The 72,089-nt window shown below is 43.1% G+C and overlaps 3 protein-coding genes across 5 annotated transcripts; 1 reads left to right on the plus strand and 2 right to left on the minus strand.

The window, feature by feature from the left end:
• Nucleotides 1-4,343: 4,343 nt before the first annotated feature.
• Nucleotides 4,344-20,853, plus strand: mafk (v-maf avian musculoaponeurotic fibrosarcoma oncogene homolog K). The gene is made up of 3 exons (XM_056287326.1): nucleotides 4,344-4,483; nucleotides 13,811-13,889; nucleotides 13,992-20,853. Exons 2-3 carry the CDS (start codon nucleotides 13,845-13,847, stop codon nucleotides 14,424-14,426), a joined length of 480 nt encoding a protein of 159 aa, XP_056143301.1. The 5' UTR covers nucleotides 4,344-4,483; nucleotides 13,811-13,844; the 3' UTR covers nucleotides 14,427-20,853.
• Nucleotides 20,854-20,962: 109 nt separating this feature from the next.
• On the minus strand, nucleotides 20,963-51,986 carry tmem184a (transmembrane protein 184a). 3 transcript variants are annotated; one of them, XM_056287834.1, is made up of 10 exons: nucleotides 51,723-51,986; nucleotides 50,871-51,092; nucleotides 37,326-37,491; nucleotides 36,264-36,354; nucleotides 34,252-34,327; nucleotides 29,434-29,525; nucleotides 26,135-26,304; nucleotides 25,802-25,999; nucleotides 22,299-22,553; nucleotides 20,963-21,977 (listed from the first exon to the last, which is right to left on the minus strand). In XM_056287834.1, the coding sequence occupies exons 2-9, from the start codon at nucleotides 51,069-51,071 to the stop codon at nucleotides 22,321-22,323; spliced, it is 1,227 nt and encodes a 408-aa protein (XP_056143809.1). In that variant the 5' UTR covers nucleotides 51,072-51,092; nucleotides 51,723-51,986; the 3' UTR covers nucleotides 20,963-21,977; nucleotides 22,299-22,320. The 3 variants fall into 3 exon arrangements, with proteins under 3 accessions (XP_056143809.1, XP_056143807.1, XP_056143806.1); XM_056287832.1 differs by adding an exon at nucleotides 51,563-51,644 and having other exon boundaries at nucleotides 20,963-22,553; nucleotides 51,723-51,753; XM_056287831.1 differs by having other exon boundaries at nucleotides 20,963-22,553.
• A 620-nt stretch (nucleotides 51,987-52,606) lies between these two features.
• On the minus strand, nucleotides 52,607-57,163 carry psmg3 (proteasome (prosome, macropain) assembly chaperone 3). The gene is made up of 3 exons (XM_056288273.1): nucleotides 57,016-57,163; nucleotides 55,912-56,141; nucleotides 52,607-54,087 (listed from the first exon to the last, which is right to left on the minus strand). Exons 2-3 carry the CDS (start codon nucleotides 56,128-56,130, stop codon nucleotides 53,935-53,937), a joined length of 372 nt encoding a protein of 123 aa, XP_056144248.1. The 5' UTR covers nucleotides 56,131-56,141; nucleotides 57,016-57,163; the 3' UTR covers nucleotides 52,607-53,934.
• Nucleotides 57,164-72,089: the final 14,926 nt, after the last annotated feature.

The raw sequence follows: 72,089 nt of genomic DNA on the forward strand, positions 1-72,089 counted from the left end.
GACGCCTCACAGGTCCCCAACTGGCATCTTCATTAAATAGTACCTGTTAGAGCCTGTTTGTGCTGTCCTCTGAAGGGAGTAGTACACACCGGTGTAGGAAATCTTCAATTTCTTAGCAATTTCTCGCATGGAATAGCCTTAATTTCTAAGAACAAGAATAGACTGTCGAGTTTCAGATGAAAGTTCTCTTTTTCTGGCCATTTTGAGCGTTTAATTGACCCCACAAATGTGATGCTCCAGAAACTCAATCTGCTCAAAGAAGTGCCCATCCAACCAATCCAACTTGTGGGAGCTGCTTCTGGAAGCGTGGGGTGCAATTTCTCCAGATTACCTCAACAAATTAACAGCTAGAATGCCAAAGGTCTGCAATGCTGTAATTGCTGCAAATGGAGGATTCTTTGACGAAAGCAAAGTTTGATGTAAAAAAAATCTTATTTCAAATACAAATCATTATTTCTAACCTTGTCAATGTCTTGACTCTATTTTCTATTCATTTCACAACATATGGTGGTGAATAAGTGTGACTTTTCATGGAAAACACGAAATTGTTTGGGTGATCCCAAACTTTTGAACGGTAGTGTAAGTAAACGAGTTGGAGTTCAAAACAGGTGGCCGTGATTTGATTCCGAAAAGCCTAATTTAAAGAATTAAGGTAAAGGAAGAAGTTACAAAAATGTAACAGTCAGGACGGTAGGTAGGCCAGTCCAGCACTTGCACCCTATTCATGCCATAATGCCTTTAGCCATGCCTTTGTAATGTGTGCAGAATGCGGTTTTGCATTGTTTTGTTGAAGTATGCATGGGCGTCCCTGGAAAAGATGCTGTCTTGAAGACAGCATATGTTGCTCCAAAACCTCAGTGTACTTTTCGGCATTAATGGTGCCATCACATTTACGTTTGCCAAGGACACTTACAGAACCCCATCTACCAGGATGGACCCTGGTTTTTGGAGTTGTTGCTGGTAACAGCCTGGATGGTCCTTTTCTTCTTTGGTCCAGAGCACACAGCATCCATTTCTTTCAAAAAAAGACCTGAAACATTGGCGTCCAGGTAACGTAGCGGTCTATTCTGAGTGCCTGTTCAAATCCCCGTGTTACCTCCGGCTTGGTCGGGCATCCCTACAGACACATGGGTCGTGTCTGCGGGTGGGAAGCCGGATGTGGGTATGTGTCCTCGCTGCACTAGCGCCTCCTCTGGTTGGTTGGGGTACCTGTTCAGGGGGGAGGGGGGACTGGGATAGCATGATCCTCCCATGCGCTACGTCCCCTTGGTGAAACCTCTCACTATCAAGTGAAAAGAAGTGGCTGGCGACTCCACATGTATTGGAGGAGGCATGTGGTAGTCTGCAGCCCTCCCTGGATTGGAGGGGGGGTGGAGCAGCGACCAGGAGAGTTGCTCGGAAGAATGGGGTTATTGGCCGGATACAATTGGGGAGAAAAAAAAGGGGGAGTAAGACCTGAAACACTGATTTTTCTGACCACAAGACACGTTTCCACTGTGTGATGGTCCATCCCGGATGCCTCTGAGCCTAGAGAAGTCGACAGCACTTCTGGAGAAGGATAACATAAGGTTTCCTTTCAGCACAGTAAAGTTTTAACTGGCATTTGTGGATGTAACTGCGTATTGTAGTACTTGACAAAGGTGAAAATGTCACTTAGTTGAGTGACGAATCGTATCTGTAAATAAATGTATCCAGATGAACTAATTCAACCTTCTTTGGTTTTCTTACCTGGATTATTGAACATGCATCAAGACACAACGGAAAAACCTTTAACATTATCTATTTATATTCGTCTAAGGTTTATATACTTGAGGTCAACTGTCCAAAGTAACGGGAAGTGCAGAAGAGAGGTAAAGAAGAGAGTGCAGGCAGGGTGGAGTGGGTGGAGAAGAGTGTCAGGAGTGATTTGCGACAGAAGGATACCAGCAAGAGTACCCTTCTAAAGCGTACTCTTGCTGGTACCTCCTCTTTAGAAGGCCAAAGAGGAGGTTTATAGATGTGGTAAGGGAGGACATGCAGGTGGCTGGTATGACGGAGGAAGATGCAGAGAACAAGAAGAAATGGAAATGGATGATCCGCTGTGGCGACCCCTAACAGGAGTAGCTGAAAGTTGTAGTAGTAGTACTAGTAGTAGTAGTCGATTCATCTAAGATTATGTAAATGTCTAGATATTTAATTTGCAGCTATTAATGGATTTACAGGGTGCCAGGTATCTTTCTGTACTCCATGAAGAAAGTAAGCCGTGACAGTCCCAAACCGATAATATTTGCAAGGCAGTACTAACCTGTAGGACGCAAAACTGCACTGATCTACATATGTGTTGACTTTTGACTATTTTGTATTAGAAAAATGAGTGTTTTACAGTAGGAGGCTTAAGCTATCGCCATCTAACTGAGGTTAGTGCATAACATTACAGTATTAGGCTGTTTCATTCACAAATGATCAATCTATCCGTCCATTATCCAAACTGCTTATCCTGCTTTCAGGGTCGCGGGGACGCTGGAGCCTATACCAGCAGTCACTGGGCAGCAGGCGGGGAGACACCCTAGACAGGCTGCCAGGCCATCACACAGGACTGACATACACACACACACACGCACGCACGCACGCACGCACGCACATGCTCACGCATTCATACATAAGGACAATTTAGTATGGCCGATTCACCTGACCTACATGTGTTTGGACTGTGGGAGGAAACCGGAGCACCCGGAGGAAACCCACGCAGACATGGGTGAGGAGAACATGCAAACTCCACACAGAGGACCACCTGGGACGACTCCTAAGGTTGGACTACCCCGGGGCTCAAACCCAAGACCTTGTTGCTGTGTGGCGATCACATTAACCAGCCACCGTGCCGCCCCGAATGATCAATGGACTAACCTAATTGCTTTACCATTAAAGTTTCCATGGATCTGAGAATGGCCTTTGGCCATACAAAATTAGCTATGATCTCATAATGGTTGGTCAAGAGTCTATCAGGAAACCTCAAATCTAAATGTAAAAATAGTCATCTCCATCTGTGTGAACAATATTGTGCAATTTTGGTTCACAGATGCTGGGATCAAGTATTACTCATCATCTCAACTTTAACATAGTAGCTGCTTGGTTTGACTTGTATACGTCAGTATGCAGACCAGGACCTCTACCTTTCAAACATGCATGAATGAAAAGGGCGTCAGTTGTTTTTTGCTTGTTTGTTTGTTTGTTTTACACCTTTTGTTTCTATTTTATGGTTATCTTATATGTTTTAGACAAAACGTATAAAGTTCTTGTTATTCTGCCTTTGTAAACACTTTGTAGAATAAATGGGCCACGTACAGATGACCATAATTTCCATTTATTTAGACATACATAAAAGACATATAAATAAAGAAAACCTTGTCTGTCTCATCACAACATATTCAATTAGAAATGGTTGCTGATTCATTTTTTTTTCAATGTTTCCAAAACACACTTTGCCTTTAACAACCTCCTGCTTAGCTGGAAGAAAATTATGGAGGGAAATGTTTGAAGAGAACTTCAGTTGTTTATCTTTTTTCTTTTCTTTTCTTTTTTTAAACTGTTGTGTGATTTGTGTAGACAACAGTGAATTATTGTAATATGCAGCCTATCTCTGAGAGGAAGGACACAGAAAAGTGAGGGGACTTCATAACTACAGTTTATCCGCGTCTTGTAAACCTACAGGCGACTCCTGAGTGGGTTGCTGTACTTATAGGATACTTCTCTACATTTTTTCTTTCCTGTGCTCAATTACCTAGAATAGCCTGTGATGTTACTTGCAATACAGCGCCCTCAAATAACTGAAATCCTGTGACTCCTGGGCTACTACAGCAAGCCACATACTTTCCTTTGGAATGGAATGTTTCTGCTATTCTGTCCTCAAGTCAAATGATGGGAGGAGGTCGCTGTTTTCTCTGAACAAACGCAGCACATTTCTGAACAGCTTAGCCTGTAATATGGACCCAGTCGTACAACTGGCTAGTCATTGGAGGGGGAATATCTATCTTATGTTTGTTCGTTTGTTTGTTTCGTAAACTTACAAACCTCCGCCATACTTTTTTCCCCCACAGCTTGATTGTCCACTTTACAGGGCTTCCCTGAGGTGGACCTCTCAGTGACACAGGGTAATGTTTGAATTTTGCCCACAAGATGAGTTTCGTAAACTCCCGCAAAAGTATTGGGCCAGCTGTGTCCATCTTCTATTTCTGGCCTCCCCCTCCCCAGCTGACGTCAGCACAAAGTTATTTTCATGAATGGAGGGGGCGGTCACGAGGAGGCGGTGACGTCAGCGCTTGCGGAAGCGCAGCGTGGAATGTTGATACATTGTTGTTGTTGTGTGGTTCTAGAACGGCGATACGTCGCAGTCCGCACGCCGGACGTTTTTTGGCCGAGTGTGTCACGAAAAACCTCCGTTCACACCGGTATACGGACTTCGCAAGTTTCTTACGAGCTCCCGTCACAGATTATCTGCGTTTAAGAGGTGAGGCTGGTTTGTTTTTTTGTTTTGTTTTTTTTTTTATTATTATGGGGGGGTTGGGGGGTGTTTTGACATTCCTTTCTAAAATCCCGAAGTTCTCACGGTGACATTCGTGCATCCAAATTGTCTCATAGTTGACACGTCCTGTGTTTACACGTCCTGTGTGTCGGCGAAGTTGTTGTTGACCTAGTTTTGGAAACATACGTGAATGTTGCTTTAGTTTAACTCGTGCGGACACGTGTTAGATGTATTCAGACTTGCCAAAAATACTATGCCATAACAAGTCGTCTAAGAGATGTCTTGGACGTGAACCACTCACAGAGACTGGGAAACAATTAAAGGAAAGTCGCGTAATAATATGTAACTATCCCAATGCGCTCAGTGAAAGTCGCGTCTTATAATTGGGCCAATTAATCTGTTTGGGTTAAATTGAGTGAGTCACCATTTCTTGACATGGTTAGTTTACAAACACTCGACCTCTAAAATCAAGTTTGGATGTAAAAAAGAAAAAGAAGTGAAAATGTTGACACCGAAAATCTTCCACAGGGAGCACAGAACGTCTTGACTGAATTCGCGCGCAGTGTAATTTGGGTAAACGTGTAATATTAACGCGAGTCTAGTTTTGACATCGGAAAGAACACGTGGTCCGCATTTCAGCATTCTAGGACAAAGGGCACGACGTGTATGTAGTGAGACCACCGGGAAGAACAGGGCAGACCTACGAGGAAGAAACAAACCCAGTTACGAAATGTCAGCCGCGCCTCCTCAAAACGCGCTACATGTCCAGTGTTCTAGCGAAATCTGTGACCCCTCAGAATGTGGCACCCTGCGTTTAAAACACGCCGTTTCAGACAGGATACGGCAGGTAGACACAGTTAAGCTTAGACATTAAATTGCAGATGGCAAAAATTAGGCACCTGGTTAGAGACGGATAATTTTAGACATGTGTTTGGTGTGGTTAAGATTATGATTTATGTGTGTGTGTGTGTGTGTGTTGGGGCGGGGGGTCATAATCTGTCACAGAATTTGGTAACACCTGAATGAAAACTGATACCTACCTGGGTTTTGTGTTGTGTTGGACAGTAGAGAAGCTGATTGAAGGCAAGTCAATTTACTATTCGACAATCAATTATCTTGGGAGCTGAATTAGCACAAAAAAATTTGCAAATCCACAAAATGCAACTCATAGATGACATGCGACTTTTCCTTTCGTTATTTATTTATTTGCGTTTTACAGAAAAAACCCTAAGACTTTTTAAGTAACTCAAAAACTGTTTCAAATGTACATACACCCTTCTTGCAAATGAATATGTATGCCTATGTCCTTTCCATGACTGGCTTTCAGCTTTACTCATGGTTTGTTCTGGTTTGAATATGTTATGGAAAATATGTGATTTTTTTTTTTTGGACAACTGTTCCCAAAAAGGCCACCTTTTGCCCTGGATATGGTTTGAAAGTTGCTCACTGTTTCTACAGTGTGTGTGTGTGTATGTGTGTGTGTGTGTGTGTGTGGTGGGGGGGTTAGGTGTGTCTTGTGCTTTCAGACAGGTGGGGGGGGGTGCAAGGGCTCTGTCATAAGGCTGACATGTGGCCCGGTCGCCCATGTGCTGATGTCTTCCATGGACGAAGGCGTGACGGAGGTTGACTCATTTTACCAAGTCAGTGGTTTGACGGTGACGTTGAGCATTAGGAGGTCTTCTGCTGAGTGTGATGACCGAGGTCTGGTTCTCCTGTCACTAGCTGTACAAGGGGAGGGCTGTGGGGGGGGGGGGAATCGTGTAGTTGAGGTCAATATTTTTTTTTTATTGTGGGGGAGTATTGTGAAAGTGAAATAGTTGTTAGTGATGTTATGACTCAGAGTGGACACGTGTCCGTATTAATGTTTTCCCCTTTCACTGGAAAAAAGGACGCTGGCCCTTGATTGCTGACCATTGCGTAGGGTCTGGGCGATTATTCAATATGACTGTTTATCATCTTGTTATGCTATTGCATCAGGGTAAAATTTTGATATTGTGATATCATTGGTTCAACTTGGTTGAGTTTTTCTGTCTTGGTTTGTTGAATTTGGTCTTCTTTTCTTTTCTTTTTTTTTGTATAGCCACCTAAATATCGGCACAAAGGATTTAACATTGGATTATCTGTGTTACTGAATTATACACTTTTTTTTGGTCTATATTAATGATAACGAGAATCTAACCTAACATGTTTCACTAAATGAGGTCTGAAATATATGAAGGAGTTTGTCTGAAAACTGGTTGTGGTATGACATTGTACTTTACCAAACTCTTAGTGTGACGGACCTCAGTTAGATTCCTGTGCATGGTATTTTTGCACATGTAAGCAGATGTTGTGATGGATATCGGCATGGTGTGGAATTCCCTGTGATTATCCTGATAGTCATGTTTTTCATGCCGGGAAGCACTACACTTGAGTGGTGCTGATGATCTTCACAGGCAGGTTATAAGAGATAGGTGTGTGTGTGTGTGTGTGTGTGTGTGTGTGTGTGTGTGTGTGTGTGTGTGTGTGTGTGTGTGTGTGTGTGTGTGTGTGTGTGTGTGTGTGTGTGTGTGTGTGTGTGGCGCTTGAGATAGACCTATGCACTGTCATCAACACATAGTTTGCTGTATTGCCCACTCTGCTGCCCACTATCATCTCTGCACTTTCCTCATTCCTGCTTTTGGTCATAATTCCTGGATGTCAGATCAGCACTTTGACCACATTGTTGTCAGTGGTGAAGAGGGGCAGTCTGGGAAGGTCAATGTTTCTGTTTTCTTTTTAACAAGGGGGGGGGGGTGTTGGTGGTGTCTGATTCTGTGATGTCCAGATTGTTGGACCTTAAGAGAGTTTTCTCACGTGTACAAGTGAAAACGGTGACAGTGTTTTCCCTTTTCCTGGGCGGCGTACACACAGGTTCCTGCTGCATCCATAGACAATAATATTCTCGGTGACTTTTGGATTCCGCTGAAACTCTCTTGCATATTCCTTTTGCTCCAATGTTTGGGCAATAAACACAAATATTGGAAATTTGTGGCAACGAAACATTGTCGAATGTGTGTTTTACGATCACGTCCCGTCTCTCTCTTCCTTGTGCCACTACCTCAGCCCTGACTCAGTCTGGGAACATCTCCAGCTCAGTCCAACATACATAAACAAATGGTCTGGTATGGCAATTGTGGTTCCACAGGTATTAAAATGCTGTGAATCTGGATGACATCTACAATGGTGAGGCAGAGCTGGATGAACTACGCTATTTTTGTTGATTCAGACCTGAGTCCTGCACAAATAAACCTTGTTCTTGTTTTGGTATTTCTTCATGGAAAATTTGAGAAGTTAAGTGTTGTCCATGGTGGACTATTCATGTGTTTCTTTTCATCCCACACAAGTGGCACCCAGGTAGTGAAAAAAAAAGGGATGGGTATGTCCTTGTTTTTTTACATACTTGACATTCCTTTGAATCCCTGTCTCCCCGGTCGGAGAATAGCTTTTGCTCAGATACTAAGTCCGTTCTCCTCCCTTTCCTTATTGAAGTTCCGGTGGTCATGCCAGCCATGTCCAAGCTTCTCTGTACTTTTCCTTCCTCCTGGTGAAACAACGGGATTTTCCAGGAAACGTCAGTTGGAGAGGGTGTGATTCCCTGACGCTGGTTGTCGTTTTTGCCAGTAAACAGCGTGACTCACCGCTCAGCTATGTTCTCCGTTTCCCTCACAACATCCCACCGAAATGTGCTGCGCTGCAGAGAAAGGGCTGAACGTCTCCAGAAACCTCTCTCCACCTCCCTGAGAGGAACACGAGACACGTTCTCAGACAAAACCAGCGGCTGGTGGTGAGTCTGCTCTCAGGATCATTTGTTCCTCAAGTTGAAATGAAAACAAGGAAAACGGCCATGCACACAAGCCAAACACTTTTAATCCCGGCGGGGGGGGGGGGGATGACTTTTAAGTCTTTCACATGCTGTTTGTTTTTAGGAGCAACGTGAAACCCTGAAACCATTAACTGACATACTGCCTTGAACTAGAGCACCTACCCAACTGACAGCAAAACAAGACACATGTTGGTGTATGGAATCAGGAATCGGAAACACTTTATTTGTCATTTAATTTCATGTGCTTGTGCACATGAAAACTAACACATATCCAAACTAACACATATCCAACTAAGAAAAAAAAATCACTGTCCAAGGGAACGAACACCAGCCAGGATGACTGTCAGAACTGCTGGTCTGCATGGGCTAGCAGTTAGGTTTGCCTGCCTTGCTTCTGCGTCCTATCAGACCGCCCTCGGTGCATCCTCTTCGGGCACAGCTCCGTGCAGGACCATGGTCTTTGGGTCCACCAGATGCAGCAGACCAGGTTCCCTCAGCAGATCCAACACTAGCTCTCCAAGCCAGACACCCTTGACACACCTCCTCACACTCCACACGACACCAAAAACACCACAGTCAGTAACAGGCGAGGCTGCTGCCAGACCGCCCTCGGTGTTTCCTCCTTGGGTGCAGCGCCGGGTAGGGCTGTGGTCCCTGGTCCCACAGGATGCAGCAGACCACGCTCTCCCTCCTGATCCAGCACCAGCTCTCCCAGCCATCAAACGAAGACAAAACTTCGACGTAGACATGGACAAAGACATTGCATGGACGGTACTGGGTGAGGCCACGGCAAATGTGAATTTGCACCACCATCTTCCCACATAGGAAGCGGAAGGAATTGGAATTGATTGATTGGTGTGGTAAATACCCACACTCTGGGTTACTGAACTTTGCAGCACGGTGGCACAGTGGTTAGTGTAGTCGCCTCACAGCAAGAAGGTCCTGGATTCAAACCCCGGGGTTTACCAACCTTGGGGGTCATCCCAGGTTGTCCTCTGTGTGGAGTTTGCATGTTCTCTCTGGGTCTGCGTGGGTTTTCTCTGGGTGCTCCGGTTTCCTCCCACAGTCCAAAGACATGCAGGTCAGGTGAATCGGCTGTACTAAATTATCCCTAGGTGTGAATGTGTCGACCCTGTGATGGCTTAGCGGCCTTTCCAGGAAGTCTCCCCACCTGCTGCCCAAGGACTGCTGGGATAGGCTCCAGCATCCCACAACCCTGATTGGGATAAGCGGCTTAGATAATGAATGGATGGAGGGGTTACAGAACTGCTATTGACTCAACGCATGGTCTCGTTGACCTGGTGAAGTTTTGCTGATTTTGCACATTGTGATTCCAGCCATTGCTTTGGTCTAGATGTTTTCAGGCCTGTTCCAGCCTTCTCATGGCCTTGATCCTTCTTGTAGCTTTGCAAGTACCAATTAGTCTTCAAATTAAAAGTGTATGCACATACTTGTGATGGAGATTAGTCTGACAGTCAAACTGTTGTGCTTACATTTAATTGCTTGTCTGCTAACTGCTTCATCCTGATAATACTTCATTCACATCTTGAATTGATTACATGGCTCTTAGTAAAACAGTACCGCATTTGTTATTTGATTATTGATCGTGCTTGTAAGTGTTGGTATTACTTTGAGATTTGATTCCATTAAAGTGCATCATATAAAAAATCATGATATAATTATTGGTCAAGGTGGCAAAAATCAGATGAACTCTGACTCTGATTTTTGCCACCTTGAAGAATAATCTGCAGAAAACCTTGTAGTATTAAATGTATGACAGAATCAGAACAAACTTAATGACATGCTTTCTTCTGTTCTCCAAGCAAAAAAAGATGAAAAACTCCAGCATAACACACAGGCTACATTTGGTTTGTATGGGATAGTGGGAGATATGGTGCAACTATGGATTCCAGACATTTTTAGGAGTTTTGCAGCAGCGTTGGTACAAGTGGGATTGTTGGAGTTTGGGTGCATGGCAGGACACCTTCAGACGGCATTCAGCCTCTCAAAGGAAAACGTGTGTGTGTGTGTGTGTGTGTGGCGCGCGCGCGTGCGCGTGCGAGTGTGCGCTTTTGCACGTGTTCACTCAGGAATGTGCTTCAGTTAACCGTTCCTTACCCACCATCTGTGGCTTTTCTCTTGTTGTTATCCCAGACGTCCTATCCGCCATTGTGAAAAGTTCTGAAAAAGCAAACACAAAACCCGGGGGGCCGGTTTCGTGTGCACAGCTTAAGTCTAGCCCTGGATTTAAACTGAATTTTGAATGGAGATTCTCAAAGTTCAGTTCAGTCCGGTAAATTCAGTCCAGGACTAAACTTGGACTGAGCCTCTTGTATTTAGAGAGAGAGAGAGAGGCTCTCCACCACTTTTCCATGATCCTTGCTTAGAGTACACCCCCCCCCCCCCTTCTCTGATGCAACACTTGTTAATGTAGCCTGTTTGGGCCAACTTGCTGTCGAGGAATCCTCGCGTGTATTTGTATTTTTTTTTTATATTTCATCATCATTATCTGATGCCTATGCCACCTCGATTACGTAATTCTTTAGCCTGCAGAACATTTTGCAAAACGAGTGACGAAGAATCAGTTTAAGAACCAGATTTTTTTTTAAATTTTGTTGGTCCCCATTTTATTCACTGGTTCAGTAAATCAATGAGACCAAAGTTTTGCTTTTCCCTTCGTTTATCCACACATGACAACCATGCACACACAGATGGCTGCATCAAATTTAGCAGGAGAGCTACATTTTTCTACATGTAAGCCAGAGCTCTGCAGCTTAAAGTCATCAGAACGGTTTCTCTTCATGTTGCCTGTCTGGCGTCCAAATCCAAAGAGGGGAGGGTTTCTTCACACGTGATTCAATTTGACTGATTGATTGCAACCAGGAACTGCATATCACTAAAGCTCTGAAATGGTTGGATTTATCAATGGGCAGATTTAAGATTAACCAACCCAAAAAAGCATAGCTGCACCCCAGCAGGCCTTTCCTGCTAAGAAAGCTGCAGGCAGAGAAGGGGCTGCAGAAAATATTAGCCCTCTCGCTGAGTTGATCACTTATCGCATTGCTCACTTAACTTGTTTAGTTGGCAGAAATTTGTGTCAGCACAGCAGGCTAAATATATCCGCCAGAGTTATATAAGGGCATGGAACAGCTCAGGAAAGCCCACTGTAAGGGGATCCAAGCGACGAGACACACAAGCCCTAAATCGTTAGAGTGCATTGTCTCAAAGCAAAAAATACATCCGTGACTGTAAAGGAAACTATTCCTCTCTGACACCCTATCTTCAGGAATTTTCCACATGTGCGTCTACCGCCGTGTACCTAAAGTTCAGCCGCTTGAATGTTAGGCATTTTGTGTGATGACCGGTGAGGCCTCGTTCCCATGGCTACTTGGTAGATAGCGCACAGCAAGCCTTTTGGGCTTTATGTTAGCACAAGTCGGCGTAGTGTGCCTCTCAGTGACTTCTGTCATGTGGAGGTTATGAATGAGACTTGTTTACCCCTTTGGTGAGCATGTGATTCACACTCCCATTTGCAGGGTGCAGGGTTTCCATGGCAGTAGTCTGCATGGAACAGTGCACTTGCAGTCAGCCTTAAGTGCAGGTCCTGAAATGGAGCCTGGGGGGATGTTAGGGGGGGCGATGGGGTGGTGGGGGGTGGCTCTCACAAGATCACAGCGGCAGAGATCTCTCTTTATTTGGCCATGGCCGAAGTCCTTACCTCATGCGTCTGGTTGGGATGAGAAGTGGGGTAAAAAAAAAAAAACAAAACAAAAAAAAATGCTCAAATGCATTAGCTGAGGTATATTAACATGGATTAGTTGAACGCAAAAAAAGTTGTAGAAATAAGACGGCCTGTTTCTAATCTGGTTTGGTCCAGTGAACTACATTGTCAAGGCCCTGCTCTTCCTCCTCCTGCTCTTCCTCCTCCAGTAGATAAGGGCGCTCAGTAGGGCAAGCGTATGGTGGTGTGGTGCTGCCCTCTGCTGGACATAGCTATCTCAAGCGCCTTTTCTTTAGCGTGTGTGTGTGTGTGTGTGTGTGTATGGGGGGGGGGGGGTTCTATACGCTCACCCAGTTATTGATTATGAATCAACTCTGAAATAGTGTGGTGTTTTCAGGGTGTCCTGGAAAACTTGGACATTTATGGACTACTTTATTTTCCAGTCTTGAAAAAAACTGGGGAAATTGTCAAATTGACCAAACGTTCTGGAAATATAGGTGAGATCATGGAAATGTATAACAGTTATATAATCGTATTTTACACGGTGAGATTGCATATCTACAGCCAGTTTATTTGCCGCTGTGATTGCACATCATTGCTTGAAGTTTGGGGGTGAATTCAGTGACAAGCTAAAAGTTAGAAGGATGCACTAATATCACTGTTTCACTGCTGATTTCAGGTATGAATCTGTTAGTGTGGGCCAATAACAACAAATCTGATCCATTACTTATGCTGAACTGGGTAGATTTAGACCATTGGTCTAGGATCAATGGGCAAGGTAATTGAGGGGGAGTCAGTTTTTCTCCATCATTTAAGGAATACAGCTTCCATGTGCAAAAAACAAAAACATTTAAATCAAACCATTTTGCCTTTATTTGTGGCATGCTACTCATGGGGTAGCACAGTGGTGCAGTGGTTAGCGCGGTCGCCTCACAGTAAGAAGGTCCTGGGTTTGAGCCCCGGGGTAGTCCAACCTTGGGGGTCGTCCCAGGTCGTCCTCTTTGTGGCGTTTGCATGTTCTCCCCGTGTCTGTGTGGGTCTCCTCTGGGGGCTTCGGTTTCCTCCCACAGTCCAAAGACATGTAGGTCAGGTGAATCGGCCATACTAAATTGCCCCTATAGGTATGAATGTGTGTGTGTGTGTGTGTGTGTGTGTGTGTGTGTGTGTGTGTGTGTGTGTGTGTGTGTGTGTGTGGGCCCTGTGATGGTCTGGCGGCCTGTCCAGGGTGTCCCTGCCTGCTGCCCAATAATTGCTGGGATAGGTTCCAGCATCCCCACAACTCTGAGAGCAGGACAAGCGGTTTGGATAACGGATGAATGGATGTTACTCATGGCCTTTGATATTGGATTTTAGTCTTAGGTAAAATCTTTAGTATTGATACATCATTTTAGCCAGGTATCGGCCCAATATCCGATTCCAGTACCTAAATCTGTGCATCCCTTAAAAGTAACACAGTCCCTTTAGAGATTGTTGAGGCTGCCATTGATGGTTAAAACTGAATACTATGACCCTCTGTGAACAATGGCTGTCATGTGTCCAAAAGTCCCAAAAATCATCCTGGAAAATATCTTAAAAAGAGTGGGAACCCTATAGTTTTCAGCATATTTACAGGGAAGGGGGGGCTGTTTTCATTTTTATTCCTCTTTATAAATTAGTAGCTACATTCTTAATATGCCACTGTACATGTAAAATTACCACACAAACAAATTACTGCAAGCTATTCATCTTCTGTTTTGTGTTTTGACAGTGGGACCTCGGTGTGATTCAGGCCCGCTGTTTGGATGCAGGGTATGACGACTCATTTCAAATCGAACAAAGCTTTAAAGGTGAGTGTGGAAAACAACATTTTCTTTGACTTGTACTGAGGGTTTGGGGCTGGGTAGCCGCTCCTTCGCGCACCTTTTTAAATGTTTTTGATCCTCCTCCAGGTGAAGAGGGAGGCGGGCGAGAATGCCCCGGTGCTCAGCGACGATGAGCTGGTGGCCATGTCGGTGCGGGAGCTCAACCAACACCTGCGCGGGCTGACCAAGGAGGACGTGGTCAGGCTGAAGCAGCGGCGACGGACCCTGAAGAACCGAGGCTACGCCGCCAGCTGCCGCATCAAGCGAGTCACCCAGAAGGAGGAGCTGGAGAGGCAAAAGACGGAGCTGCAGCAGGAGGTGGACAAGCTGGCCCGCGAGAATGCCAGCATGAGGCTGGAGCTGGATGCCCTGAGAGCCAAGTACGAGGCTCTGCAGTGCTTTGCCCGGACTGTGACCCGCGGGCCCCTCTCCCCTGGCAAGGTCGCCACCACCAGCGTCATCACTATCGTCAAGTCCGCCAACCACGGCTCCAACCCAGCCCCCTTCTCGGCCCACTCCTAGTGATGACAGGACTGGGCTCTCCTTGTTCACCGCCTGGTCCTTACCGGTTCTGACCCAGCCTTAATGTATAGGAGAGGTTCACTTTTTTTCCGTCAAACCAAGACCTCATGAAAAACACCGTCGGGTATTGTTTAGAACCATGCAAACAAAAAGGAAAATTCATTGATCGCTTCAGCGCTGAAAATTTTACTGCTCCGCTGATTCCTCTTTGCTGGGCTTCCACGAAGTCCAGTGGGGCGATTGCTTGAGCCTGTCAAAACCATGCTATATCTCCTTTTTGAAACTGGAAGCTCACGTAACAGTAAGATATGCCTTTATGCTCCCTTGAGAAAAAGAAACATGGTCCCAAAGCGTGTTTCTGTCGAGCGAAAATTACTTCATCTTGTACTTCCACCAATACTGCAGCCTTGTTGCATCTGCTGCGGTTTACTCTGGAAATACATGGCTGTAGATAATGCTGTGAGGCTGCCACATCTGCAAAAGGTATTTCCAAATTTGATATTACATGGGGGCGGCACGGTGGCGCAGTGGTTAGCGCGGTCGCCTCACAGCAAAAAGGTCCTGGGTTCGAGCCCTGGGGTAGTCCATCCTTGGGGCTCATCCCGAGTCGTCCTCTGTGTGGAGTTTGCATGTTCTCCCCGTGTCTGCGTGGGTTTCCTCCGGGTGCTCCGGTTTCCTCCCACAGTCCAAAGACATGTAGGTCAGGTGAATCGGCCATACTAAATTGTCCCTAGGCGTGAACGTGCCAGCCCTGTGATGATGGACTGGTGGCCTGTCCAGGGTGTCTCCCAGCCTGCCGCCCAATGACTGCTGGGATAGACTCCAGCATCCTGCGACCCCAATTGGGATAAATGGCTTGGATAATGGATGGATGGAGATATGGTTTTTGATTGCTCCATCGGACTGTGTTGAAAGCCCAGTGAGAAGACTCAGCAAAAAAGGCAAATTTCTCAATACTGAAGGGATCAGTGAAGTTTGTACTTTTGTTTTAAGTTTAGTTTTATACTATGCCCGGCAACATTTTTCCTGATGTTCTGGTTCGAAATAAAGTGAACTCTTCCTTTAACCCACCCGTCCTGCGCTGAGGAGATGCTCCGTGATTTGTAGACTGAAGGATGGAGCAAGGTGGGCAAGCTCCTATGGGACATTATGCTGCATTCACTTCTATCTCTCTCTTCCTTCTCTCTTACAAAGTGGACGTTGTCTGTGCACTGTGCAACCCCCAACCCCCCCCCCCCCACACACACACACACACACACATCCACACACTCCCACCCCCGCCCCTGCACCCAGGCACTGGCAGGGCATTGGACCTCTCTGACCCCATACCTCCATGACTGAAAGCAAAGATTCGCTCTTCCTGCGATGTGGGCGAGGGTTTGACGTGTCGGCCCCTCCAGCCCTTCAGACAGCTCTGGTTCTCTGCTATGCTGTGTTGTACGGAAATAGCATCAGAGATCTCAAGTCACATGTACGTGACAGTTGAAAGCTGTCGAGTCTAAAGCCAAATATTTTACTAATTCCGTCTAGGAAAGCACATATTTACCAGGGTCTCAATGTAAATTGAGCCATTGAACCTTTTTTTTTTCCCATGAAGAGGATCAACGAGCGATGGCTGTAAAACGAAAAGCGAATTGTGCGTTAATGAGAAAGTCATACTAGAAAACATGACGTCTGTATTTACTCCAGGGAAGGCTTGATGCATCAAGCTGATGTATGGCCTAGTTGTGGAGTTTAGCTGTTTTAAAAAAAAAAAAAAAACTCCTCTGCCATTTAAGCATGTGAAAAACCCCACATCACACTAGATAATAGTCGTGAACAGGGAACTGGGCACCCGCCAGCAGTAAGTGAGTATTAAAAAGGTCGTTCAGATTTTAAAAGGGGCTCATCTGTGTTATTGATCAAAAAAACATTTCAGTTGTTTTAGCTTGTCAGTGGGCGGCACGTGACACAGTGGTTAGTGCGGTTGCCTCACAGCAAGAAGGTCCTGGGTTCGAGCCCTGGGGTAGTCCAATGTTGGGGGTCATCCCGGGTCGTCCTCTGTATGGAGTTTTCATGTTCTCCACGTGTCTGCGTGGGTTTCCTCCGGGTGCTCCGGTTTCTTCCCACAGTCCAAAGACATGTAAGTCAGGTGAATTGGCCATACTAAATTGTCCTTAGGTGTGAATGTGCCGGCCCTGTGATAGACTGGTGGCCTGTCCAGGGTGTCTCCCAGCCTGCCACCCAATGACTTCTGGGATAGGCTCCAGCATCCCCGTGACGAGAATTCGGATAAGCGGCTTGGCTTGGATAATGGATGGATGGATAGCTTGTCAGTGAAGCAGGTTGCATCAGTATTTTGGGCCAGTTATCGTCATATGTTCATCTGCAGAAGGTTTGCAGCTTTAAAGTCAGTTGGACTGATCTGTCTTTTTTAAGACTGAATAAGAAACGTGGCCACTTCAGAGTACTGTCCAAACAGTGATCTTTTGAGCCGACAGACACCATAAAATTCTGCTTTTGACATTACTAGGAACCCACAATGCTGAAGCAACCATCTCTTTTTATTTTCATTGCCCACTCGCTGGGATGCCACGATAAATCAGATGTACCGCTTGAAACAGCTGAACAATCCTATTTAATCCCTACTGTTTTCCACCGGTGGCCAGCAGCTAGTGAGCCCGTGAGGTTTTTTCTGCATGGCAGTAACATCTAACATGCCCCCGGTCCACGTCACTACACAACACTTACTACCCAGTTGTAAAGACTCGGTATGAAAGTGAAAGAGCCCAGACGGCCTGTGCTTACAGGGTGCCGTGGCCTCGGGGTCACCCTGTCTTTCTGTCTAACGGGGACCGATGCACGATGGTCATCATCCCACATGGTCCGACCTCACACATTACACATAGGGTCAAACCAAGTTGCAACTAAGGACGATTATATTTATGATGTGATACAAAGAAGCACTTACTTGTGATCTTTCCGCCCCCCCCTTATTTTTTTTTATTTTTATTTTTTTAAATATATATATACAATGCCATTGCTATGGTGGGTAATCCATATTGGATATAGAGATAACAGGAGCAGTCCTCACTTACTGACATGCAACTCAACTTAACTTCCTGTATATTACAGACTTGGACCCGACGCTCTTTTTTTTCAGTTTCAACGTTAGAGAAGTAAAAAAAGAAAAAAGAAAAGAAAAAACAATCTAGAATGCCTCTCGTCACTTTACATTAAGAACTCCGTCAAAAAAAAAGAAAAGGAAAAAAAGAATAGATAAAATAAATAAATAAATAAAATAAACAAATGCATAAATAGAAAAAAAAACCATTCCTTCTGCTGGGTCATGAGAAAGTGCTGCTGCCGGTGTTGGGGACTCTGAAACAGTGGTTAATATACCTTGCTTTTGACACAGACTCTTGTGAGATGAGAAATCCTGACAACACATCTCTAGAGACGGAGGTCTCACGGTGGCTTCATGCAGCGACGCCATGCACTTCCAGGCTCCTCTGGAAGGCCATATAAAATATAAACCATAAAATATGAAATGTGAACATCACTCGTCGTCAAGACGTAGACTTCCCCTCGGATCCATTCCTACTTTGGAGTGAGGTGAATAGAGATGGTTCAGTGTCAGGCTTTTTTTCTAGCTAAGAGGACATGACTGTTTTGTTATTTTATTTTGTTATTTTGTTTTTTTCTCCCCTTTTCCATTGCTGCAAAGAACAGTATAGGGGGACTTTGCTGCTGTTTGACCTGCTGGGATTTGAAAAGCAGGGACATTGCTGTGCTCTTATTCTAATTTTGTATTTTCACCTGGTTTATATAATGATACATCCCATGTGTTCCTACCGATATTTAGTTTATATCTAAATATATAAACACCTATTTTTCTATATTTATGTCTTTTATTATCCTGGGAGTGGTGTGATCATGTAATGTAATCAGTCTTCGAAGTCGAAATTATTATTTTAATCTTGACTTTGGTCCGCAAAGATAGCTATTCTGTTCACTTGTACAATGAAAACTATTTTGTAACTTAATCTTTTTTTCTTTTTTGTTTTGTTTTTGTATTTATACCCTACGAATATGTTTTCCCAGCACTTGTCTAATCTACAATCTATACCATAAAATGACTAGGTATATGTATAGTCTGAAACTGGAGCATCTCCACCCAGCTCGAACTTCATAGTCCACGAATTGTGATGAGAACCTATTTCTATGTGGGCCTACAAGAAAAGCCAATATTGACAGTCAATCTTATTACGGTTGTATCTGTGCATGACTTCTATGTTTGTCACCTTCCTTTACTATCAATTAATCTGAATGGATCAATATGGTAGTATCAACAAACAAGACGCAATACCAATAAAATGTTGTGATGAGGGTTGCAAGATGATTATCTATGCAAAGGAGCTCAAAGATATGTTCAAATTAGGATTTATCTGAAACCTATGACCAACGTTTTCTGCGTATCATGGACTGTTATGGCGCAAAATGTAGAATACTGAAGTCAAACCTGCAGCGGACTTTGCAATACGCATTAGACTGATTGGGTTAAAGATGCTTATTATCTTCACATTAACGGGGGTCCAGTTTATTCGACCAGGTTGAAATTCAACTCTGTATGTGTCTTATGAGGATTACGTTACCTGGGCTGCTCACAATGACCTTTTCTTTTCAAATCAGAGAATTTATGATCTTATGTAGAAGTACTTGGCTGCATGTCCATCCAGTCAGTTATGATCTCATATTGGGTATTGCACTTAATATGCAATAATATGCCCATTTTGCTGTTCTACAGTAGACGGGCTCAGTTCAGCTCTGTCTGAAATGACGGCAGTGCTGATGTAATGCTCAAACTAACCTGACCTGAAAGTAATTTACAAAGCTGCTAAAGGGTGTCAAGCCAGAACCTTTTTATGTTTTCTGTTCAAGCGGTGCACCGAGCCCGGATGTAGACTTGAGACAGAGGAACATACAAATCTATTTTACATGTCGTTTACATAATTCATCTTTCAGCGCATTAAATTATATAGTGTTTCTCCATTAAGCTGGTGACAAGCTTATGAAAACAGTGACCCCCTGTGAAGTTTCCAGACTATACGCGTCAAACCCGAGGCCTTGCTTCCTCCAAGCACTTACTGACTGAGGCAGATGGATGCCTTTTTTTTTATTAAGAAAATCATCTTTACAAACAAAACAAAAACAAGTTGAAGACTTGGCATCACACGCTAATGCTTAATATTCATATTCAGTAAACGTAATAAAAGACATGCCTTACTCCGGGTGAACTAAGGTTCATCTTCCGGCCCAGAGGTAAAGCCTGACCATGTAGACATCCATCCGCTGTGTCTTCGTCTTTATTTGCAGATGTATTGAGGGGTTCTTCGGGGCCAGGTTGCTAGCCGGCGTTTTATCCAGGCCCAGTTTGGCTGTGTGCATGTTGTTAGTGAGGTAGACATGAGCACAACTAAAGATTTTCATGTCAAAGAAAGTTTTACTGATTTTTTTTTTACCGATTGTGTAAACGTGGCTCACAGTCTCGGGCTTGGTTGGATGATGAAACGCAGTGGAAATTACCTGTACCTGGTATGAATGTTTGATGAATCTGACCCCAGAAGCCCTCCTCTAACCTCAGCCCAACTTCTGGGTTCTTGAAGTTTGCTTGCCACCACTTCCGCTGTCCCATGTGTGCAGTACAGAGCCTGATGACTCTTTCATGTTCTTCAGTTGTGAAGAACCTGGTCTGGATTGACTGGACACTCTTTTTCATTGACGTATCCACCATTAGGCCTCCAATATTAATAATCTACCTAAAGATGTGTATTTGTGCAAGTTTTCACACATAAGCTTTGACGGTCCATAAAGCTAGATATTCACTTTAGGCAAATTCAAAAAAGAAAAGAAAAAAGCTGTCTTAGCCAAGGATTGTACATGTGGCACATTTTGTGTATGAATTAATTTTGTTATCCAGCGTATGCAGTTATCACCTGTCTGACATGCCGGTGAGGGAAAAGAGGTTAAAATCCATTGAATGACTGCAGTTTGGATCCGTTAGTGCTGTATAGTGGACTTTAAAGAGAAGTGAGGTCTCCTTGTTTTAGTCTAGTGCCAACATATAGAGGTATAGCTAACAGCTAGCGGCTAACGGTAACTGTAACTGAGGACAAGGCAGCACAAACCGAATACACACCCCGCTAAACCTGGCATTACTCTTCTTGTACATGTTATATATTTATTTCACTGATTTAGTGTAATTTTATTTTCAGCATCTAAATTATTTTATTTACATGTTTTCTCAATGAACTACCCTCATGTACAAAGAAAAAGTCTATCTGTTTCTGTTTGGATTGAAAATAAGGAGGTAAATTATTCCTACACATGGGTCTGCTGTGTCTTGTTTTTGTACTTTTAAATAAAGCTTTTTCTCATTAAAAAAGCACTACTGTGTTGTATGTGTCCAGAATGCTACATGACACAAAAATAGAAGTCTTATTTTACATATGCGCAAAATAGGACAATGTGATACACATGACAACTCAACATTATATTGTAAGACGTCTTTAATTATGAATTTGTAACCAACTCGAAATTTCTCTCCGCTTACCCAGAATGGCAGCTGTCATTGGCACGAGAGAGGATCCAGAAAAATAATTCAAGAAACTATCTGCCATGTCTTAAGTTATAATTTTACTGCCATATAAGCCAAAATCAGGTAGCTGTATCAAGTGTCGCCCGTGTGAAAAATGTAGAATTAAACTACAAGTGAAAACAAAGGTTAAAATAAGCATAGCAAAGTGTCCTCTATACAAAAAAAAAATCCCTTTCTTTTCACACATTTTCACACGTTATCTGATATGTGCTTGGTTCAGCTACTTGAAAACATGACAAATTACTTATATTAAACCCCCTCCATGAACTGAGCATGTGCAATAATAAAATTAACATTTAACAATAAGAACAACAGAACGCATTTTGCATCGAAATTATCATTAAACCAGTTGAAGAAATTCCATTCATATTTAAAAAAAAATAGTAAAACTTAAAAGTTGGAATATGAACAATAATGCAAACTTCACAAGCAAACAAGGCTCCAAAACGCTTAAGTATTGATTTCTAAAGTTTGTTGAACCAACCCATCTTTATCACACAGAATTACATTCTCTTGTACATACTGGGAAAATTAATGAGTACAACCACCCTACACGGTGGTGGGAGAAGGGCTTATCTTACAATTTGTGCATGCTATGCGAGATACACACATGCATAAAATTTTTTTTTTAAAAAAAAGGATTTCAAAGCGCCATAAGACTGCAGTTTGAATTGCCTGCTTCTATTCTATCAAAGGGACCCCTTTTCCATTTTCGAGGAAAGAGACCGCTTGCCAGAGACCGCTTGACAAACGAGTCAGATACAAGAGATGCTCTGTGAAGTGTGGGTCCCTGCCATCATCTCTCACTTCCCCGGCTTCCCCTTCTGGAGTCATCCCCATTAAAAATCAGCTCCTCTTTGAAAGCAGCGTGACTCAGAGATGGTCAGAGAGCATGTTGACATGATACGAGATGACTGAAAAAGAGACTCCAGATCAGACATGACTTAACAGACCCTGATAACATATACAGGTAAATTCTATATATTTGTTTGCGTGGGGGGCATATTTATAGACTTGTCTGATAAAGTAATAGCATGTCATCGCTCTGATTATTATTTATGTGGTGGATATAGACAACCCTCTGTTTATACTGAGCTAATAAACATGTTTGGGGGAAAAATTCAATCCACCTTGCTTCAATTTTTCATTAAAAAAAAAAACAAAAGCGAGCAGTTCATCTGAAATACTGAAATAATGCAGCTGAAGCCGCAGCGGGGGAAAAAAAAAACAAACACCTGGAAGTTGTCGGACCACCGCCTAGAGCTCATCATCCGAGGTAATGAGCATGATTTTGTCAGACTTCTGGGAGCCCTTGCCGCTGAGCGGACCTCCTTTGCTGTTCTGGCTGGGCTGGACCACCTCCTGCGTGGACTGCTGGGTGTACTGCTGATACGCTGGGGAGAAGTTGTGAATGGCATCCTGCACCATATCTCCTGGGTTTATCGTCTCCTTCAGACCGCTGGAGATGCTCTGCATTGGGGGGATTTTGTCTGCAGAGAGGGATGACAGGGGAGACAGTGGTGTGTGTGTGTGTGTGTGGTGGTTAGACAACCCAGGACGTGTGAACAGACAAACCACAGATCCAAATCCTCGGGACGAGTACGTATGGTTTGAGGGGAGGTGAAGTGAAAAAGAGGGAAGCAGATGGAGGGGGAATGAGAGGCGTCTCCCCTCTCTGAGGAAGGTCCTACAAAACACAGGCTATATACGAGGCACCAAACCCTCAAACCAACCCCAGCAGAGCTGCTTAGGAACCGGCAGAATAGCAGAACTCTGATGGATGCGCACATGTTTCAACTAGGGTCAACAATAGCAACAACTACACTACATAACAGATCATTGTGTTTTAGTGAAGTGTTTTTAAAAAGAGGATCACACATTACTGACACAATATTCTCATCTATAGGCAAGGAGCTTTTATGTATTCAAAACAGAACAAACAAAATGTGTGTTTTGTTATTTGTGTTCCACTATAGTGGTGTCTGGTGTGTGTGTGTGTGTGTGTGTGTGTGTGTGTGTGTGTGTGTGTGGGTGTATTATGACTGCATGACAGACATGAAGCAGGCAGGAAGGAATCGCTTTATGATAACTGCTGTCGTTACAGCTGTGAAGTTATCCCACACCATTCATACTCTACATTGTACTGCATTTTAAATTACTCTTACTTTAATGCACCCACTTAAGTTGAATTTCCCTCTGGTTTTGGTCATGTTAACCCGTTTTCTTATCTGTGCATTATGTCTTCTAATTTCTTTAATCACACAATCTCTCAATCACTCTATTGCATTCACATTGCTTTATATTACATAAAGCAATGTGAACGCTGTAGAGTGGCTCTACTGAAAAATCTGCATAAATTACCTTTGTGGCTGTTAGTTCTCACTTCTTTTGCACAACATGCAGAAAAATTACCCAGTATCTCATAATTCATTGATTACTTGCTGATTGGATAATTGATAATCTTTAATACATATATACTTTTCATATATATATATAACGTTTTTTTCTGAAAGCATCAATGGTGTTGTGAGTGCTCAACTAATGAGCCATCAGCCATTAGTTGACTCTGCTTTAAAGTGGTTTTACGCCATTTTTTATTTATGTTGAGCATCACACTGGGACAAATTTTTAATATGTGTAAACTTACTTCGCTGTCAAATATTTGGATATGATTGCCACACTTGTGCTGTCTGAACTTTGCATAATACAATGAACTTAGCGGGCTGCTTAGATAATACCCATTTTAAAATGGTTTTTGTAGGTAAATGTCTCTGACATCAGCAGAGAGAACTATCTGTGGTGAGACATGCTGTGACGGTAATATTAACCATTCATTCATTATCCAAGCCAGCTATCCCAATTCAGGTCACGGGAGCCTATCCCAGTAGTCACTGGGCAGCAGGTGGGGCGACACCCTGGACAGGCCTCCAGTCCATTACAGGCCCCCCCCCCACCCCCACACACACACACACCTAGGGACAATTTAGTACGGCCAATTCACCTGACCTACATGTCTTTGGACTGTGGGAGGAAACCGGAGCACCCAGAGGAAATCCACGCAGACATGGGGAGAACATGCAACCTCCACACAAAGGACGACCTGGGATGACCCCCAAGGTTGGACAACCCCGGGGTTCGAACCCAGGACCTTGTTGCTGTGAGGTTCCTGTGCTAACCAGTGCGCCACCATGCTGCCCTATTATTAACCAGTCAGTGGAAAAAAGGTATAATAAGGAGACGCAAACATATGTCATTCATTATGGTTTGAACAGTGTGTTGAAACTGATATTTAGTACATCTACATGTTTCAAATGCTGCGTTGTACCTACAGGACAGCATTTGGTCACAGTAGCCATCTTTACGCTCAGTCTTCTGCCTACCCAACCGTGAGTAAGGCTACATTTGTTCAGCCAGGGCATCTGAAGCAAAGATAAAGACAAGGCGGTCCTCTAACAGCCTGTGCGTTTCAGGGTCAATGGCAGTACATCCTGGGCCTGCCTTATGGAGGTGGCAGAGGAGTGTGTGTGTGTGATGGGAGAGTTAGGCACGGACCCCTGAGCTTGTCCTTACAGCTGGCCTGCTCTGTGGGACTGTTGCTGAGGAGGGTCGCCCGGAGGTGTGCTATCCACTGCCAGCTCCACAGACGCACATTAGTACCTAAAAATAAAGCCACTGTTCCAGTCTTCCTATCAGAAGTGCGCTGTGATGTAACAGGAGGGACGCGACCTGAGCGAAAATCACTGCCATTGAGGTTTAAGGCAGTAAAATAATAACCCACTGTATAACAACCCACAACAACTTGGTTGAGCTACGATGACTAAAAACGTATGACGGTATTTGCCTGAGAGGAGATCAAATGGAGAAAAAAAAAACTTTAACTTTTTGTAGTCATACTGAGATATGGGCTTAGAGTGATGGAAAATATAGCCAGGCTAGTAACGTATTTTTCTTCCAATTCGGGCATAAAGAACAGGCAACTGTTCTGAAAAGTCACAGACTTTCCGTCGTGAGATACTTTGATTCGGATCTCGATTAAAGAACACTTTGACTGGTCTCACACAATTGATATGGAAATGTTTCACACTTTGTCAGCACTTCGAGGTTCTCCGCATTTCTGTGTGTGGCAACTGAAGGCTACAATGGGAATCCTGCAGAGGGAAAAAAGAACGCCAGAGTGATTGATATCTCAGCAGAAGGCTTTTCCCTTGGTTTCCATCCGTCTTCGGCTCATGAACAATACTGACATCAAAGGGGTACATCTAGCTCCTTGCTACCGACTATACCGGGACTATGAATTCCTCTTCATCTTCCTCCACTTTGCTGTGCTAGCAAGTGTCCAGAAGCGCCATGAGTAACGATGCAGAGCCTGAAGCAGATGGTAGGCTCCGCTGACCTCAAGCCCGACTGACACACACTGTTGATAATAGTGCGCATTTAATAGAGCACGCTGGCAAAAATGCATACATTGCAGGCGGCTTATCATGGGATGGATGCAGAGAAACACAATGCAAAATATATGCTTGTCAGTTGGTTTGTCTGGAAAACAAAAAAATGATTAGGGTGGTGCAATTATTGGTACTGCTTGGGCTCAGATTCAGTGTACAAGGGGCAATTAAGCCTAAAAAAAAACTATCAATATACTCTGGGAAAGTTGAAGTGGGAGGAAGGGCGGGAAGGTTGTAAAGATCCTTTCCACAGCTTGTGTGTCCTCTCTGTCTCTAGAGACAGTAGTGCTTACCTGGCACCTCGTTTGTCTTCTCCTGGTACACCGTGCAGGTGAAGGCATAGCGGAGGGCGATGGCAGCAAAGAACATCTCGATACAGATGATGAAGTTCTGCCAGCCTGCCGCTACTGTGCCGGCCCCGACCTCTTGTCCGTCGATGAACAGTGCATTGGGGATGACCCCGCAGCGTTCCAGGATAGCCAAAACCATTCCTAAAACAACCGCAAACATTTCACCACAAGTACTTTAAAAAATCATAGTATTTTTCAAAAATGCCCTGTATGAATATTCACCACCTCTCAGTGAGGAGGCTAGAATATCAAATGGTGGCAGAGCAAGAGACTTGCCTTGCCAGAACGATAGGAAGATGACAGATTTTATAGTGAGGAATTTGAGCACTGGTTCATAAGGCCTGAGCAGGTCACTCGTCGCGAAGAAGAAGAGGAAGAGGGCATAGAGGGCAAGGCTGACTGAGAAGTTGTAGATGATCGTGATGTACAGGTATCCTCCATTCACACTGCAAAGAAGAATAAAGAATAAGTGTGGGGACAGCCATGGTACATTTACGACTTGACACATTTCCATCCATAACCATTTCATCATTGGTTTACCCCATTTTAACAAGGTTGGGTATTGTTAGGATTTTTTTTTCTTCTTTGTATCAGTACTGATACCGGTGGTACGCCAAAATCTACATCCATTGAAAATTATGACCATTTTAGAACTACTCAAACACTGGGGGAAGCCCGCGACAGTTTGGTGACAGACTCGTACCCAATATGGTGTGTACATCCAAGTCCTCCCACCTAAGTTTATGTCTGGGTTAGGTGTGGTTAAGATTGGATGTAGGTTATCTGTGAGGGTTGTCATCCCTTATTAATGTAATCTAGTGATGACCGCGAGGAGTTGCTTTTTCTGTGTGAAAGGATAACCATATGGTAGCAAATTTTGATGGTCAGAATTTGTTATTGGAACCTCTTACCGGTGTTTGAAGATATCACTTTATGGTACCTTTTTATTTGTCATGGTGTGGAAAAATTTTATTGCTGGCAATTGCCAAACAGCCCAATTGCCCAACACCATAATATCTGATAAATAGAATTTTTTTTTCATTGTTGGTTACAAGCAGACAACATAATATGCATAACAGCAGCATGCAGAATAATGCACTAAAATATGTAAAAGCCGGTGTCGACCAGTATTTACTATTAATGGTAGGTAGACTACTTTTTTTTTTTTGTGGGGGGGGGGGTTGTCTTTTTTCACCCCAGTTGTATCCAGCCAATTACCCCACTCTTCCGAGCCATCCCAGTTGCTACTCCACCCCCTCTGCCGATCTGGGGAGGGCTGCAGACTACCACATACCTCCTCCGATACATGTGGAGTCATCAGCCGCTTCTTTTCAGCTGACAGTGAGGCGTTTCGCCAGGGGGACGTAGCACGTGGGAGGATCACGCTATTCCCCCCAGTTCCCCCTCCCCCCCGAACAGGCGCCCCGACCGACCAGAGGAGGCGCTAGTGCAGTGACCGGGACACATACCCAAATCTGGCTTTCCACCCACAGACATAGCCAATTGTGGCTGTAGGGACGCCCGATCAAGCCGGAGGTAACACGGGGCTTTGAACCAGCATTCCCTGTGTTGGTAGGCAACGGAATAGACCGCCACACTACCTGGATGCCCCGACTACATTGTTTTTGCAGAAAAATCAGCATATCCGCCATTTCTGGTAAAATGTGGGGCCTGTCTTGGCTAACTATCATCCGCTGTGGTAAATTACTCATGTATGTGTATGTGCCACCAATGATAAGCTCTGTTAGTAAAAAACCTTAGACCAGTTGGTATCTCCCACTTTGGCAACACACTGATTTTGTATTGTCTCCACTTTGCTCATTATCATCATGACAAAAAGAGTATGAAGTTGAAAAGTACACAGTCAGTTATCAGTGTGATGGTGTTTTCAGCCACAGTAGTTAAGCAGTACTACATCCGTCATTGCACATGGTTCTCTTATTTCAAGAAACAAAAGCGCTCCCTTTCCTCTCTTTGTATTTGTGTGTGTCTCTAGGGCGTCAGCTGTGACTACGCCAATGATTCTTAACAATTGTAGAGAAAATGGCTAGCTCAGTAAGCACACATAAACAAAGAGGAAATCACCACGCTCCTGCTACAGAGCTCAAGGATGTGGCCATGACAAAACAAAGTTATCTCTCCCTTCTAATCTTCTTGTCGATCCCTGGTGGAAATAAAAAGCAGGTAGGAGCGGGTTGTGCAAGCACTTGATTCACGCCTGTCCTCAAACGCTGCAGTATGAGCTAATGATTGGATAACTGTCGCAGGCCCTTGTCGATATTCCTTACTACTCTCAGAGTAAATTAGGATCAAGCACTGACATACAGCTGAATCCTAAGAGACTCCAGTGAAATTAAGAGGCAGGGAAGAGCATTTGAAAAGAACTCATCAAGAGTTATTTCAAGGATTTCTCCTCATATAGTACATACGTAGTAAGGACAAATTGAATAAATCATCCGGGCTTTAGATCTTTTAAGTGTTTGACTTAAACTGTCCATTGTGTTTTGTGAACTCATCCATTTTTTTTGGATTCCCCCCCACTCCAATTGTACCCGGCCAATTACCCCACTCTTTTGAGCCATCCTGGTTGCTGCTCCTACCCCTCTGCCTATCCGGGGAGGGCTGCAGACTACCACATGCCTCATCCGACACACATGGAGCCACCAGCTGCTTCTTTTCACCTGACAGTGAGGAGTTTCACCAGGGGGACGTAGCGCATGAGAGGAAGATCACACTATTCCCCCCAGTTTCCCCTCTCCCTTGAACAGGCACCCCGACCGACCAGAGGAGGCGCTAGTGCAGCGACCAGGATACATACCCACATCCTGCTTCCCAACCGGAGACACGGCCAATTGTGTCTATAGGGACGCCCGACCAAGCTGGAGGTAACACGGGGATTCGAACTGGTGAGCCCCATGTTGGTAGGCAACGGAATAGAATACCATGCCACCCAGATGCCCCTAACTCACCCATATGATATGGCTGAAAATAGCCCAAGGTGAAAGTTCAAATTCTGAAATTTTATCTTACAGTCTCTCATCAGTGCTGCAGAATCACATCCAAGGCTGAGGGACTTCATTCAAAACACATCCATTTGTAAGAAAATAAAATCAACCTTATACACTGTAGTATTATTCACTTGCACTATTGTGATAATACCCCGGAGGGCTCTCTTTACTGTGTCTATGCAGTAGATATAAGGTGCAAGAGACCATTCATTTCTGAGCTGAAGACACCATTTGTGTGAGCAAAAATAACTTGCAACTCTATTTGATAAGTAACTCTGATGGGCTTTCAGTCTTCCAGGACCCATTTTGTAAGAGTAACCCCCCCCCCCACACACACACACACACACAATCCAAATGGCAGCTGTTTCCTTTTGGAAGTTTAATTGTGAATACTTCTTATAAGCCTACTGTGAAGAGGTGACATGATTGCACATATTTGTATGTAGTCCATGTTCACATAAAGTGCAAAAAAGCCTCCTAGCAATGAGATATATGCAGGAGACAGACACATGAGGAATGGAATGAAAGGGAAGAATAAGATGGGGAGAAAAAAAAGATGGTGCTCACTTAAAATCTCCATCGTGATATTTGCCAAAGGCCTGCAGGATGATGGTGATGACTGCCATGATGGGTTTGATAACACAGAACTGAAGAGTTGCCTGGGGAACACAATATGATTCAGTATGAGACAGCCATTCAGAACAGACAACAGTTCATAAAGGGGCACTTAAGCATCTGCTTTGCACTTCATAGGACACACAAAAACTGTCTTCATCTGCAACTGTTTGCTGAAATGAAGTGGGTATTTGAGCATGCCACTGACTTTTTTCCCCCTTCTGACAGTGAAGCACACTTTGACAACTATGCTGCGTGACATCTATAGGACCTTAATTGGAAAAAAAAAAACAAGTCTCAAGGCACATGCTCTTCTTGATGTCGCCTTTATTCAAAGTCTGGATGGGAAGCTGCGTTAATGATGTCTCCATACTCTAGTGGATGGAGTTTGTCTGGGTTGACGGCGAGGGTTTAGGGGGTACAGACACACGCGTGTTATGTTAAAGGGGTCCAAAGAGGTGTCCAGTGTGTGATGTATTCAAATCTCAGCCAACCAATTTGACACTGGCAGCCCTGAAGTCCCCCTCCTGCAGCAGCACTTCAATGTAATAGACCGTGGATGCACACCTCAATTAGCCCAAGGACCAATTTGCAAAAAGACGGCTGATAAAAAAAAAGGGCAGTTGATAAAATGACATCAGTGTTGATCAAATAAAAGTGATTAATATTGCTGATATGTATGATACTTCTGCTTCGAGTTGTTTAAACCCTGCACTAGAAGACCCTAAGTCTGCTAGTGCTTGCCCTACATATCTCACAGTGTCATGTCCTCTCTATGGATTTCAAAGTGTGAATGGTCTTTAGCTAATTGAAAGAAACAACTGACTTAATATGCTACGCTCCCAAGACAATTCATGTTGAAAAGACATACATGTTATAGTATGTGATGTAAAACTCCCTCTCTCCAGGTGGCTCCCCTGCACCGACTAAAACTAAGTAACTTTGGCTGTGTCTGTGAGTGGGAAGTCGGATGTAGGTGTGTGTCCTGGTTGCTGCACTAATGCCTCCTCTGGTTGGTCAGGGCCCCTGTTTGGGGTGGGTGGGGGGGGCATAGCGTGATCCCCCCCACATGCGTCCCCCTGGTGAAACTCCTCACTGTCAGGTGAAAAGAAGTGGCTGGTGACAACAGATGTATCGAAGGTGGCATGTGGTAGTCTGCAGTCCTCCCCGGATTGGAAGAGGGGGTGGAGTAGCAACTGTGATGGCTCGCAATAGTGGGCTAATTGGCCAAGTGCAGTTGGGGAGAAAAAAGGGGCAAATAAATAAATCTAACTAACTGCTCCATTGTATGTTGGCTAAGATAACACAAACTTCATTATTACCGAAGAGAAACTGTAAAAGTAAAGTTTGGTGCGGTGGTGGAACTGGAGTCTATAGTAAACATTTAAGCTGTAGTTTCACTGAAATTGTAGGCAGACATACACAACGATTACCACACCAACAGCGATGGTGGATGTGTATAGAATTCTGTCCATTCTGCATTCGTGATGACATCTTTGCTCCATTGCAAACTTACTTGACACTCTTTTGCAAGGTATCAGGGCAATGTGCACATAATACCAATTGCATTTCCTTATTGCCTGTTTCAAAGGCATTCTTTCAGCATTATCACCTTTACTTTAATTAAACTGTAAAAGAAGTGTGATAAGTGGCGGACAGCACATAATGTACAACAGAGGAGGAAGTAAGATGTATAAGACAGGTGCTTTAGAACCTGATATTGACTACTGTATGTACATATCATGGTTAAAGTTAATATTGTGGAGTACCACTATATACCAATATGATCCATTTGTGACTGCTCAAACTTGTTTCATTGTGTACATGAATACACTTATCACCCTATGATTCCTTACTCGGCAATTAGTAGTGGCGGCTGGTGTTAAAAATTTGGGGGGAAGGCGAAATTTACCTTGGTGCAGCACACCTGACAGCTGCTTTAATGTCCACACAGTCACAGCGTTATTAAGGACAATGTAGCCTATAGATTTTATCAGGTTTCGTAGACGGTGGACAATTGACAGTCAAGACGAGGTGTCGTGGTGGGTGTGAACATGATTGACAGCCATGAGAATTGTTCAATCACATTAGATAAAAAAAACATTAAAACAATACCAATCCACTGCCAATAAAAGTGGGGGTGTCTGGGTTGCACAGAACTGCACCCCATGGAAAATCTGAAGAAACCAATTAGACAGCAGCCTCAGGTCACCTGCTCGCCAAATGTTTGAGGGCTTACATAAGGTCTCGTTTGGCCGGCACCCCTAACCCAGGAAGTATATGTATTCAGACAGAAATCAACCAAATACCATTTGGAACCAATATTTAATGGCTGCTGACAGGCGCTCACAGACTGAAAAACACTTTTATTTATTATTTGCAATATACAACTAAATTATATTTAAGTAGACTTTCATCTCTTACAGCGCCCTGTACTGGATAGCTGCCACTGGTAATTAGTATTTAGATATTTTTATAGTATCATAAAGATAGATGTAGGAAAAAAAAAACTTTAATACATAGCAGTACAAGCTTGTTTCATGCGTTGTGCATTCATCAGCTGCCACTGAATGCCTATATGTATATTTAAATACTAAGATATTCCGCTCTTAGTATTCCGCTCCTCATTTGTTGAGCACTTTTATCAACACCATTGACGGTTTCCAAAAAAAGAAAAAGAAAACCCCCCCGCTATATATGTATATCTATATCTATATATGTATATATATCATCGATAGATAGATAGATGTTATTTAGATATTCAAAAAAAACCCAAGGACAGTTTTTTCACATATTATTCTCAATTTAAAGATGTTTTTCTTGATGCCTTTAGGACTTTACATTGAGTATCCCACCACCATGTGGGATGTGGGAAGATGGTGGCGCTAACTCACGTTTTCAGCAGCTTCACCCAGTACCGACTATGCAGTGTCTTTGGCCATGTCTACATCTAAGTTTGTGTCATCGTGTGACATTTTTATTTTGATCTTTGATATATTTTTTTTTCGTTTAATGGCTGGGCGAGCTGGCATTGGATCGGCTAGGAGAGCTTGATCTGCTGCGTCCTGTGGGCCCAGGGACCACGGCCCTGCTCAGAGCTGCACCCGAGAGAAAACACTGAGGCGGTCTTCGGGCAGCCTTGCCTCGTGTCGACTGTGCAGTGTTTTTGTCTGCATCTGTGTTTGTGTAGTTGTGTGGCATAAGGGGGGGGGGGGCTGTCGAGGGTGTCTGGCTGGGAGAGCTAGCGTTGGATCGGCTGGGGGAGCTGGTCTGCTGCGTCCTGTGGGCCCAGGGACCACGGCCCTGCCTGGAGCTGCACCTGAAGAGGGAGCCCCGAGGGCGGTCTGACAGGACACGGAGGTGGGACGGGCTAAGCTAACTGCTAGCCCATGCAGACCGGCAGTTCTGACAGTAATTTTGGCTGGCGTTCGTTCTCTGGGCAGTGCAATTTTTGGACTGTGTTGCACTGAATGGACTGTGTTGTTAACTGTATTTTTTTTTGCTTTGTTCTCTCTGTTTGTGTATGTTTTTGGTGGAGTCGTTTTTGGATGTGTGTTTTTATCTTTTGTGTTGCACTGCTGTGGGCTGGGTGAAATGAAATTTTGTTTCTTTTGGGTATGCAAGTACATGATAGATATGACAATAAATTGTTCCTGATACCTCACCATCAATTCCAAGTATGTGCAAACTTATTTGGCCATCAGTAGACTTGTGCTAAATCATGCATTGCTTCAACATTTTCTAGAGGAAAAACATTAAGGAATATGTAATCACATAGTTGGTCTTACTGTGTACAGGCATGCACAACTGTACTGTCATGGTGGAATATTCTAACTGTAAAGATGTGCCGTTGTTTTACCTTTCCAATCTGCAGGCTGAGCAGTCTACCGATTTCATTTTAATAAACTCGATAGCATCGGCCTTGACTGATGAAATGGTATTAAACATCTTTTGAAATGACTTGGATCGAGGTCTGAATGAACAACAGTGAGGCTGACATCCCACTGAATTGAAAAGATATGAGTCTAACTCGCATTGTTCTGGCACATGGTAGACATTTTAGACATCACAGACACTACCTGCTTGGTCATTTTTTTTACAAGTCCCTCCATGGGGATGAGCCATACATCCCCGGAAATGCTGGAACCCCTCATTGGGAATACTCTTTGAAATCCTTGGTACTGATAGCTTCAGAGTTGTCCTCTCACAGACAGGAAAAACAGCTTACACGATCGTTTTTAACAGCGGGACCGGAGGGAACGGCAAGGTGTTAAGTCTGAAAATGTTTCCCGTAGGAGTCCTGTCAAAGCACGCTGAGTGTTTATCACTTTCTGTTTAGAGGGGGGGGAAAAAGTTCATTTCATCATCTATTCTCTGTTTTCGAGACTTTCCTCTCAGTTCCAATTTCCATCAGTGTTAGACTCGGAGCTTCTGCAGCATCCCAAGATACGGTAAGGGGAGCATTGAGCTGACAGCTCATATCATCTCCTCGTGTTTATTAAAAAGCAGGAGTCACCCGGCCTAAATTGCTTTTTGTTTTCCATTTTTTTTATCCAGTCGGCGTCATCCTCCGAACAGTAGACAGCCAATTATAATAGCTGTCACTTATTTCAAAAACAGCCTAGCAATCTCTATAAAATAGAAAATTACAAACATTGTGGCATTTTTCAAATCAAAAGTTTGATTTGTTCATATCTTCATAGCGAGTCAAATTCATTTCATTGGACTGATGGGGAATCTGAGTTTAGATCGGGGGAGGTTGAAACTCACCTGTTTACAGAATCTTAAAAAGCCAATAGAATAGCTCATTCCAACCAAGCAGCAGGTGCCGTACAGACAGCTTGACCTATGGATACAACAGAACATGATGTGATGAACATGCCTTGTCTATGTAACAACATGAATACATAGTTTTGCAGAGAGTACTGAAACACAAACCACACACACTATATTATCACTACTCGGTTGAACCAGGTTCAAGCATTTTTCCATCCAAGTGTAACGCACAATATGCAGCCCCCCCCCTTTTTTTTTAGCTTTATTTTAAACCTGTGTTTTGTCTTTAACTAGCAATACCCCTATCTACCTTTTCTTGGAGAACCAGACACTTTTTTTTTTTGGATCCCCCCAACCCTTTTTCTTCCCAATTGTATCCAGTCAGTTACCCCACTCTTCCGAGCTGTCCTGGTTGCTGCTCCACCAGCTCTGTTGATCCTGGGAGGGCTGCAGACTACCACATGCCTCCTCCGATACATGTGGAGTCACCAGCCACTTCTCTTCACCTGACAGTGAGGAGTTTCACCAGGGGGACGTAGCGCATGGGAGCATCACGCTATTCCCCCCAGTCCCCCCCCCCGAACAGACATCCCGACCGACCAGAAGAGGTGCTAGTGCAGCAACCAGGACACATCCGGCTTCCCACCCGCAGACACGGCCAACTGCGTCTGTAGGGACGCCCGACCTAGCCGGAGGTAACACAGGGATTTGAACCGATTATCCCCGTGTTGGTAGGCAACGGAATACACCGCTATGCTACCCGGACGCCCAATGCAGTCCCTACTTTTGACAGTATCTCAGAGCTGTACTCTTAAGTGCAATTCAGAATCTATTGGTATAAACTAGACAGGAACAAATACATGCTTGTAGCATGGCTGCTCTACATACTATGTAGTAAAACTCCCCATGCATATATAATGTGCTGTATTCTGATACCTTTCCTGGGGGGGGGGGGGGGGCTTAGTTTCCAGTATTAAGGAAGAAAAGGGTACCGTCTTGTCTCTTAATAGACCTGAAACCATTCAACATGCGCCCTGTTGGGCAAATGTCACTTGAGACAGGGGCAGTAAAGGGACTCAAATGATACACAAGCAAACTTGTGTCATACGATATCTCAGGGAAACTACACAGATGATTTGGATTTACAGGTACATAGCAAATTTTTTTTCTTCTTTAATGACACTTTTAATAAAGCAGTGCAAATTTATTTACAGATTCATGAAATTGATAAATTCAACAATTTTACATTTCTATCAGAGGTTTATATGATATTTGATTTCATTATATACATCTGTTTGAACCAATAGTTAAACAAACCAATAGTTTAATAGTTTTAACCAATAGTTAAAATAAAAATTGGCTGTGTTGTGTATTCATTCTCCAGGTCACATTTCCTTTACCCCTACTGTGCTTGTGCAAATCGGCTAAGGTTGGCTGATTCAAAAAAATTCAAGCATGTCTGGTAAAAATGTCAGCTCATAATGGAAGCGAACATTAAAAGGTTGTTAATTACAAACCTGCTTTGACAAACAGCTTTCTTTAATTGTGTGCTTGAGGCTTTTGCACATAATATAACCCACAAGTCATGGGCATGCAAGCAAAGTTGTAAAATCAATTGCAAATTTATGTCATTGGTATCAAGTGCAAATTTACATATTTTCACAAAATAAGTAAAAGAGAATTTTCAATTATCAGTCATCTTTCTTGTGCTCACTCTAGTGTTTCAATTAAAAAGGATCATTTGATGTGTACATATTGAGCTGTTCTTTGGCCAGCTAGAAAATCAAAACTAAACCATTACACCATGACCATATCTACTGTCAGGCTGAAAAGAGGCTACCGGAGACAAGGCATTTTTAACATACTGGGTACTGATTGAGCCTATGTGAAATATATATGGTATGAAAAGCAGAAGGAGACTGCATGGAAAAGCCTTCAGTGAGGGGACGCTTTGGGGCTACTTAATGTGTCTCAGTAGTGTGGAGGACTACTATGGGAGCACTCACTGTATTGGTTTCCCTCGGATCTCAGACATGATTGCACTTTCCCCTCCGAGGTACTCGAACGAGAGACTCAAGAAATTGTAAATGACAAATGCTGTAAAAGAGAGAAGAATTACTTCATGAGATATAAAGCAATTGTATTATGCTGTGATTCAAAATCATAAAATAAGTTCACATTACTCTGAATAATTTATCCCCTTACAAATGGAAATAATTTTGAATGGACAAAAATGGAATTGTCATGGAATGGGAAATAATTAGTTCAACATTTTTGGACTATAAATGTTCTAGTTCTTATATTAAGCTGGTCCCAATGGTTGTTGTCCAGAGAATCCCTTCCTAATCCTTTGTTGCTATTTAAAGAGGGCTTAAATGAAGCTAATGCAGATGGTGTGCTTTCACAAGCAGGTTTACTATGTCTTAGCTGTAGGTGCTGGTGAGATTCCACAGTTTCTCTCCTTTCTGACAATGTGTAATGTCAACCAGCCATAAATGTGGCCCACAAAACTAATCAATTAAATGCAATACCTTTTACTGTTCTCTCTTTCTCGCTCATTACAAGTAGGAAAATTACAATTCATTTAGCATTAGAGTCACCTCTGTCAGTGGTAATGTTCCTCACAGCTTGAGTAACTAATTTCAGTAAAGCAGTTTTAGCAGCAATTTCCAGAACATGAAAAGGTTCAATGAATGAAAGAATGGCTTCAAAAACAAATAATAATAATAATAATAAAAAAAAACAAACATCTGATATATATATATATATATATATATATATATATATATATATATATACATAAAAACAAGCCATTTTCTGGCTTCTACAAAAGACATCTATGAAACCACCAAACCAAAATGGAAACAGCTGAAATTACACCTCCTGACAACCAATACCCCCCAAACAAAGATGTCTCCCAATGCCGAAACAAAGGCGGGTGAGGAAAACTTGTCTGGTCAGTTCTTTTAAACCTGGTAACCTATCTGCACCCATCTGACTTTCTGACCAAGGGAACATCGGGCAGGGAACCCTAGAGGAGTCGGGTGGGGGGACATTACAATAGTTACCTTCGTAGCAGTCTCGAATTGAGTCGAAGTAGACGTAGTACTGATCATTGCTGATGAAGAGCAGGCTAAGCCAGGAGTCAAAGGCGTAGACTGGCACAATAAATAAGATGCGGATAATGTAACGCTGCTCATTGGGGACCGTGTAAGACCGAAGGTGTGTATAGATCTGGAACGAAAGAACAAATAAAGCATATTAATTTATTTTTTTAAAAATAAAATAAATACGATTGGCAGCGAAATGAAAGCAATGCAAAATTTCTCGTTTCAGCCACCTAGATCAACTTTTATGAATTTTCCTTGATCTTGGCAAACAGTGCAATATAGACCCAAGGTTTATGGTAATTCCTTTCAGATTCTTCTTCGTATGTGGAAAACATGAAAATTAACTCATTTCTCCTACCACATTCAGTTTTTATGGAAAACATGCACCATCTTATAGCAGCTAAAATGATAAAACTTATTTTTTACATAAACGAAGATTCACACTTCCCACGCGCCATCACTGAAAGAAGATGGCAAAAATAATTCATGAAATGTGCCAAGGATGATTGTAATCAACGTTTAGCCACCTAACAATGATTTAGGATTTGTCAGAGTAGCTGTGAGTTAATGCTGCATTCTACATTTTGACCTTTTTTTTCATTGTACATATCAACAAGAACAGAATCAAATGGTCTATAACACAACATTGGTAGATATCCCAGGGAATTAAAAAATGAAATAAAATAAAATCATTAAAGCAAAGGTCAAGCATTTCCTACAGAGTTCACAACAAAGTGAGCCCAAGAATACAGGTAATCTGCCTAAACACGACACGTCAATCATACACCATTTTGTGATACTGGTGTATGGTTCATGGCAGATGAGCCAATGTTTTTTGACCAGAACAACCTTATCAATGCATTCAATTCATCTCGCATGTCCTTGAACTAACCAGCAAAGACCTACAACTAGATCCAGATGCAGCCGCCCGATCATTAACTTGAAATAAGAGGTGGTCATGGTTCCATCTTATAATATGGAGCTTTAAACTCGCTATGTTGGAAGACTATAGATATTCCCAGACCTTAGGAATTGCTATTAAAGACTTCTATCTCTAATTTTTCTTCTTTTAACACCCAGGGGAACTATCCAGGCAAATATGAAGAATAATCAATGAAATCTGACAAAAGGTTGGCTTGACTATTCCGATCACAGCAGGGCTTTTTACACAGCCTGTTCAAGGTGGGAATGTTGTGCCATTATTCTGCCTCACTGTTCTGTGTAAAACATATGAAGACAAAAGGGGGGACATTGTTGTTCCGGCGTTAAGTCGGCAGTGGAGGTAGTCACAGAGCCAAATCAACGTCTGCATAAAAGGGACAGCCGGCAGGACGGGACAGGGGTGAGAGATTTTGATGATGAGTTATGTGTGACCCACCACGGGGGGATTTAAAAAGCAGCTAGCAGCCAACCTAAAGCTACCAGGATGCTAACGCTATAATAACTAATAATAACTTTATATAAATAGCACTTTTCTAAAACAATGTTAACAAAGTGCTTTAAAAAGAAATAAAACCTGACAAGGCAACAATAAGAGAAAGACCAAATAAGAATGAGTAAAAATGAAAACAGTATAAGTAAATAAAAACAAATATCAAACATTTGTAAAAGCATTTCATAAATAAAAAAAGTTTTAAGACGAGATTTAAAAGAAGCTATAGACTTGGTTTGTCTCAGCTCGATAGGAAGAGAGTTCCATAGTGTGGGGGCTCTAACAGCAAAAGCCCAATCACCCTTTGTAACCAACTGAGACCTGGGAATAACCAGCAGGGCTCCATCTGTGGATCTTAATGGTCAAGGGAGCATATACCAGGTCAATAAATCACAAATATATGTAGGAGCAAGACCACTTAAAGCCTTAAAAGTGAGCAATAATTTTTTAAAATCAATTCGAAATATAACAGGAAGCCAGTGTAGGGAGGCAAGCACAGGAGTGATATGATCATGCCTCTTTGTCCCTGTAATGAGTCGAGCCAATTGCAGACGGTGGAGGGAGCCCTTGCTGATACCAGAATAAAGTGCATTACAATAGACAAGCCGAGGATAGATAAAAGCATGTACAACTTTTTGCAGATCGGTAATTGACAAAAATGTCCTAATTTTGGAGATCAGCTTGAGCTGGAGAAAGCATGACTTAACATGTTTAAATTTATTATTAAAACTGAGGTTAGCATTGAATATTTTGATTTTTGTTTTTTATTTTTTTTTATTTTGAGATACTTTATTGAACCCTGTGGGGAAATTACAGTCTGCATTAACCCATCCTAGCTGTGTAGCTAGGAGCAGTGGGAATCCGCTGTACAGCACCCGGGGACCAACTCCAGTTCGTCTCGCCATGCCTCGGTCAGGGGCACAGACAGGAGTATAAACCCTAACATGCATGTCTTTTTGATGGTGGGGGAAACCAGAGCGCCCAGAGAAAGCCCACTGCAGACACTGGGAGAGCATGCAAACTCCACACAGCGGACAACCTGGGATGACCTCCAAGGTTGGACAACCCCAGGGTTTGAATCCAGGACCTTCTTGCTGTTCTTGACCCATTCTTGCTCTTGACCTTCTTGAGAAAATTTTCGGACTTCCAGGATTTAATGTCAGAGAGGCAAATTGTGAGATTTGCTAGGGCACTGGGATCTGTGGGTTACACTGGCATGTATAACTGAGTGTCATCATCATAAAAATGGTAGAGCACATCGTGATTTTGAATGACCTGGCCAAGGGGCAGCATGTATATAGAAAAGATACTTGAAAATACCGCCTTATGCAGCTTATGGGGACTGATGTCTAAGATGCAGGAGGAGGAGTTCATATTGGAGACTGTACTCTCTAACACTGAAATTGTAATTGCTTGAAATTGGGTCAAAGAGGCAGAATTAACATGGGGAATGGAACGAATGCAAGAGCCCGGCTGGATTTTGGACCTGATATTCTCCACCTTATTTACAAAATGAGTGAGATTTTTTTCAGACAACTCATCAGGTTCAAAAATAGAAGTGGAGGGACCATTAATAACAGGATCAATTACCCTAAAGAGAAGTTTAGGATTGTGGTTATTTCTTGATAATAGTTCAGGGAAGTAAGCTGATCTCACATCCTTAACCGCTTTCTGGTAAATTAACATCTGCTTTTAAGGGTAATATGTGCTAATTCGGACTTGTTCACCTTCCATTGTCTTCCTGATTTACTACGGAGTCTTCTAAGAGCATGAGTGTGTGATCATTCAGCCAGGGGAGGGTATTTGGTTTTTGTTTCCTAGTTTTAAATGGTGCAATTTGGTTGAGGATGGATAGGCACTGACCACTGAATGAATTTAACAGTGCATCTGGATTGAGGGGGATAAAGAGGGATTAAAGGATGATTAATTAAAAACATCACATAATTTAACCACAGAGACAGTGTTGAGAATGCGAGAGCGTGTTTTAGGATAGTGACTAGGAATAGCGAGCTGTAGTGGAACAATGAAAATGACAGCTTTATGGTCAGATACAGGCATATCCACCAGATTAAGACATTTGAGAGGGAAATGATGAGAGTACTCTTGACAATGTGTACAAATTGGGGGGACAACGAGGTCCGGGGGCTCCTAACCCTCTGAGCACAGTATGAGATAAACTGTCATACAACAGGGACGGTAAAGGATGGCCCGTTATTAGAAAGGCTGGCAAAACCACTTCAAGAGTGCAGCTTTGCCCACGACAAGGCACAGGTGATGGGTAAACGCAACAGCTTGCGCAAAAAATTCTACCAGGTCAATGACCATAATAGCATGAGTGGTAGAGGATGGTTAGAATGGCCATATTTTGACTTTTGCCATTCGATATGGGGACCAGCCACTCTGCTAAGCCAGTCTCTCTACTGAGCAACATGGAGGAGCCAGCTCCTGCTGATACTGATCCTGCTGCGTTCCCTTCCTGCAGCAGCAAAGCAGACAACAGCAAAAAAAACAAAAAACACAAAAAACAAAAACGCTGACTCTGTGCCTCATGATCAATCAGGTATAAACTTATTTTTGTTCATGATTAATGTTTTTTTTTTCACGAGTGTTTGTCCATAAAGAGCCGTCTCACTAATGGTGCTTGTGTGCTATTGTTCTCTAGAATACATGCAGTCACAGAAAAGATAGAAATTAACGAAAGCCCAGTTGTGACTAAAGAAATAAAGAACCTATCGCTGGCAATGGACCGTGAAGAGGAGGAGAGGGCTATCCTTTGGATGGAAAGGCAAAGGGCCCATGAAGAGCAGTTGAGGAGAGGCACGGGAGGTCAACAATGAAGCGGGCAGACTAGATGAATGTCTTCGGCAACATGTTCCGAGACATTCAGCATGAGATGTAGGGTCAGACCTCACTTCTTCGGGACCTGACTTCATGCATGCCAGCTCCCACACCATAGCACCAAACACCCACACAACAGCACCCCACTCCTGCACCCCAAAGTCAGCTATTCACTGCCACCACACTACAACAACAACCTCCATCACACAGACAACACTGTTATGGCCTCTCAACAACTCAAGGCTCTACTGGAGATCAAAACATATTAAAGGACGCCACAACCACTAAGTAACCAAGTAACCAAGAAAACAAGTAATTATTATTAAGGAAAAAAAAAACAAAACTAAAAATGCAATAGAAATTAAACAAAAGGAGTTGGAGAGCGTGGACAAAGAGAACACAAGATGGGGAAGAAACTGGGCCAACCACACAATGGGCCAGCAAACCCAGTTCTTCGCTCCTGTCTGTGCCCCTGACCAAGGCAATGGAAAGAAGAACTGGAGTTGGTCCCCGGGCGCTGCAGTTGCCCACTGCTCCTATAGGACGGGTTACATGTAGAGAACATATTTCATTGTAACCTGTACAATGACAAAAATAACTGGCTTCTTTCAAAACTACCAAAAAGTCAAAAGTAAACTAAGCTTAACCGGAAACAAAACCCGATAACTGGACTACCAGAAATCTCCAACCCAAACTAAAATAACAAACTGAATAACAACACACAAAACAGAATGCTGGGGGAAAAACATCCTGGGAGAAATGAATGGAAAAAAACCCAAAACACTGTGCTGCTGCAGGCTGTCGGGCTTTAGAGTATCTGATGCTCACTACTCGTCAAGTCCCCTTTTATTCAAGCGGCTAATTTAATTTCTTCCAGCTGCTCCACACCTAGAGAAAAGGCAGGTAGAGGAAGAGAGACACTGTCTTGTTCTCTCTGCACACAAAACACACCCACAAGAGGTACACACCAACAAACAGGGCTTCTAACAGACATGACTCCCTCTACGCACCTTCTTCCTCCTCCTCCTCCCCCAAACAGCTGAACTGATTGCAGTTATACGTGTTGTGGCTTATACTTTTGCACGTGTTGCAGCGGTTTTGTTATTTGCACTGTTAAACAATGCCGTTCCTTGTAAATATATATTCACTGTTTAATTTGCCTTCTTTTATTGTTACTTTTTTCCCCTGTGCACTACAATTTCCAACTTCGTTTTCAATTTGGTTGCTTTTTTTCTATGCACAAAGCTTTTTTATACAATAAAACACCTTACTTTATCCCTTCAGTTTGTTTTATTCATTCACAATCATGCTTGCATCAGTCATAACAAACTACACAAGTCTTCTTTACAAGGGCCGATCTGCACCACAAGGTGTGTTCACCCTGTCATGGACCAAATAGATTACTATTAAATATGTTTACACTGTACAATAAGAATAATTATATTTTCTGATGTGTGTAATGTACCTTAATAAAAACTGTTATTTGCTTAGAAATACGAGCGAGTACAACATTTTGTGCAAACCATGCTCTATTAGGCTAAATATCTGAGTTTCATCACCAGCCAGTCAGACTAGCTTGGTCTAGTCAGAAAGGCACGAACTGAGGAAGCCTCTTGGATGAGAGGCGAAACGTCTTCACGGATATATAACCAAGTCCAGTTGCACTTGATTCAATTCCTTTGGATAACATGCTCTATTAAAGGTAAACATGCTATTTGCAAACACATTCTCCATCTCGCCACATGTTGCTGCACACTGATCAGTTGTCTTAACCAGAGTTTGATGTATAAAAGAAGTCAGTGACACTGTTCTTGTAACCATAATGTAGGATGTGCATAATGATCTGATTCACAGTGGTTTGAACTCACTCCAATCTGAAAAACAACTTATTGAACAGGACGTGTTTAATTCAGCACTACGCATTATTGCACTGTCTCACTACCCTCCCATTTGCAGGGCTCATTCTTGCACAAACTGAGCCTCCCATGTTGTCCGGATTACTTTTATATTGTACATACAACCAACTGTACATATTGTCTATACTGTACATGTAACCCTTATATAGACACACTATCCTTTCAAGTGTCCCACAACATACGAAAATGACTCCACCACTCATTTTCATCAAATTGTTGAGTACATTAGACCAGAACATGGGCCCGTGTGGTCTCACCGTCCTCCGCGTTCTGTTTTCTGAAACCAGCCTGAATCGACTCAGAAGACCCAAACATTTCCATCTATGGCGTCTAAGGTCCACACGCCTTTCTGCCTCGAACCACTTCTCTTCAACTTCTCCTCCATGTATGTTATATGTCACACTAGATGCCGATGCTGTTGTGTTACATGTGGTCATGCCGCTGCTTCCAGAATACCGGCATGCTATGTAAAAATCCCATACTGGGGTGGCACTATGCCGCCACTGTTTCGCTCAGTGTAAAAAAAAAAGAAAAACAAAACAAAAAAAAAAACAACAAAAAAACAAAGCTGGCATAAAGACGGGGTCTTCATTACAGCAGTAGTGTGGGATCTCTGTGTAAAAAGAGCTAGTGCTTCATTAAAAAGCAGCCTACGGCAGAGTATGCCAGTGGAGCAAGATATGCAAGTAAGATTATGTATTGAACTAGTACTTGAAACAGATCCTCTAAGACAACCCCAGGCAATTCCAGCAGATGACAATAGTTTACCCAAGGTAACAAAGAAGGCCCCATCAGAGGGGTAGCAGATGAACCATTCTCAGCTCTGAGAGAGAAAATGACAAGATCCTGGTGGTATTTTCTCATATTTAAGGGTTAGAAAGGAATCAAATTGCAGTCCGCCTTAATATTGTATCACTCAGAAGTAAAGAGCATCGGCAAAGACAAAATCAAGTCCTTCAAATCATGTTGTTTTGACACTGTACTATTCTACTGGAGGATTAAAGTGATTATCTAAAACTTTTCACATGAATGACTGTCCATTTCATTACCATCTCTCATCATCATCACTGGCGGTCAGTCAGAGTCGAGTATGACCGTCCTCCCTGTGGGTCTTCAGGTGGGTGTAGAGGCCAATCCTGGAGCCACATAATGGGAGGACACCTGCATGTGATGACTTTTTACGTGGAGAGGCTGATGCGCCTGCAGCCACCACACGGTTCTTGGCAGGGGGTGGCCAGAGTCCAATGGCATGGAGGACCAAGACGATTGGGGACCACCCTCTGTTGCAGCCTTCATTCACCATGACTGCTGTTGTGACCCGAAGACATCTTCTGCCAGTTCTGTTGTTGAGGTCTTTGTTGGATCGTGCTTCGTCGCGAACCACTCCCCTTGACCTATCCGCTTTGGATGACCCTACCAGGAGCCAAGCTCTAGACGGCATAGCTCTTAAGATCATTGGTACATGCAAGCTTCTCCACCAAGGCAAGGTGGCGATCCAGGAGAAGTATCTATCCATCTATCACTGACTATGGTAAAACCATAATGGTTCAGTTCACTCGCAATTCATGAAAGCCTTTGCATTTTAAATAAAGGTGTTAGCATGACACTTTCTGCAAAAAAAAATAAATTCCAAGCCGTGTTAATGAACCATAACAGAAACTGATGCGTTTTTCTTCAGTCAGCAGTGGTTGATCCACCAGAAAAGATAGAGGAACATCTTTTCTGGTGGACCAACCTGAGAGCATCAAAGATAGTCAACTAGAGAAAGATATTACTTGAACAGACAAGGGAAATCCTCCAGACTGCCACTTTGACTTAGTGATCATCACAATCAAATGTTTTTTTAAAGACAGAAAGATGAGGACTGCTTTCAGGCTGGAAGGGAAATGTATTTTTACAGAGGAGAAGTTATGAATTCAAAAGCAGACAAAAGCATTTATTTTGTGGCAGGGAATTCAGAAGGCTTGTGCTGTGCTCAAGTATGGCAGGAAATAGGAACAAAAAAAAATAGGAAACTAAGGAAGTAAGGAAAAAAAATCATTACGGCAAACATAGGAGATAGCAAAGCTCCATTTAAACAAATTGTGTAGTTAGCCTGACCTGTTCTGGGTGGTTTCCACATCAATTTGCCTTACACTTTCAACCAACACTGTAACCAAAGTGAGATTTGCATTGGATTTCCATCCATCCTCTATCTTAACCGCTTATTCTGCGCTCATGGTCGCGGGGATGCTGGAGCCTATTCCAGCAGTCATTGGGCAGCAGGCGGGGAGACACCCTGGACAGGCAGCCAGGCCATCACAGGGCTGAGACACACACACACACACACATTCCTAGGGACAATTTAGTACAGCCAATTCACCTGACTTAGTACATGTCTCGGGACTGTGGTAGGAAACTGGAGTCCCCGGAGGAAACCCACGCAAACGCGGGGAGAACATGCAAACTCCACAGGACGACCCGGGATGACCCACCAAGGTTGGACTACCCTGGGGCTCGAACCCAGGACCTTCTTGGTGTGAATTGACCGCACTAACCACCGTGCCGCCCGCATTGGATTTCCTTAGAAAATAATAAAATTTAAAAAAAAGAAAAAAAAAGTGAATTCTTTTCGGCTTTAATTCAGAAAATTAGTTAATTATCTGAGGGTATACTGTATAAATTACTGAACCTCCCCCCTAGCTGAGAAAGGTAAAATGATTTCATGCGAAACAGGTACTCATAATAATGGATATCAAAATATAAAATTATGCAATGAGTATGTCACAAAAGCCATGAGGTAAACATTAATACGGTGTTTTATAATATACACAACCACTGACTAAAGCAGTGCACGTCTGGCAGGTACGCCCCTCTAAAGCCATAAACCACGTTTAGAACAAACATTATCCACTCTCTTATCATTGACTTAGGGATCGTGTTGCAAACCACATCAAGGAAAGTATGGCAGGAGTCAACGATTTGCAAATTAGACTTCAAGTTATGTCAACTGCAATATCTGTCAGATTAATCTCTAAATCATATTTTTCCATATCAGGCAACACGGATAAGTGAAACAGCAAGGCAAAGTAGGAAATTTCCTTTTAAAAATGGAACCCTTACTGAATTCAGAGCCATGAGCATACAGTACAACTACATCTGTTCAGATGACTTCATACAAGAAGTTATTAAGTGTTTCAGCTCACCTGCAAAATAGCCAGTCTCTCTTGCTCTCTCTTTCTTTTCCCCCTTTTTCTCCCCAATTGTACCCGTCCAATTATCCCACTCTTCTGAGCAGTCCCTATTACTGCTCCACCCCCTCTGATGATCCGGGGAGGGCTGCAGACTACCACGTGCCTCCTCCGATACATGTGGAGTCGCCAGCTGATTCTTTTCACCTGACAGTGAGGAGTATCACCAGGGGGATGTAGCGCATGGGAGGATCACGCTATTCCCTCCAGTTCCCCCTCCCCTATGAACAGGCGCCCCCAACAACAAGAGGAGGGGCTAGCGCAGCGACCAGGACACATACCCACATCTGGCTTCCCACCCGCAGACACGGCCAATTGTGTCTGTAGGGACTCCCGACTAAGCCGTAGGTAACACAGGGATTCGAACCGGCGATCCCTGTGTTGCTAGGCAATGGAATAGACCGCTACGATACCCAGACGCCCCAACAGAGGAAGTTTTTAAAGTGTAACGGTTTACACCACTTGAAGCTCTACTAACAGCCTACAAACCAAACAAGCAGGCAGGTGCTGAATACTAAATTCAGGATTCACAATGAAATTTGTTCCGCTAACCTTTAGCAATACATTAACAGCTCATATTCATCTTTGACTGAATGGTTGGGTGTTGATGGTACTTGGTGGCTGACAAACGGGACCAGAATTGGGTGCATGACGCAGAATAGCTGGGTTGGGGGGGGGGGGGGCTTACCATTGTGACTGGCATGCCTTTGTAAAAATTAGCTGGGGTCTCACCTCAAAGACAACATGCATACGAAATTCTGCTTATGTGATCTCAAGCATGATGGCCAGTATCCAAATGTGACAGCAAGCAAAATGACAGCAAGATGTGTGACTATTATCCCTCATTCTGATAGTCATCAGGGGTTTATGGACACAGACTGGGATATGCTTAAAATGTATGGCTGGCATTTAACAAACTGATGATTCTGTTAAAATAAAGTCATCATCACCATCATCATCTGGAGCATAAAATGAAATATACATCATTTAACTGTTATACCATTACTGATAATAAACAGAGGTGAGTCACACATGTTTAACATGTGTAAATCAATTCAACAACAGACATGTTATTCGTGTTAATTTACGTTTCCAGTAAATGCTCAGTTAAGGGTGACATGGGAAGCAGTTATATACAGCAGTGACAAATGTATGTGGTCCAGCTATATTGATTTTCCCTTGCAGACTGATATGTTTATCATATCGCTGGTAGGAAATATTGATGTCCTTTGTGGGCTACATCTAATGATAATGTCAGCCTAACATTACATTTTACACTTCAACCTGCTTTATATTGTAAATATAAAACAGTATACGGCTGTTGCTAAGTATATGGGAAGTCTATCAAGGGTGCAACTTTTCCTTCACGCAAGGTAGCATGAAGTGAATCATGCGTTAATTGATGGGAGATGCTTTAGTCAGCACAGTATTATCCAAGAACCAGACTGAGCCGATTGGAATGGTCTAATTGTGAAGGGATGAAGAGGCAGAGCAGTTTCTAAGCATCATTAATTGAGGCAATGTTCCCGGGCTTCTTTTTATCTACAGTACCTTCGAAGTTCTGCCTGACTTATCATTTTTAATGACATGGTAGGTCTGGATCCAAGACAGGCGAACTCTGACAAATTTGTCAAGTGCAATTTCTCTGGACGAATGGTTCAAGAGTGAATGTTAAGAGTAAATGAATCTGTAGTGGGGACTGCATTAGAAATTCAGACCAAAATACACAAATCTGACTCATTCAATTTGGAGTGTGTGATGTATATTCACTCTTGAAAAGTTCATGCTCTAGTGACAGACCTTGCCCTTTTCAGTCACTACTGGGGCATGAGAACGATCTAATTGGAGGAGCAGGTGAATGGATGCTATTGCTCAACTTCAGGTTCACTGTATTGGAAGTATACATATGGTTTGCATGCCCATTTGTGGCAGCACATTAAAACCGCACCACTGTGAAGGGTGGGAGCGTAACACATGTCATCCCCTTATGAAGTGAAGCAGACTGTGGACTGATGTTATACTTTTTTGTTTGAATGGCTAAAAAAAAAGAAAAAAAAAGGCCTTAAAGTCTCTCCATAATTCTGACCTGAGCAACACAGAGCTGCACCTTGGATAATGGTTTCAAGATGAAGTCCACTGCACACCAATTTGCAGTACAGTCTATTCTTCTAGCAGGGCAGAGCAGTTAGAGGTGCAATAATACATCCCGACGTCCGGGTGGTGTAGCGGCCTATTCCGTTGCCTACCAGCACAGGGACCGCTGGTTCGAATCCCTGTGTTACCTCTGGCTTGGTCAGGTGTCCCTACAGACACAATTGGCCGTGTCTGCGGGTGGAAAGCTGGATGTAGGTGCATGTCCTGGTTGTTGCACTAGTGCCTTCTCTAGTCGGGGGGGGGGGACTGGGGGGAATAGCGTGATCCTCCCACGCGCTGCATCCCCCTGGTGAAACTCCTCACAGTCAGGTGAAAAGAAGCGGCTGGTGACTCCACATGTATAGGAGGAGACATGCGATAGTCTGCAGCCCTCCCCAGATCGGCAGAGGGGGTGAAGCAGTGACCGAGACAGCTCAGAATAGTGGGGTGATTGGCCAAGTACAATTGGGGAGAAAAGGGGTGGGGGAAAAACAAAAACAAACAATACATCCTGAATCTGACCGTACAAATAACAGAAAATGGTGAGGTTGCTTGTGCATATAAGCCTTATACTACATACTATGTCGAAGAAAGAAGACGCATGAAAAATGAGGGTCGGACTTCATCCAAATTGCCCCAAGTTGCACAGGGACCAATAAGCCCACCAAGGAAAAATTAGCCACACTACACATGTAACCCTTTAGACAAGTATTGGCACCTTACAGCAAGGGGGATGTGAGGTCATTGTTTTTTCTGTATTTAGTATGCAGAATGTGAATGCAAGAGAGTACAGCCAATCTTTCAGAGCAAAGTCAGATGATACACCACCAGCATTCCAAAACCAGCCCTGCAGGCTATTGTTGTCTCCCTGCAAACTACATACTTTACTGTAAGAAACCTGAGTCATCATGCTCATCCCTATGCCTGTGTCTACTTGTATCTGTTAAATTGATTAAATTGTGCAAGTCTTTTGATGGGGTTAATGACACAGAGTCATATTTATATCTTCAGAAATCAACCTGAGTAAAATGTTGAGCCACAAATGGCAGAACAAGGTGGGTTATGAATTTGGAACAACATAGATTGTGCTAATGTAACCAGGTAAAAATGTGAATGAAATGTTCATCTAATTATCAAATGAAGCATATTCATCACATGGTGTTCATTCAATTCATAAGCAGAAATAAAACAACTATTCCGACTGCTAAGTAACATTAAAATATAGCTAACAGAGCCATGTAGGATTAAAAACCACCAACAAAAAACAGGAACTGTAACCCAAAGCTATAAATGTGTTCTTTGTATCAGCCTAATTTATCTGCTGATAACACACTGCACCCTATTGCTTTCTCAGCAACTGACACAACCATGTTGATAAGCGAGCAACCCCATGCAACCAATGATGACACAACCATGCAACAGGAAACCCTTATTTATGGTAATGTGTGGCCATCTAAATACTCCAGCACATGTTCTGACCATCTGACATTCAGCAAGAATTGATCCCTGCGTTGTTTTTCCATGGTTCTTCTAACCAGATAGTGGTGCTCATTCCATTTAAACAGATTGTCACCGTCAAGAGAAGACCCAAATAAAAAGTTCCCAGGATAACAAAGGACGCCGTCATCACAAGGAGGAAATAATGATTTATAGCATCGAATATAAAAAAAATAAAAGTAATATTCGGTTTATAGTTCCTTAACAAGACAAAGTGAGTTTAGCAGTGGATATGTTCAGGGCTGGTCCATTATAAAATGCAGGATTCACTATTCTGTAGCATATAGAAAGCCATATGAGGAGTTGTGTTGTCCTCTGGCAAGGGTGGAGATACCTGGCAGTGCCCAACAGTCTATTTAAACATAAACAACACAGAGTGAGCAGTGCTGGAGGCTACCTCTGATGCAGTGATTTTTATTTTCTTGATGGCTGACCTGATGTGTGTAAAAAAACTCACCTGATGGCAAGTCATTAGCAAGGCAGACAAGACACATATTCCCGAGAGTGCTTGGGCAGCAAGTGTATTTAAAAACATCTGGTCTTCTATGATTGATCCGTTCTTTATCCGGATGATGGTCAGATTGGAGATGCCCGACTTGTCCGGAATAATTGGTGCATCGAGGTGAACAACAGAATCGTTTAGGTTTCTTAAATCCATGTCTTCCAAAGAGCTGTTGATCTGAAACAAAATGTGCAGAAAATAACAGTCAAAAGTTTAGTAAAAGGAAAAAATGTTTTGTAATTTTCTGGCAAAAATCAACGCTGACAAGAAAAGCCCTTTATTATAGCAATATGCAGCTGTGTTATTGGGGCTTTTCGTGTGTCTGTGGTACTCAGTAACAGACAGTACTAAAATGTATATTAGGAGTACGACGGTCCGTCTTTATAACTTGTGATTTTATACCAGCCCTGCTAATTGGGGTTAACTGCACCCTTAATCAAGTTGTCCACATTCACATGTACCCCCCCATGATGCTCCCATTTTATGTAAACCAGGGAACACAGATATCTTCTGTAAACCAGGGAACACAGATCAAATATTGACACCGATTGTGTCCAAGTAAATATTGTGTCCATGTATGCGTGTCTCGCTCTCTTTGAGACACTCGCCAAGTGCTCTTAATGGCGCTTTGCCGTCAAACAACTCACCTCTTCCCTTATCTGGTGAAGACGTGACCAGCTTTATCCAAATGGATTTAGCAGAGCGATCAGATGAAACTGACATGGACTTCTACAGAAACAATATATAGGACTAATATCAAGATTGAAAAAACAAACAAAAAAACAACACACACACAAAAACACTTGCCTATTCAAATAGCTTGTCGTTGGTATTCGCTGCCATTACAAATCCTTTTGTCAATCCCGAAACGGCGAGCTCGCTGGCCTAGACTACTTCCTGGTTTGAAACAGGTAACTAGTTTAAACTAGCAAGGTCGAAGTCCACAAAAGGCGCTCGTGAGTAAGTCTAAAAGTTCACGTGAAATCTACTGCTGACAGAAGACGTGTGGTGTAGCGTGTGTTTAAATCTTGTCAATTCACTGACGAAACCCACTTTCGACGCGCCTCTCGGTCTTCCTCCAGGGCGCAGATGCACGAGCGGCGGATCAACAGGTTCAGAACAGGTGAACGGGTCATGTGACCATAACTTGACGTACATCACCGCCGCTGCGCGTTCGCACGGCGGCCCTGATCCGCGTCTGCCCCGCTGCTCTGATGCGAAGGGCCAAACATTACCTGCACAAGCAGGAGTCTTACTGTTATTATAATTATTATTAGAAACTGATCACCTTATCGTTTGGAAACCGTTTCTTTGTTCTTACACTGGGCTGGACTGCATTTATGCTGATATTTGATGAATGCAGTGATGATTTTATTAATTCGGTTGCCTGTTCACTTGTATATTTGACATTAATTCTACATTTGAAAACAAAATTGAATGAACGAACGAATGATAAATCATTATTCATTCCTTCATCTGAAAAATAATAATGGAAATTGTACTGTTGACTAAGTAACTAGAATGCATCTATTTCACCCATTCAGTGTTGAACAGAAAGATCAAGCTAACTTACAGGCTGCATCGTGCATAGCAGCACAAAACCCATGAAGGATGAATATTTAAAGACATCGACATGTAAGTCTTCACAATATTTCCTTCTGAAATTAAACATAGGTCCACTTTTTAGTCCATTCAGTTGTTTAAAAATGAATAAAAATCAATCACAATTCCACCAACCCATACATGGTGTATAAAGTCCTTAATTTAGGGCACATCTAATTTTACTTTGCAAGTAATGGCGGCTGAATAGCCCTTCATGACATAAACCCAGGTCTAAATTCAAACTATGAATCCGAGTTCATCAAGATGTAGTTGCCAGAGATGGGCAACACACATGCATATGTACAACTACATATTAACTGTAATCAAACCAAATACAAAATTATGTATTTAAACAAATGTATTTTAACAGTGACACATCAAACAGGTGAAATTAGATGAAATAATTTAAAAATCCAGCCCAATATTTCATGCCAGGTTTTAAGAAAGGGTAGCTGGGAAGGATTCAAGATCAAGTTATGTAATTTGTATAAAGTCCTCTTGCCAAATGTGACAATGTTCATGGATATTATGTTAAGATGAATATTTTGGGTTTTGATTCAAAAGTTTTGCAGACATGCAACGAGGTAACAGGTTGTAGCTAGTTTCAGCATGTCTTCAGTGAAGGGCCTCATGGTAGGTTTCTTTAATTGGTGTATTTGTTTGCCTATTTGCCTTATGTGCTCTTTGGAGTGTTTGTGTTTAAATGTTACCGCTGCTACACAGCAATTGCCTATCTGGGGACAAATAAAACCTACTTGACTTGACTTAATCAACAAACAATTTCATTGGCTGACAATCAACATATAACTACAACATGCTCAGAGGCATGAATGGTAATTTCACAAATGCAAAATGCAAATGAAAACAAGTATTAAAACCAAATACAAACAATAGGAATACTATACAGACTGTATATGCATTTTTATATGTATTTGTGATAATGGGCTGTACAAATAAAATTGATTCGACTATGCAGACTGTATTTTAATCTAGTCGGTAAAGCCTCAGATTTCTTTGGATGCTGCAAATTAAAAAATGTGGACTGAAATGTGAACTTAAACTTTGTTATGGTTCTCAAACAACCGGTGAGAATGTAAACACTTGACAGTTTTAAAAATCTACAGCATTTTAATAGCTTGAGTAAAACCAAGAAAAAAAATCAAGGAAACAAGGTTCATACAAAATTAGCCTTGGAACATAAATCTAAGGATTTATAATTGACTAGATGATAAATAACCGGTTGGCTTTTACATTACTGTTTTTTGAGAGCAGACATGTGTTCTACTTTACAGTCAAACAAGGTGAAAAGTTGACAAGAATTATAAACGTGACAGCAAACTGGTGGGCTGCATCTAGTCCAGCTTTCAGGCTTTTTGCACCCATGTTAAGGAATCTCCTGGCTCCTGCTGGTGACCCGTCACCACACTTTACAACTTTGGATGACTTCTTTCATTTGCTTTATCGTTTCTATGGAGGTGTCCTTCAGAGAAAGTCCCAGCAGGACAGGCCTGTTGCCTGCCTCTTGTGACACAAACATTGCCAGGTTCTTTGCACAGACATGGGTCAGAGGCTGCAAAAAAAAACAGAAGTCAAAAACATAAAAAAACAGCCACTGCATGACAACAATGGATACGGCACAGCAATAAGTGTTTCTTGTCACATAAAAAAAGGAATGATAGTGACGGACTGTGTCGGCACGATTTCCAATATGCCTCTGCTCCTAACTGTACCCTTTCCACAACAACTAGTCATGGTCCCACACCCACAGTTCAACGAGAGCAAAATGGTACACACAGCAATGATTTACTCAAACTAATAAGAACTGACAGTGCCAGCCTGAGCATTTTTTTTATTAATGTCCCTTTGCAGTAGTAAAAAAAATATATGAACAAATGATAAAATATCCTCTGACTGCATGTTATGGCCAACTCTAGCCCTCCTTCGAGTAAACATGCACCCCCCCTAAACACCCATTACCAAGTTACTGAACTTTGGCAACCATAGGGGAGCACAGACACTCAGCAGCAACGAAGGGGACAAATCCCAAGCTCTCACACATACACGACAATTCAGCAACCCCTGGAGGCAACGTAAAGCTGCTTGAGGAAATATTTATGAGAAAATTCATTTTCATTGCTATAAGTTTTGAAAATTTCCCCCAGGCCCAAAAGAAGAAAAAACAAATCTAAACTTTGCTACACGGCTTTGCCGATTTGCCGACTAAGCGTGCATTTCCCACAAAACCTTTACTGGCGCAAGCGAAGTAACGTATTTTACATATTTACAGACTAATATTAGGCAAATGTGTACGTATGCTCATGCTATTTTAACTGAAATAGATTACTTTAAATTTGTCTGTTATACATAAATGAAAAATATACATAAGAAGTCAGTGAAAGATGCCATGCAGAATCATCCATGATTGTTAGATCAAGCGACAGGAGACAGAATTTTGGGAATCGCGGTCAACTAAAGCATCATAACGCATCATCTACCACCTTTGGGCCGACATTTCTGCCAGTAGCTTTAAGCCAGGACCACAACAGCACTTGGCAGTCACAACTTGCCACTAAACACCCCCCATCCCATCCACTAAAGAAAGATTCTTCCAAGCATAGGCATTTTGGATTACTCAAGAAATCAATACATATTTTACACACAAGAATCCATACAAATTATGTATGGGTCATGTATACGACAGGTTATTATGATGTCTATTATGACCTTCCTGTATTGTAACGCAGTGATTCTCAAATAAGGTCCTTGGGATTCTCTGTGCTACTGCTTTTTCATTCTGCCAGGTATTCAGCAATGGTATCAGTTTCTTCAACCTGGCACAACAGGTCAATGTAAACAATAAGACGACAGAATAGAAAACCATGCAGTACTGACATCAGTAATCGAGAACCTCTGCTACATGACGGGGGTGGAACAAAACAAGCTCCACACTGCATGTTTTCTTGCACACCTTGTCATTTTCAATTTACCTCTTGTCATTAACTGTAACCAATATACAACTGAATCTTTTAAGATTTGCAAACACCACCCCACCTTGAAAGGACCTGTGACCGATTTTCTGATTTTAAACCTCAAACCTTTGAAAACCAAAGGTGATTTTAGTACAAACCGTTTTGAATTACATGAAACTTGAATTGTATGAAATCAATTCTGCTCATTGGATTCATCCCCCCCCCCACACACACACACATTTAATTAGATTCTTTGTCACTCAAGAGTCCCACAGGAATTTCCTCTGCCATTTAACAGCATGAAATGACAGAGCCTAATACCGCAAAAATCCTCTCAGGGCTCCCAGGTGGATCAAAATTATCCACCCTCTGATCAGGACTGCATCATAATGACACATTTATTTGAGATATTTCTTTAGGCATACCTCGTCTTTTCCCAGCAATACTTTGGTGGAGAACATGGGCGTGCTGATATCATTGGTTCTGGAGTCAGGTGTGACAGATATCAATGTTCCAATCTTGCCGTACTGGGTGAGGACTATGAATATGTAATTACTGAACTCTGTGCAGACAACCTGTGTTGAGATTCCATTCACTGTTTTCTCTGTCTGCCTGGATCTGATGATGGGCTCTGTAGCAGACATTTTTATAAATGCTGTGGGGTGGGAAGGGACAAAGCAATATGACGATTTAATAGCAGACTTACATTTTAAGATTATGTGGCTAATGTAGGAAACAAGATAGAATAATTAACAGCACACAGCACATTCCATGCAATTGAGTTTGGGTTCTTACAGTTTTACTATCAAATGCCTACTTTTAAACAAAAGGTGCCTATTGTGCACATACTCATACAAGCCTCCCAAGTCTCAAATGGTGGACGTGGTTACAGAAACTAACAGCAAATCGTGCACAATTTAGTCATTTTTGACAACACAAAAGGGATCCTGTGGGTTACAGGCGCTCTCAAAGATGCCAGCTAACGTGATCTGTACATTATCGGGACATTGATTCACACAAGACTATTATTATCCAATGACTGCTGGGATAGGCCCCAGCATCCCCGCGACCTCGACAGCAGTTTGGATAATGGATGGATGAATTATTCACACAAGAGTTTTAAGATCGCGACACTAAAATAAGACCAGTAAAAGGTTCGTGGAGGATATATAACTTTTGAGAGTTGTGTGTAAGCAACTTTAAACGTGTAGGTTATAGCATCAAACAACGAGCGGTTAAATGCAGGAATCACTAAAATAGATGACAGTCGGGTCGAAACACCATCCTTTTCGCCTGCATCACGGGGCCATTTGCAAGACACTACGTATATTTTCATCGGATCGAGATCTGCTCTCCTTGGACAGGGGAGCGACAGAAAGGCAAGCGCCCGGAGACGGTGCGTGTGTCTCGCCTGGCAAAAGTGGACCATGCCGCAGCACCAAAGCTAACGTTAGCTAGCTCCAGCTGTAACCGCCGTCGAACTCGCAAGAACCAATACGTTGGCAACAGAAACAGAGAAAGAGCCTCACCCTTTTATAATTTCCTTGTGCGGCTAAAATTTGTGTCGACTACAAAACCGAATTGAAACTAATCCAGCATTTTTAATTTCGCTTTGTCATCTTCATTCTCCTGCTCTGCTCAGCCTTCAAATCAAGGATGTGAGGCACCAACCAAACTTCCCCCGCTTGTCTGCGCATGCGCAGAGTACCCTACCAGCTGTACCACGTGTCCCTGTTCCACCCCAAGAGTACTTTTGAAGCCGCCAGTAATTACCGTCTACTTCATGGTGAACGTTATAATTACGTGCATAAAAATTTATGTAGAGGACAAATGTTGCTAAACCGTATGTATATAGAAATTTGAATTGTGACTCACTAGACCTTGGTAAAGTACTACCCAGAAATTATTGAAATGAGACGAGATGAGATATAATTTGTTGTCGCCATGGGGAGATTTGTCAGACTGAACAAACGACTAAGAAATTAGTAGGCTATACTATGCCAGAAGCAAGTTGATTTTGAGGTTCTTCACTCTTGGCTGGATTCCAAAGGGCCCACTGATTCGGTCTGGCCAAGAAATTGCTTGAAAACTGAGATTTTGCATGCAAGCAGTTGTCCTTTGTGATAATTTCATCATTGGTGTATTTAAAACAAGCTAATCAAGGAATATCCAAATAATGAACATTTTTATACTCACTTACTCTAATGATTTTAATGGAAAAGGAAATAATCACACTCCCAGACTTCCCAGATGTCTGCATTCAAAAACACAGGAGCTTGGCTGGCTGAGGATCATTGTTGTACAAAGGGTCTTATGTCCAGCCAATTACTGGCTTGTCTCACCATCAACGCCCTCAGGGAATCATTCAGTGATCGCAGTAAACTGATATCTACTAAAAGTGTTAGAAAATGGCAGATATCGACAAACATGCTGGGTATCCTCTCCCCATCTGTTTAAATTTGCTTGTCTTTTCCAATATGAATTGTAGCCGTTCTCTTTGAACAATGGAGGTCAGCACTCCGGTAGCAAACTCCGGTAGCAAGCACATGTATCCCCTTACAAAAAAAAAGGTAATATCAGTAAACATTTCAAAGTTAAGAATAAGTCTAGAGATTTTTCTTTTCTTTCTTTGTCGTTTTTGGACAATTTTTCATCACTTGGACCACATGTTGGTCTTGTGGAGTGGCACACCTCCCACTAGAATAAACTGTTTGGTTCTCATTACAGTCAAATTAATGTGATTGTCAAGTTTGAGGCAAACACTGGGTGTTTTTTTCCCTTTTTTTAAGCCATAAGTTTGCTGGGGATTTAAACACTTGATAGAATTAATAAATGCAACATTCATTTTATTCTTTTTTAAATGTTTTTTAAACTTTGGTGGTCGAGCTCCCGGCAGCGTGTTCAGGCGTGATGATTATAACACTAAATCCACAAAGTGACGGCAAAGAGTTATCTATCAGAGGTTAGTTTTTCTCTCTATCTACTTGTCTATCTATCTAGAGATTCTATCTGTGCTGATATTGGAGCCTGCACCAAGCTTGAAATTAAGTTTACCTGGTTTCAGGTGATGCTGTGCTGTAATAAACTGTACTTATGGCAAATATGTTTCAGTCAGTGTTGGTGCACATTAAAAAAAAAACATTCCATCTAAAGAACGACTGAATCAAGATTCTAATCTAAGGTGTTAAGAAACTCCTCCACTGACAGTGAATGACAATTTGCTCTTGCAGAACATTTGCTTAAATGAGTCTACTACTACTACAACTACTTTCGGTTGCTCAGGTTAAGGGTTGCCACAGCGGATAATCCGTTTCCCTTTCTTCCTGTCCTCTGCAGCTTCCTCTGTCACACCAGCCACCTGCATGTCCTCCCTCACCACATCCATAAACCTCCTCTTTGGCCTTCCTCTTTTCCTCTTTCCTGGCAGCTCCATATTCAGCATCCTTCTCCCAATATACCCAGCATATCTCCTCCACACATGTCCAAGCCATCTCAATTTTGCCTCTCTTGCTTTGTCTCCAAGCCATCCAACCTGAGCGGTCCATTGAATATAATCGTTCCTAATCCTGCCCTTCTTCGTCACTCCCAATGAAAATCTTAGCATCTTCAAATCTGCCACCTCCAGCTCCGCTTCCTCGTCAATGCCACTGTCTCCAAACCGTATAACATAGCTGGTCTCACTACCAGCTTGTAAACATCCCCTGTAACTCTTGCTGGTACCCTTCTGCCACAAATCACTCCTGACACTCTTCTCCAACCACTCCATCCTGCGTGCACTCTCTTCTTCACCTCTCTTCTGCACTCCCCGTTACTTTGGACAGTTGACCCCAAGTATTTAAACTCATACGCCTTCTTCACCTCTACTCCTTGCATCCTCACCATTCCACTGTCCTCCCTCTCATTCAGGCATAGGTATTCTGCCTCGCTCCTACTGACTTTCATTCCTCTTCTCTCCAGTGCATACCTCCACCTCTCCAGGCTTCCCTCAACCTGCACCCTACACGCGCTACAGATCACAATGTCATCCGCAAACATCATAGAGAATCCTGCCTGATCTTGTCCACCAACCTGTCCATCAACATTGCAAACAAGAAAGGGCTCAGAGCTAATCCTTGATGCAATCCCATCTCCACCTTGAACCCGGCTGTCATTCCAACCACACACCTCACCACTGTCACACTTCCCTCATATATATCCTGCACCACTCCTACATACTTCTCTGCAACTCCCGACTTCCTCATACAATACCACACCTCCTCTCTTGGCACCCTGTCATAAGCTTTCTCTAAATCCACAAAGACACAATGTAACTCCTTCTGGCCTTCTCTATAGTTCTCAATCAACATTCTCAAAGCAAACATCACACCTGTAGTGCTCTTTCGTGGCATGAAACCATACTGCTACTCGCTAATAATCACCTCTCCTCTTAACCCAGCTTCTGTTACTATTTCCCATATCTTCATGCTGTGGCTGATCAACTTTATACCTCTGTAGTTGCTACAGTTCTGCACATTGCCCATATTCTTGAAAATCGGTACCAGTATGCTTCTTCCCCACTCCTCAGGCATCCTCTCATTTTCCAAGATTGTGTTAAACAATCTAGTTAAAAACTCCACTGCCATCTCTCCTAAACATCTCCATGCCTCCACAGGTAGGAGGCATGGTGATGCACAGACGATAGCAAACACAATGCTGTCTGAGTTACAGAGTTGGACTCGGTCCATCTAAGATACTTAGCCAAGTCTATGATGGTGCGTTGGTGACGTGTGCATGCAACAGGTTCTGCAGGACAAACTGGACAGAGAAATACTATACGTCCACTGTTACAACCTGTAGTGTTGGATGGTGCACAATCACGAGGAGGCAGGTCGGATTAGAACGGACGTTTACTTAACTCAAGGATCATGTAGGCAGCCCGTCATTGCATTCTCTTCTTCACGTCAAAACAGGAAACATATTGACATAGCACCACCTTGTGGTGCAAGAGGGTAACATGAATATCAATATAAACAGAACACATCTCCTCTCTCTGTAAAAGAATGTTACTGCCAAACCAGCGTCAGTAAGATTCTGTAATCACTGCTTATTATTTTCCAAAGATGACTAACATTAGGTAACAGTACCAAAACATTTAATGGTATGTAAACAGTATGCCTTAACATCTCTAATCCTACAATATCATTATGTTTCATTTACCTTTTTTTCTGATATCATCTTTCTCTCTAGGCCATGGTCAATTCTTCAAAACCAGAGTATACGTCAAAGAAACATTTGTCAACAGTATGTTTCCCTTATAACAGGCTTGCTTGTAATATTATTTTTTTCTCTTTCCCATGCCTTTTTCTAGCCATCCAATGGCTTAAACTTAGTCAAACTTTCAGTACGGGACACAGTCCTTATGCCAACTAGGCTTGTTTCTTGCACGTGGCTGGATGCGGGGAGTGTGCGTGTGATGTGATTTTGGAGCAGGATTGTTGACAGGTTCATACTCAGCTGCAGCAGGGAAGGGAGCCAGGTGGGATGCATTCAATTTTGTTCGATCACTAAGCAAGAAGGTGCTTGTGCCTACCTTCTTTTCCACAGTCACTGGTCCACTGAATCTCGGGTGTGCTTTGGGAACGTGGTGACGTGTTCTTACCCTAACCCTCTCTCCCTCCTGAAAGAGAGCCACGTGGGCGTCACGTTTGGAGTCAGTGTAGCGCTTCATCTTGGCCTGTTTTTCTTGGCCCATTCTGTGCACAAAGTCACCCTGTGCTGTCAAAGTAGGTTGCAGGGGCAGTATGTCCAGTTTAGTGCGCATTCTTCTGCCATAAAGCAGTTCATGTGGTGGGACGGCAGTGGTGGTGTGTGGAGTGGCCCTGTAGACTTGTAGCCAATCCAACACAGCCTCCTTCCATGGCCGAGACTGCTGGATTGCAGTCTGGATGCAGCTCTTCAGAACACGGTGGAAATGTTCAACGGCCCCGTTGGCCACCGGATAGTAGACTGATACCCAATTGTGGAGGATGCCCCTTTTCTCAAGAAACTCAGCGAAGGCTGCCGATATGAATTGAGCTCCATTGTCTGTAACGATGCTTTCTGGGTCACTGTGTCTGCTAAAAACAGAGTTAAGAAACTGTATTACGTCAGCAGTTGTTGCAGTGTGGGAAAAGGCCAACTCAGGCCACTTGAAGTAGTAGTCCGTCAGAGTAATAGCATAACGGCAGGCAGGCACAGCTGTCTCAGAAGGCCTTACTATGTCAAGACATAGCTTTTTCCATGGGCCATCTGGCAGAGGTACTGGTTGTAGGGGTGCAGAACGAGGCTTAACTCAATGCACAAAGTCCTTTGCACAGCCAATGGCAGGGGCAGTGGGAGCGGTGAGAGCAGTAGTCAGCACCGGAGCAGATTTAGCTGGAGCAGAAGAGGTAAGAACGGTATTTCCACTAATACAGAGGTGTAGAGCAGTTATCAGGTCCATCCTGAGCAGTGGGGTTCCTTTATCCACTACAAAGAACATGGCAGGGGCAGTGATGTCATCTCTACTCACTTGAGCCTGTAGGCACCCCAGAACAAGTATGCAAGACCGTTTGTATGACACAAGGCGAACAGCAGGTGCAGACAGTGGTGTGGTACTGAAGTACTTTTCGTAGGTAGAGTGTGGCACTATGTATACTGCTGAACCTGTATCCACAACTAGTTCAATTTCCTGGGCAGGAGTAGTTGGTGCGTGGACATGGACATTGCACAGAATTTTCCATGGAGCATAGTCAGCATCATCTAAGTAGAACACTTTCAGTTCAGGGAGTTCAACTTCATGCACAGGCTGGGTTTGAGCAGATCTGCAGGCATGAGCAAAGTGTCATACTTTGTGGCATGCACTGCAAGTGGCATTTGCAGCTGGGCATTGTGGAGAGTTCGCCAAGTGACTGTCAGAGCCACATCTGAAGCAGGAGCGGGGTGATGCAGTCTGCAAAGTAGTAGGTGGCTCAGCTGAGTGGGAGGGCTGTCTGTCCCGCTTCCTACAGGTACGTGACCTCGACTGTACAGCCTGTACTGGGACACGGTGGTCTGGTGCCATTGCTTTAGCTTGTTCAGTAGCAGATTCAAACTGTGTTGCTATAGTGATAGCCTTATCTAGTGTTAGATCAGGTTCAAGTAACAGTCTCGCTCTTATACGCTGGCTAACTACATGCTCAATTAACTTGTCGCGGACCATCTCATCCATTTTATCAGCAAAGTCACATTTAGTAGCCAGTTCACGCAAAGCAGCAACGTATTGCAGAATAGTCTCATGCGGTGCCTGTGTCCGCTTCCTGAAAATATGCCGTTCAACAACGACGTTGGTCTTAGGTGTAAAGTAAGCCTGTAAGGCAGTAACAGCAGAAGAAAATGTCTCACTCGTATCTGGTAATGTGTAAAAAAATCCGTTGTCCTTCAGTGCCCAGACAATGTAGCAGAATAGCTCTCTTGCGAGCCTCAGGCCAAGCTTTTCCATTTGCACTGATCACCATTAAATAATTGTTGAATAGCCGTAGCCATGTATTGAATGGCATTGCAGGTTCGCCCGGGCAAGGCAGGAACATCGCGGGAGAAGGCACATTCACAGCCATTTTCAGAAAATATAAGCCAAAAGCATAAAACCAATCTTTGGGTTCACTCGTCGCCAGTTTGTAGTATTGGATGGTGCAAAATTATGAGGAGGCAGGTCGGATTAGAACGGACTTTTACTTAACTCAAGGATCATGTAGGCAGCCATCGTTACAGTCTCTTCTCACGTCAAAACAGGAAACAGCATATTAACATAGCACCACCTAGTGGTGCAAGTGGGTAACATGAATATCAATATAAACAGAACACAACACAACAAATGTCAAATGAAAAATAAATTTAACATTTTCTGGCGGTGTGTGGCACGCTGTACAGGTTTCTTAAGAAACCCACTGTAGCAGTTCACTTCAAAGGTGAAAAACTGAAGCGACTTCTAGAACAGCGTTGGACAGGACATTTGGCTACAGTAATCGCTGCACTCCGATCCTATGAGGAAATGTGTTTCTTATTGACTGAAATTGACAGCAGCTACAAATACGGAGTTGATTTGTACATTAAGGCAATGGGCCATTATTGACCAAAAAATGTAAATTGAAATCCAAATTGAGAGTACTTGAAGCTGATTTCACAACATGTACTTGTTTTTTTTATAATCTGCTTGTAATTTACTTTTTTTCTATTTTTTTTTTGTCTTTTGATTGTGTTTTCAAATGTGTAATTTTGAAACTGTGTGATTTTGTATCTGTGCTTTCTAAATGCCGCTGCCTATCTTGGCCAGGTCTCCCTTGAAAAAGAGGTTTGTAATCTCAACGGGATCCTCCTGGTTAAATAAAGGTTAAATAAAAAAATAAAAATTGACCGCAGGTTTGAGTTCATTGCACGAATGCTGCAAAACATAATTTTGTTGCTTGATCCGCCCAACAAACTCTTACAAGAAGAGAACACAGATCTTCTCTCTGTTCTTGGACTCATTCGAAGTGCAGCAGAATGTGTGGCGAAACTTCGCTTTGAGAGTGAGTTCACCACCATTCTGGAACAGTGCCACACGCGCGATGCTGAAAGGCCACAAAAACGGTGACAGATGCAGGACAAAAATCTGCCGGGTTTCATGGTTGAGGAAGGAGTCGGACAGAGAGAAACTGATGATGAAGAGGGTCAAGATAATGAACTGAGGTTGTTTTTCTTTTTTTATAAATTTATTTCTGATTTTTCCCTTTTTTCTCCCAATTGAATGGCCAATCGATCCCTATTTTAATTCAAACACCCACCCTCGTACTGCATGCGTTCACCAACTGCATCTCTCCGGCCGGCAGTCTCGAAGGAGATGCCTCCCCACTTTCGTGACAGGGCGACTCCAGGCCGAACCACTGTTTTTTCCGATACACACAGAGACGCATTCACGTGACGAACACAAGCCGACTCCCTCCCGAAGACAGCGTTGCCAATGATCGCTGCTTCATCGGGTCCGGCCATAGTCGGATCTGACGAGACCGGGGCACGAACCCCAGTCCCCAGTGGTTAACTGCATCGACGCAAAGCCGATGCTTAGACCGCTACACCACCGAGGACCCCTGAGGTTGTTTTTCTGTACTATCAATATTGTAATAAAAGAAATAGACAGAAGGTTCAGTGCGAGGAATGGTGAACTGATCAAAGTTATATAAGCACTTGACCCATATAGCGAACATTTTCTGGATGCCACGCAGATACAGCTAATCTTGGCTTTATCTGGATCTGATGTTCTAGAATCAGAGTTTGAGGTTGCTCGGCAGTTTCTAAGAGGAAACATCAGCAGTGCCAGTGATGATAACCGGACCATCTCCCGGATTCTCTGCACCTATACCACAATGCCTTGGAGGCAATGCCAAGTGTTGTGGCATTCAAATATTCACTCACTTTTGGCGCATCAATCGCCATGTGTGAAAACTCGTTCTCAGCTTTGAAAAACGTCTTTACAGATAAAAGGCTAACAATGTTGTATGAACGGAAGATGCACTTGGTACAGTTGTCTTTTGAAACTTGACAACAAGATTTCGCAATGAGTGGAAAGATGATGTCATACGGAGATTCAACTTGTAGTGAAATCGCCACCTTCAACTCTACTAATCGGTGAGTTCAATATTGTAGCTAATCCGGGGGGCAACCGCAGGATCCGCCGCAGCCAAGACGCGAACCCGTATCTCCCGCACGACATCGCTAACCGCTCGACTAAAGGGTCCGACCCGTTCGCCAAGGGCAAAGCGAGCCTATTCATCCGTGATCGTTACATTGCCCCCTTCCTTCGTCCCCGCGGATCGCCACAGCCAGGACGCGAACCTGGGGCTCCCGCACCGCAAGTGACTACGTTAACCAGTCGACTAAAGGGTCCGACCCTTTACATTGCCTTCTTCCTTCAGGAAGGGCTTCCCCTGCTGGACCGTCACAGCGGGGGCGCAAACTCCTGTATTCTGCACCGCGGGCGACTACGTTAACCAGTCGACTAAAGGGTCCGACCCCTAGCCAAGGCCTAAGCGAGCCTATTCATCCGTGATCATTACAATATTCTATTCTATTTAGCAAAATTATTGTGGAAGGTATCTGCTTTGCCATTTAAAGTTGTGTGGCTGGCTGCCGCGCCACCCTATTTGTTAAGTGAGTTAAGCGAGAATGCACTTGAGAAATATTATTGCCACTCGCCGTGGTGGATGTGAATTTATAGGGCTTACCTTTTCTGTATGGGAAGTGGTTGTACTAAGATGCATAAGCTTGGAAGGAGTTGCTATGTTTTGTGCCAATTAGATTTCAGCAAGCCTTTATTTGTCTATAATATATTTCTATATTGGTGTCTCCAAGGCGCGCAAAGAGCAAAGGCAGCTGCCGTAAGCTGTGCGTCAGCCCACCAGCCTCGCACGCACGCCATCCATCATTGGACTATGACCTCAGATCAGACGAGACAACCCGCTGAATTTAAGCCCATTACTAAGCGGAGGTCCATGAATACTGGGATGGCATCCAGCGTTTTACCTGTGCCCCCGTCCATAGGGTTAGTGGTTGTGTCAGGAAGGGCATCCGACGTAAAATTTTGCCAGATCATTATGCGGATTGACAAGACCGCCATCGGTGTTGTGCCCTCACAGGGTACCGATGGAAAATGTCGATTCCGCAGTGGCGACCCCTGGGAAACAGGGAACAAGCCGAAAGGAGAAGAAGAAGAAGATATTTCTATATTGTAGCGAATTCGAGAGGCAGGTCGACTAGGACCGCCACAGCCGGGACGCGAACTCACATGTCCCGCACTGCGGGCGACAACGTTAATCAGTCGACTAAAGGGTCCGACCCGTTAGCCGAGGGTTAACGTGTCTACTTGTTTGTGTGCGTTACACTACCCCCCTCCTTCTTCGGGAAGCGCGTCCGCTTGCATCCCACTTCCGACACCAGTGTGGCGAACGTGGAAGTAGTGACAAAGGTAACCTTTCAGTCTCCTTTACTGAACTCACGCAGAGCCTGAAACTTCAAAACAAAAAAAGGGAAACAATACATGGGAGTCATCTACCTGAACAACAATGCCGATCATGGTTTCAGTACCGAAGTTACACAACATAACAGAACGATAACTACAATTATACCACACTAAATAGTAATGCTACCACATAAAACACTTGCAAAACATTGAACAACATAACTAACAATCTGAACGCAGCGCCTGATGGGGCACAATTCTAACGGAGCAGCCTCTTCGCTACAATGTATACTATATTTACTGTTTGGGTGCCTTTGACGGTGGTCATATTGGTAATTTTCCGTGTTAATACCCCCCCCCCCCCCAATTATTCACAATGCCCCTCTAACAATTTTGCCCTGCTCATAGTTTGATCTGTGGCAGAAAATGAATTCAGGACCCCGTAACGTCAGCTCAGCGGTCTCACACTTAAGCTTTTCTAATTAGTCCTTTGTGGAGTTCCGCAATTGGCGTTACTTTACAAATGTGGTCAAACATATATTTGTCTACTCTCGCTTTTAGCAGTGCGTGTCTTCCACTTGCATTTTTACAGCCCCAAATGAATGAAATCCTTTGTTTACTGAACTAATTATAAGTAGCTTTACTTCTTTTTTTTATAATGATACCACAAGCATGGAAGCTTGGAAACTTTTTTATACATAGTTTTTCTCCATAAATCACACAAAATGTACGAAAGCCATCAGCAATTTATGGTTAGGTTGGAGTTGTGAATAATAAATGCTGTGTGAATACGGCACACGGGTATAATTAGTCAAACCTTCTTTTCTTTGCCATATTATCAGTCTACCACAGTTGTCACAGCCGCTCTCACGGCTAAGGAGTGATGTGCAAAGGAAGACTTTGCACTGTTCACAAAAATGCTGCCATTGCAAAATAGAAAAAAACGTGTTTCAGGTGGATGTGAGGTTCCCCTGAAGTCTGCCAGTGCTGCATCAGACTGATGCATAACAAGCCATCCATCCCTCTGAACATGACACATACACAATGTCAAATATAACAGGCTCAGCTGAATTGTTATTCGCTCTGAGTAGACAGTGGTAGGTAGGAAACTGGATGTACACCTCTGTTGTACTGTATCAGCCACTACTGACTCTCTATGTCCTTGACACATGTGTATGTCTTGTTCAGATTGGGGCCACAACAGCACTACCGCTGTGTGTTATCATCAAAAATTAAACTGATTCGATAGTAAAGGTACAAACACAATTCTGTGACTACAGAAAGCTAGCCTTCCATTCGCGACCAATGAAGCAGCTTCACACTTCGCATCTCAATGACATTGTGGACTCCGTGCTATCATGAAGTCTTGGCTCTGTCGTTCACACTGAGCCCAGTCTCACTCCCAAACTCGTCACATATGGACGCTTGTTAAGGACGACCTCTTGGTCACTCTTCAAGGCTCTAGGTACCCCTTTAACGTCAACTTTCAACGTGGAGGGACTGAGATCACTCATAGGCACACAAAAAACAACCCTAACACTGACACTAACTAACTCAAACCTCATCACATCAAAATGAGGTATATCACACACATGTAGCGCTATCTATCCTTTTTAACTGTCAAGGACAACGCTCCTGAGTTCTCTATACAACTCGGTATCCAATAAACTATTGAAGTATGTTAACTTCGCTTTTTATGTGTTTAAAGTATGTTCGAAAGGCTCTAAATGTCTTACACAGTGTCATCTGGTAACTCCAACTAAAAAGTTGACTACCCCTTTAAGGCGCTCAAATATGGCATATGACCCCTTTAAGGCAATCTAACATGGTCTAGACATCACAGGAATAAACACACATGAATAATCCACACTCACACAGGTACATAGAATTATATATACAAATGTATTATGAGTAATAATTATTAGAATGAATGAAAGTGATAAGCCTCAATGGCAAATGAGCCTCTGCATTCAGATATACACAAATTAATCAGACTAACACATTAGCATACAGCTCAATAACCCTATAACTAAGCCGGCAATAAAATAAAAGAAAGTCAACCCCCAGTTGCAGGCCTGTTTCTTTATCGGGTACGTTGGGACCCTAAACAGCCCTCTTCGCTCCCCTTGGAAGCCCGCACATCCAACTTGTACTCACAGAGAACTCTCCTCTTCGTCTCGCGCTTCCCGCCGCAGCGCAGCAGCGAACGTCAGGCCGGCAGCCATCCTAGCTAACTGGCTAGTTAGCCGTTAGCACCATCTCACGGTCGAACCGTGTGCTCGCCTCGGCAGCCCAACACGGCAACAGACGACTCCTTCTGCGTTCCTCGATGGTCGCATGAACCCACCACTACACTGTACTGATAACGTTACTTCGCTAAACCAGAAGACGGCCCGACTCACTGTGGGGAGAGCCCCTCACCGCATCCAGTCCATTCGCCCGTCTTGCTGTGCTAGCAACGGACACCGACTGGCTAGCTCGCTCCGTAACGTCACTGGGTCCACATATGGGACTGACGAGTAGTCAGTTTGTCTCCACAGTTCACACAAACAGTTGCCGGGATGGGTCTCGGTCAGACACCCGCACACATCACTGTTCACTAAACTTCAATTACATTTCTCTCACCGCAACATAGCATATAACAACTCGACATCAAACTGCTCCGTTTTTCTCACACAAGTCTGCTCGTGCTGACGTTTTCGGCTGCCCTCTCAACCAATCACATTCAAGGTAAGGTATTCTCTCCACAGCCAACCAATCACAACAATGGTAAGTTTCCACTAAAGCAAATGCATTTCACATTGGTAAACAACGGTTTTGCAGAACAATATCAAAAATACAATATATTCATATTCAAAAGGTATACAAAATAACAAACATAGGCCAAACTCTTATCTAATAGTGCAATGTAATATATCTAAGGCCTATAATTTAACCACAGGGTTACACACAAATCAGTGTTTTTAGAGAACAACAAATCGTCCCTGGTGCCGGCACGTAATTTTAACACAACACATGACGTGCCACAGCCACATAATGCGAGTGTTAGGAGGTCGTGGTCATTTCACGTATTTCTGTGAGCTCATGTTGATGAATGCACACAGATAAAAGATGGATTTAGACTCTGTACTTCTATAATAATAATAATAAAAAAAATAGTCGGGATAATCTCGAAAGTTTTTTGTGTGTGCCTACAACTACCCCCCCACGTTGAAAGTTGACGTTAAAGGGGCACCTAGAAGGTTAAAGAGTGACGAAGAGGTCGTCCTCATCAAACGTCCATATGTGACGAGTTGGGAGTGAGAATGTGTAGGGAGCCACATCAGGTATTAGTCCATGGGCCAGAGCCCAAATTTTCCTATTTCGGTACACTCAAGGTGGCATAAACTTACTTATAATTTTTGAAAGGATCCATGTCTGTAGATGATATTTTGGTATGATAACCATTCCTGAGTGGCAGCTGTATCACAGTTATCAGCTCATGAAGTTAACCACCCCCTAAAGTAAATTGCATTTTAGACGCTGGTGCATATCCTGGTTTAGCCTCATGGTCAGGACATTTTTCAATGTTCTATAATATTGTCTTTGGTATCATTTTAAAGGGGACCTTCTTAGCTTTCATTCAAGCCCTGTTGTGGATATTTCTCACAAATATAGAGGTCACTTGAGCTCTTCAACCCGTCAATAACACACATTTTTCTGCAATGTTCGCCTAAACTATATACTTTCTTTTAGCCCTGTGGCATCTAGGAATATCAGGGACACAAAACACAAAAACTGGAATACTCACAGGACTGTAAAGATTCAGGAAATGTATAATATACCCATACTATTTCATTGTGTGAGGTGATTGTGAACCTTAAATTAGAAGGGCATTATTACTAAGAAACTAAGTAGACCAAAGCCAGATAGTCCATGGGTCAGACCAGATATCGATATCACCCAAGGTGACACAACTTCACTGGTGCCATTTTATTTGGTACACTAACAGAAGTAAAATAATACATGATAACCTTTCCAAATGAGCAGCTATTTCATTTTTCTTTCAGGAAACCTGTTTCTGTGCCTCTCACGATTGTGTATTTGCCCAGATTTTTACAAATATAGCATTTCAACACCCCTGGTACTGATTAGCCTAGCTTAAACTCTGGGACAGTTCTTAGTTGGCCAACAACCAAGGATAACCAGTACTGCGTACTTCCATTCATCGTGCTAAGCTAGGCTAACGTGCAGCCAGATAGCTTTCTACTAAACACATATAGAGGAAACTGGTATCTATCTTCTTGTCTCACTCTGGAGAAGATTGTAAGCTAATTTCCCATAATGTTAGCATGTTATTTTAATGTATATGTTAATATGATTAGTTAAAGTGGCTACGAGGAACTTTCATCTTGTGTTGATTTTAGCGGCCTCATGTGGACAAAATACAGCTGTTGCATAGCAACTAGGTAATGTATCTATTTGTGGCTATGTAAGATAAATAATGGTAATACGACGCTGGTGAAGCAAAGTAAACTTTGTTTTAGTAGTGTTCATACACCTAAGTTACATGTATTTGTTTGTATGTGGCAGGTGAAAACTGTCTGAATATGGCCACTGGTGAACAAGCAAGTTTTTACCCAATACCAAAGCGCCCACGGGTGGAGTGCATTATCCACTGTTCTGATGATACAGATAAGCTGGTTTCACTACAAAGTGTCGACTCATGGAGAACTCTGCTCAGGGCAGCTCAGATACGAAATCATGCACCAGTTTTGAAACTGGCAAAAGACATTCCTGAGGGACAGATTCCAGCAATCTACTACCACAGAAAGTGTCGCAGTATCTTCACTATGAAGCAAATTCTTGATGGCCTCCTTGCAAAAGAAAAGAAAAGAAAAGTTGTGTCTCTGCTGAAGAGAAACAATCTAAGAGAGTAGCTCGACATGCTCCAAGTACATCTAGGACTTAGGATGCAGAGTGCATATTTTGTCAGAAAAACAGCAAATATTCCAAGAGACAGAATACGAGAGAAGTACTGGTGCAGTGTCGAGAACTGCGAGCTGATGCAAAGATCAGGAGTGCAGCCACAAAGAAAAGGGACAGCAGATTCCTTGCCATTGTGAGTAGAGACCTTGTAGCAGCTGAAGGGCACTACCACAGGTCATGCTATAGACTTTACACCAAAGAAGAAGTTTCCAAAGGAGAGGTTGCCAGCAAGGAAGATGATGATGCTGCAGCCCAGTATGAAGCTGCTGTGAATAAGGCATACAATGAGCTGTTCCTCTTCATCAGGATGGAGCTTTTTGGCAATCCTCAAGTGATGACAATGACTGATCTCTCTTCTAGACTGGTAGCTTCAATGAACTCCCAAGGCATTGCCCAAGTCAAGGAATCAACCAAGAAGCACATAAGGCGAAACCTGGAGAGTGAGTTTGCTGGAGCCTTGCAGATATTCCCTGATGAGAAAGGAAAATTCCTCCTCTATCCCGATAACTTGTCCATGAGGGAACTTGCCAAAGAAAATCAGTCTCTCAAAAGGGAGCTGCAGACCCTGAAAAGTGTCACTGCACAAGATGTTATAGCCAAAGCAGCCATCAAATTGAGAGCAGACATTAAAAGTCAAGATGTTCCTCAAACCTGGCCGCCTGAAGT

Source organism: Lampris incognitus, chromosome 10 (genome assembly GCF_029633865.1).
Source record: "Lampris incognitus isolate fLamInc1 chromosome 10, fLamInc1.hap2, whole genome shotgun sequence".
NCBI classification, from domain to species: Eukaryota; Metazoa; Chordata; class Actinopteri; order Lampriformes; family Lampridae; genus Lampris; species Lampris incognitus.

Bases quoted from the DNA above. Each gene is read 5' to 3' on its own strand.
- mafk (XM_056287326.1), top strand. From the start codon at position 13,845: ATGCAGGGTATGACGACTCATTTCAAATCGAACAAAGCTTTAAAG. The intron at 13,890-13,991 runs GTGAGTGTGGAA...ATCCTCCTCCAG, and splicing joins AATCGAACAAAGCTTTAAAG to GTGAAGAGGGAGGCGGGCGA.
- tmem184a (XM_056287834.1), bottom strand. From the start codon at position 51,071: ATGGATTTAAGAAACCTAAACGATTCTGTTGTTCACCTCGATGCACCA. The intron at 36,355-37,325 runs GTAACTATTGTA...TCTCTTTTACAG, and splicing joins AATTCGAGACTGCTACGAAG to CATTTGTCATTTACAATTTC. The intron at 22,554-25,801 runs GTAAGCACTACT...CCCTCTCTGCAG, and splicing joins GAAGACAAACGAGGTGCCAG to ACAAAATCCCCCCAATGCAG.
- psmg3 (XM_056288273.1), bottom strand. From the start codon at position 56,130: ATGTCTGCTACAGAGCCCATCATCAGATCCAGGCAGACAGAGAAAACA. The intron at 54,088-55,911 runs GTATGCCTAAAG...TTTTTTTTGCAG, and splicing joins TATTGCTGGGAAAAGACGAG to CCTCTGACCCATGTCTGTGC.